The sequence below is a fragment of the Triticum aestivum genome, chromosome 1A, assembly GCF_018294505.1.
Source record: "Triticum aestivum cultivar Chinese Spring chromosome 1A, IWGSC CS RefSeq v2.1, whole genome shotgun sequence".
In the NCBI taxonomy this organism is placed as follows: domain Eukaryota; kingdom Viridiplantae; phylum Streptophyta; class Magnoliopsida; order Poales; family Poaceae; genus Triticum; species Triticum aestivum.
The window spans coordinates 188,783,535-188,855,623 of record NC_057794.1 but is presented as its reverse complement, the minus strand read 5'-3'; the positions used below and the strand labels follow the sequence as shown (position 1 = coordinate 188,855,623).

Below are 72,089 nucleotides of genomic sequence, written 5' to 3'. Positions count from 1 at the left end.
TAAAAGAACGTACACAAAAATTTTATAACAACACCAACCGAATAGATCGTATTGCAGCATCACCTAAAAAACATGCATACAAACGATGGAAGTTCTAGCACAAAAGGTGTAGAAGTCCAACTTGTAAGACAGGTAGTAGAATCATTGGAAAAATACACACTATCAAATTTGGTATTCAGATTTAATCACTTGGGTGACTACACGCACACGTACAGCGACGTGCTAAACAAACTGTTTTAACCACTTTCCGTGACAGCATTTGGAACCGTCGCCAAGTGTATGCGTCCGATAGGGTGTCCTTCCCACACAACCCAGAAATCATCGGGGATAGGCCCTCCTGGGACCCAGGCTGGGGCCGTGTGTGATTGGTTGAGGCATCGAAACCCAATCATTTCCGTAGGTATGCACATCCCACATGGTGAATCCGAGAAAATCATTTCCATAGGTATGTACATCCCACACGGTGAATCCCGGAAAATCATTTCCATAGATATGTACATCCCACATAGTTAATCCCAGAAAATCATTTCCGTAGGTATGTACATCCCACACAGTGAATCCTAGAAAAACATTTCCGTAGGTATGTATATCAAACACAGGTCTTTGTGTGAAAACGTTTATGCAAGGTGGCCTAACGCAAATAGTTCGCTGCCAGAAGTCGTGTGTGATTGTTAGTTGATCGAACATGCCTACTTTCTAGAAACCATGCGGGTTGTTTGAGTTCATCGCCCACGGTGTTATCTAAGTAACCGTTTGCAATAGAAAACCCCAATGAGCAGGGTAATTAGCCTATTATTGATAATCCATGTACTAACGAAACTGATATTTCTTATAAAACATGCCAGGTATTTCATATCCGTATAAAAGCAACCAGGATTTCATAATCAAATTACATCAGATAGCTTCGGCACTCAGTTACCCCATTACACAACAACACCAAGTTTCACATGCAGCATCAAAAACCTTTCGAAAGTAGCATCGTACACGGTAAATAGACAGATGAATCTCATCTAGGAAACTGCTGAAGCGGAAGGCAAATATTGAGCCTTCAGTGATGTTGAATGTCCTTGCAACTTTAGGCCAGTGGCTATGGATAATTCCCCGCCCAACCTTCGTCCTCTTCAACAAGACTTCAATATTGTACTGTGGGTGTTGAATGAATATCTTCCTCGCCTCTTGACCATGCAGGTGGTTTGAGAGGTAATCATTGGTGAACTGCTTTGAAAAGTACTGAAAACAAAGCTATGGATAAATCATTGTTGTAAATTTTGAAATGGCGCAAGGGGTAAAAACAAGGTAAAAGAGTTGGTACCATCCTATAGTTGACCGATTTCTTCTTCATTGTGCAAACAAAGATCTTGCTATTATTCATCGCAAGTTTCTTCATCCTAGCAATCTTTCTGAGTTTCTTGACTTGACTGATATTCATGGACATCTCATTTCCCCATATGCAAAATGGGTCGGACAGTGGGTCTAAGCCTCTGACAGCAGGACCTACATGTGCAAGACCAAATTGTAAGAAACCTAAATATTAGAATGATTCCTGCAACTACACAATAATGTGCTATTAGCCAAAGTACCCTGCTTGAACAAACCTCGATGGTAAATCGCAGCATCTCCCATTGTTTCCCTGCAACACACATAAGGAAGATCTTGATCAGGTTAACTGAGAGTTGCCATACTACTAGTAGAATATGTATTGAGTACAGCCAAATTCGATTGGTGTCACATGCATAATAATACAAAATTGTGCCCACAACAAATGAAAATCAAATTGCAGAACTGAACCAAATAGTTAAATGGACAGCAGACCAAATGAACCAAATTAGTTAACTGAGCACGACATTGCAGAACAGAAACATGTACTAGAAGATAATACAGTTAACAAAACAAAGAATGCTTGAGAACAGTACTACAAAATGTAGCAATTGTTGGACCAAAGTGTTAACTGGACATTACATTTCAGATGACCAAACTGTTAACTGAACATTAGATTGCATATTAACATTACAAAGGACAAATCACTAGAAGGCACTGGCAGTGGCCTCGAGAAAACATCACGAACTGTATTTTAAAGTAGACAACCGCGTGGCGGTGTCGATAGTGGCCTCGAAGGCGAGGTGCTCCTCCAAGATCTGGCGGTCGACACGCATGGCAGCCATAGCAACCTTGTTCGCGCGTGCAGCCGCATGCTACTGAGCTCCATGTTATACTACGTGCAAAATGGCTGTGGGCGGCGCTTAATTGGAGGAGGAGGGCGGTGATTTTGGTGGAAGGAGTCGCTCCGTTGGTCGGGGCATGTGGGACGGGAAAGGAGGAGGATGGTGTGGGTGGGGTGTGGATTACCTGACCATCGACGAGGCCGCGCAGCAAGAAGAAGGGTCGGCAGTGAGGAGGCCGTGCAGCAAGAAGAAGGGTCGCCGGTGAGGAGGCGGTGTTGCAAGAAGAAGAGTAGCCGGTGAGGAGGCGGCGCTGCAAGAAGAAGGGTCACCGGCGAGGAGGCTGAGCTGCCAGTAAGCAGCAGTGAAGGTTTCAACTTGGAAAGCAAGGAGGAACAATGGAAATGTGGCTTTTGGTAGGTGGGAGGGGGCAGGGAGATAAATATTTCCGCAGTGGCAAAAAAATTCACTCGGTGCCGCGAGAAACTAGCGCGCAAGTGTGGTTCAAGCGGGGGCGGTGGACTGTAGACGACGAAGCTTCCTTCATAAGCCAGACAAGACGGTGCACCAAGATATTTTATATCGCATCCCACATGATTCTTTTTAGTAAACTGTTTGTGGTATACCTGATTTTTTTCATTATGTTTTGAAAGACAAAATGGTGTTACAGAGGGGAAAGATGGTGTTTGAATTGCTAGAACATTTACGTATAGTGAACATGCAACTAGTACATGAGTGTCGTGTTTAAATTTGGAATTATTACGGGTTCGTTTGGCATTTTTATGCATTAATTGAGTTTCTGGTCATTTAATGTGCATAATTCAAATTTGAACTACAAGCACATGCTCCAATGCACCAAAGTTTGTTGAAAAATCAGATGTGTGTCTTTGGGCAAATTTATAGGTCCCATGCAAGAAATGAGAATGAAATTCAAACATCTGGGCGTCGTGGCTCAGCCGAAATAATTGAGAAACTTGGTTTTTTAATTCCTGTAAATCCAAAATACGGCTGAAAATCATGAAACTTGGCATGGTGTCATGACATAGCACCAACATGTTTGAGTAATTTTTTAGCCGAATTGGGACAAGCTTTGGTGTAGGCTTCTTGCAAGCCGGAGCTTCCCTCAAGAAGGCTCTTGGTTCCGAGAGGGAATGTGTCACCTCCATGTGTGAAACGACATACATACACTGCCTTCACCCGCCTTAATTTTTTACACTGGCAGATTAGACCAAATAGAAGTATCGTGCTAAATTTTGGAATTATTCCGGGTTCGTTTGGCCTTTTTTATACATTAATTGAGTTTCTGGGCATTTAATGTGAATAATTCAAATTTGAACTACAAGCACATGCTCCAGTGCACCAAAGTTGGTTGAGAAATCACATGTGTGTCTTTGGGTGAATTTATAGGTCCATGCAAGAAATGGGAATGAAATTCAAATATCTGGGCATCGTGGCTCGGCCGGAAAGATTGAGAAACTTGGTTTTTTAATTCCTGTAAATCCAAAACATGCCTGAAAATCATGAAACTTGGCATGGTGTCATGACATGGCAACAACATGTTGCGGTAAATTTTTTGGCCGAATTGGGACAAGCTTTGGTGTAAGCTTCTTGCAAACCGGAGCTTCCCTCAAAAGGCTCGTGGTCCCGAGAGGGAACGTGTCACCTCCGTGTGCGAAACGAATACATATACTGCCTTCTCCCGCCTTAATTTTTTTTACACAGGCATATTAGACCAAATAGAAGTATCGTGCTAAATTTAGGAATTATTCCAGATTCGTTTGGCATTTTTATGCATTAATTGAGTTTCTGGGCTTTTAATGTGCATAATTCAAATTTGAACTACAAGCACATGCTCAAGTGCACCAAAGTTGTTTGAAAAATCACATGTGTGTCCTTGGGTGAATTTATAGGTCCCATGCAAGAGATGGGAATGAAATTCAAACATCTGGGCGTCATGGCTCAGCTGGAAAGATTAAGAAACTTGGTTTTTTAATTCCTGTAAATCCAAAGCACGCCTGAAAATCATGAAACTTGCCATGGTGTCATGACATGGCACCAACATGCTGCGTAATTTTTTTTTGGCCGAATTGGGACAAGCTTTGGTGTAAGCTTCTTGCAAACAGGAGCTTCCGTCAAGAAGGCTCGTGGTTCCAAGAGGGAACGTGCCACCTCCGTGTGAGAAACGACATACGTACACTGCCTTCTACCGCCTTAATTTTTTTACGCAGGCAGATTAGACCAGATAGAAGTATCGTGCTAAATTTTGGAATTATTCTGGGTTCGTTTGGCCTTTTTTATACATTAATTGAGTTTCTGCGCGTTTAATGTGCATAATTTAAATTTCAACTACAAACACAGGCTCCGGTGCACCAAAGTTGATTGAAAAACTACATGTGTGTCCTTGGGTGAATTTCTAGGTCCTGTGCAAGAGATGGGAAAGAAATTCAAACATCTGAGCGTCGTGGCTCGGCCAGAAAGATTAAGAAACTTGGTTTTTTAATTCCTGTAAATCCAAAACACGCCTGAAAATCATGAAACTTGGCATGGTGTCATAACATGGCACCAACATATTGCGGTAATTTTTTTGGCCGAATTGGGACAAGCTTTGGTGTAAGTTTCTTGCAAACCGGAGCTTCCGTCAAGAAGGCTCGTGGTTCCGAGAGGGAACATGCCACGTCCGTGTGTGAAACGACATACGTACACTGCCTTCTCCCGCCTTAATTTTTTACACAGGCAGGTTAGACCAAATAGAAGTATCGTGCTAAATTTTGGAATTATTCCGGGTTCGTTTGGCCTTTTTATACATTAATTGAGTTTCTGCGCATAATTCAAATTTGAACTACAAGCACAGGCTCCAGTGCACCAAAATTGTTTGAAAACCCACATGTGTGTCCTTGGATGAATTTCTAGGTCCTATGCAAGAGATGGGAATGAAATTCAAACATCTGGACGTCATGGCTCAACCGAAAAGATTGAGAAACTTGGTTTTTTAATTCCTGTAAAGCCAAAACACGCCTGAAAATCATGAAACTTGGCATGGTGTCATGACATGGCACCAACATGTTGTGGTAATATTTATGTCCGATTTACCAAGGCGCACACATTAACAATCAACAAAGTCATTTTGGAACAAGTGTTGTCACGTTACAAATCAGAAACACAAGTATTATTAAAAATGTGGGCGTTCTACTTACCAATTACGTGCCGCCACATGTCCCTTTTTTTATTGGCTAGGAGGTGCCGTACGGGGTAGCTATTTGAGTACGGGAGGCGTGCAATCAGACCCCTGCGCGTGCTCATCGGCAGAAGAGCCCTTTGACCGCTACCCGCCGCGCACCTCCCTCCCAACGTCCCCATTAATGGCGCCCAAGCACCTGTTCTATGGCGTGGCTATATGTCTCACTGGACTGAGATTTAAGAGGGAAAAATGAAAATCTGAAAAGAAAGTTTTGCACGGATCTTGATGTAAGATCCGAAGGACCTATATAGCATCGACTGTGACTTATAGCAAGCATGATGAATATAAGGACGATGACAGTGGATAATAATTGTCTTACATATTTAGGAACATAATTAAAATAATCCACTGCGGCAACGCCCGAAATACACAAGGGTAAAAGAAGAAGGAAGACAACGATCTGGCTCACTGATCTCTACTTTGTTGATGCATTGCTGTAGGCCACGGGAACTAGTCTCCGCGGCGAGCGGTGACGAGCTCTTTCTTGTCCTCAAGATGCTGCTTGACAGCATCCATGGATTCCTCCACCAGCCTTCTGCGCTCGATGCGCAGCATGGCATTCTCATCCATAAGTTTGTCGATGATGACGCCGGTCCTCTTCAACAAGGCAGTGGTCTGCTCCTGCTGCTCCGCACTTCAGACGGTCTTCACCCTCAGCAGGTCGCGCTCGGCCCGGAGCTTCGCATTGCTCCCATTTAGTTGCCAGATGACGTCGGTAGACTGTTCAAATGAGGCTCTCAGGTCATCCTGCAACCTTGCCCACCTAGAGATCTGAGCCATCTGCCTAAGGACAAGGGCACGCATGCGCCTATAAGAGTCCTTGCCTGCCCGTGAGACATTTTCCCAGGCCGCCGCCATGCGCGAGGACATCTCTGCTGCATTCGCGGCGTGGTGTGACATCTCTTCTGCTTCCGTGGCGCGGCCGGAACAGTCTGCTGCATCGACGGCGCGGTGGGACCTCCGTGTTGCTTCGGCAGCACGGCGGGACCTCTTTGGTGCTACAGCTATGCGGCGGGACATGTTGGCTGCTTCCGCGGCGAGGCGGGACATCTCTCGTGCTTCCGCTTCCAGGGTCGCCTCTCCCTGGTGGCAATCTCTTGACCTAGAACTCACGCTGGCCATGGCAGATGCAAGGGAACGATGATGAATGACTTGTTTGTTTTTGTGCATGAGGAGTTGAGGAGGAATGTGTAGTCAACTTGGAGTAGTAGTATTTATAACCGAGTAGTAATATGCTCCTAAGTGGGAAACCGTTTAGGTTTTGATCGGTGTGAATAGGTTTGCAATTTGGAATGTGACGGGACGCATGCTCAAAATTTATTGACGGTTATAAGTGCAGCACTATTCCCGGAAGGCATAACGTGGGCACGTATGCCTTCTCGGTCGCGTATGTGGCGTTTGCATCATAGGGTGCACCGCAATAGGCAATGTCAGCACACGTCTTGTTCCAACAACCGTGCACGCTCGTTATTACCATCGCGCACACTTCTTTTAATTAGAATGTGTGTGCTCATCTAGCGCACACACGTTGATCTATCTAACTGTTTCAGTTGTGGCTAATCGCAAACAGTTCATCCATGTGAAGTGTGTGCCATCAATCACAGACACTTTGATCCGGCTGACCCGTTTCTGTTCTGTTGCCTAATTGCAAACAGTTAATCCTTCTGAAGCGTATGCCCTCAATCACACACACCTTGATCTGGCTGACTGTTTCTTTTGTGTTGCCTAATCACAAACAGTTCACCCGAGTGAACCGTATGCTCTATATCGCACACGCCTTCATCAGGCTGCCCGTTTCTTTTGTTCTGCCTCATCGCAAACAGTCCATTGGATTGAACTGTATGCCCTGGATCGCACACGCAACTTAAATCTGAACCGTGTTTGATGGCTCCGCCATCGCAAACGTTTTGCACCTTTTTTGGCAGTTCTTTTACACCATCGTTCGCGATTATTGCATCGCACATAGTTTTGTCGAAGGGTATATGATCGTAGTGTCGCGTTAGCAGCATCCTGCAGTAGTGACCTTATCGGTCCGTGACCTCGAACGATGTCCTACTCCGCCCTAACATCAAAATGATAAAGCCACCAAGCTATCTCATCGAAGTACTAAACCAACACGGGCGAAAACGAGATCCAATCACCCGATTTCAGGATGTATGCATCTGCCCAAACAAATTAACACCGTATGAAGGATCCAATCTCACTACTGCAAGAAAATCCGCCCTCTATCTTCACAGTAAAACAAGAAATCCATAGAAGCCGCGGAAACCACTCTCGCGGACGAAGAACACAAAACCCGAAATCAAATCCGTTGAAATTAACGACAAATTGTCCACGAAACTCCTGCCTACACCAAATTCCCATCATGTTAGAGGTTCGAGAACATATAGTGCATGCATTAAACTTGTAAACAAAAGCAAGTTCATCCGCCCCGAGAGCGAATCCGCCAAAATGCAAAATTCCGAATCAGAATGAGCATTTAGATGCAAGTATGGGTATTTGGATTACACTCACATCCCAAACAACACGACCGACCGGAATAATTCGCGGGAGAAGCCACGGTCGCAAAGATAGCACAAAGGTCGGGTTCGTATAGATGGAAGTTCAGGCGCATAACTCAGGTAGTTCAGGTTGTGATCAAAATATTATTTCGTTCCTGTGATCAGAATAGTGTTTATATATATAGGGAAGAGTTATTCTGTTACTGGTAACAGAATAAGTATTCTGTTACTCCCATCCCTATATACAGCGCCCTCCATCAGAAACAAAAAAACCATCCCGAACCGGTACGTGCCCGTCCTACCCAAGGAGAAAAAGAAAAGCTCTTATCTACTCCCCACCCCACAGCCTCCTGATTCACCTCCACCTTCCACTGCCGGGCGTCGTCCCCTGCAACTCCGGCGGCCTCCTTCCCTCACACAGGTCGGCTCCCTCCCTAGCTCCGGACGCCTCCCTCCCCACCGCCGGCCTCCTCCCCAGCGCGCTGCCGGCCGGCCTCCCTCCCAGCGTGCCGCCAGCTGGCCTCCTCCAACGCGCCTCCAGCCGGTCTCGCCTCAAGCGCGCTGCCGTCTGATGTCCTCCCCAAGCGCACCACCCGCCGGCCTTCTCCCCAAGCGCGTCGTCTCTTGGCCCTCCCCCCAGCGCATCGCTGCCCCCCCTAACCCTGTGCGCCACTGCCGGCCCCCTCTAACCCTGTGCGCCACTGCCGGCCCACTCTCCCAGCGTGCCATCGCCCCTCCCCTTCCTCAGCGCGCCACCGAGCGCCCCATCTACCACCAATACCGCTGCCGCCTGTCCCCACTTCATCGTCGCTGCACAACATCGTGGTGGACGCGCAGCACCGCCTTCAAGATTGTAACGCCCCGTATGTAACTTGCCATATTTGTATTCCAACCCTTGCCATTTTCGGCACTAAGTTATGATATTCCTCGTGGTTGGGTTTTGTCTTCGTTTTGCATTTTGTCCATGTCATGCATCTCATATCATGTCATCATGTGCATCGCATTTGCATACATGTTCGTCTCATGCACCCGAGCATTTTCCCCTTTGTCCCTTTTGCATTCCGGCACTCCTACATCCTCCGGCGTCCCCTTTTGCCTCTTTTCGTGTGCGGGTGTTAAACGTTCTCGGATTGGACCGAGACTTGCCAAGCGGCCTTGGTACACCACCGGTAGACCGCCTGTCAAGTTTCGTGCATTTTGGACTTCATTTGATACTCCAACGGTTAACCAAGGAACCGTAAAGGCCTCGTGTGTGTTGCAGCCCAACGCCCCTCCAAAGTGGCCCAAAACCCAGCTAAAATCCCTCCATCCTCTCGGTCATTTGATCATGATCGCGTGGCCGAAAACCGCACTCCATTTGGAGTCTCCTAGCTCCTTCTATGTATAAATAGGCCTCCCCCTCCGAAATTTCGGGCGAAACCCTAGATCACATCGCCCCCAACACCACCGGACACGTCCGCCATCACCGGACACCCCCGCTGCCGTCCGCATCTAATCAAGCAGCGACACGTGTCCCGCGCCGCCTCCCTCCGCCGCAGCCCGCGGAGCCCGGAGCAGGCTCGCGCGAGCCCGCGGGATCCGCCGCCGTCGACTGCCTTCGCCGCCCCCGCGCGCCACCCGCGTCGCCTCCCACGCCGCCTCCGCCGAGCTCTGCCCGCCAGTCGTCGCCTCTGCGCCAGCCGCCGCAGATCCTCGCCGGTCGACGACCAGCTCCGGCCGCCGCACCTTCTTCCTTCGGTGGAAGCCCTGACGAACCTCGGTTCGCGCGTCGGTCGCCTCCACCGCGCCACCGCCCGCAGATCCTCGCCGGTCGACGACCAACTCCGGTCACCTCCTTTGGCTCCGGCGAGACCCCAGCCAACCTCGGGAAGCGTGTCCCCAGATCCAGATCCAAAATTCTAGGGTTGACCCCGTTTTCTTCCCAAGTCCCTAACATTTTCTGGCATGTTCATCGCATCATATCTTTGCATCCGTAGCTCTGTTTTGCGCGTGTGGTGTATTAAATTGTTCGTCTGGATGTCCTCTTCATTTCATTCAATTGCACCATGCTTGTTTGAGTCAATCTTGATGCCTAAAATGATGTTGCAAGAGTGCTATGTAATGTTAGTTTCTGTTTCTTATCAGATTATGGACATTTGTCAGTTTTGCCATGATTATTGTGTGCCTCCTATGAAATTGAGCCCTACATGTGTTTTGGGCTATGCCATGCCATCTTTACAGGGGTGTATGCCATGTATTTTTGTGATCAATGTGGTGACTAACACAAGCATGCAAAGTAGCTCTCGTGATGTTGCTGATTTCAGGGACTTAGAATTCTTCTAAGTCATTTCCCTCATGTTATTTTTATGCCATGTATTCTTGTTGGTACAGAGTGATCCATGCCTCTTTTGAGCATGTTCAGTAAGGCTGATTTTGAGATATTGTTATGTTCTATCCATCCATGTCTTTGTTTGCAATTATGGAGTTCCCTAGCATGACTCAATCTTGCTCTACTTTTGCTATAAAATGTTCCTGGCAGATTGTTTACATGTTATTCAATTTTGCCGAGGTTGTTGTAGTTGATCCTTGCATGCTATGAGTTTGTTATTGTCATGGTTAGCTACTTGATCATGTCTTCTTGCTTGTTGTATGCTTAGTTTGTCATTCAATGCCTTGTGGTGAGTGCTTCGAGCTCGCAAACATGCCTACGTAACAATGTTTTTTGCCATGTCCAGTTTTCTGCCAAGTCTGAATCTGTTAACGAAACTTGCTATGTTTACATGGGTGACATCATATTTTCTGATTCTTTTTGGCTTATGGTCAGTAAGGGACTTTTGTTATATGTTTTGAGTAGTTTCATGCCATGCCTTGCTTTGCCATGATATGTTCCTGTAGCATGTTGTTATCTTGCTCTAAACATTGCTACCTGATGTTAAATCCTGACATGTTATTTTCACCAAGTCTGTGAACCTGATATGTTTTGGACTTTTGCCATGCTTGTTTGAGCCTGCTATTTTGTGAATTAGTCGTAGCTCAGTGTTCATCTTTTGTCAAGCATCTTGAGTGGATCACTGTCATGTGCTTTGTTGTTATGTTAGAGTGCAGTACCTTAGTTTCTTGTTGCATCTTAGATGGCATCGTGTTGTTAATCGCAGGATAGTGCCATTATTGTTTTGATTGCCATTTGCAAACCGTGCATCCGATTCCGGTGATCTTTATATCGATTTCGACCAAAATCAACTCATCTTTCCAGCGGCACTCTTGGTTTACCAAGTTGAGGCCTGGTTCAAACCTTTCCTTCTGGAGCACGCATATGCATTGCATACCACATCCCGCATATCATGCCATGTTTTGCATCATGTTGCTTGCGCATTGCACCGTGGTTGATCGTGGTTCCCTTTGCTTGTGTTCTTGCTTTGGGTAGAGCCGAGAGACGAGTACGTGATCGAGGAACCCGTTGAGTACGCTTACGAGGATCAAGCTTACGTCAACTTGGAGAACTTTGCAGGCAAGATGACCATACCCTCGAAATCACTTCTATCTTTGCTTGCTAGTTGCTTGCTCTATTGATATGCCTATGCCGCGATACCTACCACATGTTGTATCATGCCTCCCATATTGCCATATCAAACCTCTAACCCACCTTGTCCTAGCAAACTGTTGTTTGGCTATGTTACCGCTTTGCTCAGCCCCTCTTATAGCGTTGCTAGTTGCAGGTGAAGATTGGCGTTTGTTCCTTGTTGGATCATGTTTATTGTTTGGATATCATTATTATATCTTGTTTACTTCAATGCATCTATATACTTGGTAAAGGGTGGAAGGCTCGGCCTAATGCCTGGTGTTTTGTTCCACTCTTGCCACCCTAGTTTCTGTCATACCAGTGTTATGTTCCTTGATTTTGCATTCCTTACGCGGTTGGGTTATAATGGGAACCCCTTGACAGTTCGCCTTGAATAAAACTCATCCAACAAGGCCCAACCTTGGTTTTACCATTTGCCACCTAGCCTTTTTCCCTTGCGTTATGTGGACTCAAGGGTCATCTTTATTTTAAACCCCCGGGCCAGTGCTCCTCTGAGTGTTGGTCCAACTTGTCAGCCGTCGGTGGCCACCAGGGGCAACTCTGGGCTGGCCTACTAGAAGTTTGGACAATCCGGTGTGCCCTGAGAACGAGATATGTGCAGCTCCTATCGGGATTTGTCGGCACATTCGGGTGGCTTTGCTGGTCTTGTTTTACCATTGTCGAGATGTCTTGTAACCGAGATTCCGAGTCTGATCGGGCCGTCTTGGGAGAAGGAATATCCTTCATTGACCGTGAGAGCTTGTGATGGGCTAAGTTGGAACACCCCTGCAGGGTTTTGAACTTTCGAAAGCCGTGCCCGCGGTTATGGGCAGATGGGAATTTGTTAATGTCCGGTTGTAGAGAACTTGAAACTTAACTTAATTAAAATGGATCAACCGCGTGTGTAGCCGTGATGGTCTCTTTTCGGCGGAGTCCAGGAAGAGAACACGGTCTCGTGTTATGCTTGAACGTAAGTAGTTATAGGATCACTTCTTGATCATAGTTTCTCGAACGTGCTTTGCCTTCTCTTCTCGCTCTCATTTGCATAAGTTAGCCACAATATATGCTAGTGCTTGCTGCAGCTCCACCTCATACCTTTTACCTACCCATAAGCTTAAATAGTCTTGATCGCGAGGGTGTGAGATTGCTGAGTCCCCGTGACTCACAGATTACTTCAAAAACCAGATGCAGGTGTTGATGATACCATTCCAGGCGATGCTACTGAACTCAAGTGGGAGTTCGATGAGGACTCAGGACGTTACTACGTTTCCTTTCCAGATGATTAGTAGTGGAGCCCAGTTGGGGCGATCGGGGATGTTATGCATTTGGGGTTGTCTTTATTTTGGTTCCGTAGCCGGACCTTGATTGTATCTGGATGATGTAATGCTATATTTATGTATTGTGTGAAGTGACGATTGTAAGCCAACTCTGTACCTTTTTCTTATTCAGTATATGGGATGTGTAAAGATTACCCCTCTTGCGACATGCCTACAATGCGGTTATGCCTCCAAGTCGTGCTCCGACACGTGGGAGATATAGCCGCATCGTGGGTGTTATAGAGATGCTCCACCAGGTTCTCCGGTGCTAACTCAAACTGCCGTGCATCGTCCTTCGAACAGCCAGGCCTCCCGTCCCCGAGCTGGCAGTCCCCTATCCTCCGGTAGGCCTTCGTCTCCGGCCGTCAGCATGGCACACAGGGCGTTCACCACTGGCACCACAGGCCGTTCACCGTCAACACTCGTGGCCGTTCAACGACTCTCCTTTTCCACATACGTTTTCTGGATTTATTGAAACATGCAGAGGTAAGCAACGTCACAAGTTCAAAGAACATTGAGATTAACATACACTGCTCTGCTAATCCCTACACTGGTTACTTAGTACTAGTTGGGCTAATAAAGATGAGGCTACTGGTGGCAAATGTTTAGTCAATTGGAAACAAGTTTGCTTGCCCAAGAAGCTTGGAGGGCTTGGTATCCCCTGTCTAACCCAAAAAGTGAGGCATTGAGATGTAGATGGCTTTGGCTATCATGGATGGAACCTAGTCGACCATGGCACGGCTTGCCTTTACCAATCAACACCTTAGTTAGATCCCTCTTTGAGGCGTCGGTGCAGATTAACATTGGAAACGGCTCCAACACAAAATTCTTGACCGACCCTTGGCATCAAAGAGAGAGATTTTCCAGGAGGTTCCCGGATCTTTACAACCAATGCACGATCAAAGCAATATCCGTTAGGTGTGCTCTTGCTGATGGAAAGTGGAAGAGGCACTTCAAGGGAAACTTAACTCAAGAGGCCATCGCGCAATTCATGAACCTTTGGAATGAGTTGCAGCCGATCCAACTCACTCAGGCTCAAGATGATTCACTAACTTGGAGATGGACAAACGATGGTCAGTTTTCCTCCAGCTCGGCGTACACTGCCACTCTTACTGCCAACATTAGGCCACCTTACGCGAAGCTGGCCTGGAGCTCGGATGCCCCTCCCAAATGTCAGTTCTTCGTCTGGCTGGCTGCTCAAGATCGATGTCTAACGGCGGATAACCTTGCTAAGCGAGGGTGGCCCCATAATCCGCTGTGTCTGCTATGTCTACAAGAGCCTGAAACTGTTGCCCACCTGCTTACTTCTTGCTCTTTTGCGAAGGAAGTTTGGCACCTGACACTCTGCAAGCTGAACATGACCCCGGCTATGGCGGCAGTACATGACGATTCCCTAGTTAGCTGGTGGCAGCGAACAAATGGTTCCATGGGAAAGGAAAGAGCGAAATCTTGGAGATCAATTTTGGCCCTGGTTTGGTGGAACTTCTGGAAAGAAAGAAATGATAGAACATTCAGAAATATTTCTTGTCACCCCACACAACTGTTTCTGAAGATTCAGGTCGAAGCAAAGGACTGGGTTGACGCTGGGCGTGAGCGTGCAATGGCTCTTGTAGAGCGCCCCCTAGAACCAGACTGATGTACTTCTGATGTATCTCTAACCCCAATCCTCCTTCTCTAATCTTGTGTTTGTAACTATTTTTTTCTTCTATACACAATGAAAAGCAGTGGCCCTGCCTTTTCGTCAAAAAAAAACTTAGTACTAGTTCCAATCATGGCCTGTACAAAAAAGAAAACATACACTAGGTGTCACAGTTCACTACGGATTTTATCATCAGTTCATGAATAATCACAGAAAAAAGATCAATGTGTGTTACTACCATGGGAGGCTCCCCTGCTGGATGCCGGCGCGGAAGGGGCATCCCCGCGGCCATAGACTTCTCTTCTCTCCTGCAATTCAAGGTTGATTTTCCGCGTCAGACCATGTTATACTAATTAGTAAGTTGAGGAACTATGTTCTAAACTGAAGCTCAGACAAGGAGACGGGGATATATAGACAGAGTGATGTGCTGTTAGTTCAGAATAGTTCACGGGAAAAAGCAGATACTCGTCATGGGTTGTGAAGTACACAAAGTACATAATCTGCCTACCATGGTCTATGAAGTACATGCAAAAAGGCGTTGCTCGCTGTCGGTGCTCGCTTGTTGTGATGAACAGGCCGAGCAACATGACTACACGAGAAGGGTCAGAATTAGCAAGAGCGGGGTATGGATGAGGAAGGAGCAGCAGTATCTTGACTGTTGTTGCTGCTGTTCCGTTTCCATCCCTCTCTCATGTGTGAACATGAGCTTCAGAATAGAGTAGCTAGACCTATCTGCCTTCCTTTACTGAATTTTGCTGGGAGCTAGTAGTACCTAAAAAGATGAAGCTGGCATCTCCATTTACCTAAACATGTATAGCACATGTGATGCTACGGAATTTTGTTGGGGCTGGATGAGACTTTTGCCGTACCCCTTGTATTTTTTTGTTGTAGTCATTCCACGTTTTTAAATCCTTTTTTTTTGCGGGATACGTTTTTAAATCCTGTAAGGTTAGATATATCACCTAAAATAAGTTAAAAGTAAAAAAATGTGTAAGTTTAGTGCGTGTGCGGCTACAATTTTGAGCTTCTTGTCCAGTCATACTAGTACTTCAGTGTTGATTCCATGTTTTTTTGTAGTTAGTATTAAAGTGTCTACGATTCAATTTTGCAGGAATGAGTGAGTGCCTTCATCCAAGACACGAGCGACGATTCGGCCTTGGCATCACAAACTGGTTCGGTTCGATCTCGCATGAGTGGGAAGGTCCTCGATGGCGTGTCCGTCAGTTCCACCCTATGGTCGAAGGTGAGCGTACTCCTGGCCGCCTTCTCACCGACGGGCACGTTCCTCCAATTGGTTGTCTTGCTTCCTCCTACTTCTCTGCCAGCTAACATCAGCTTAATTCTTATACTAGAAAAAAGGTGTGTGAATACAAGTGGATTGCAGTGATAAATTTGGGCTGGGATTTCTCTCTTTAATAGATCTTCTCTGACATGCGGCTGTTGCAGCCACACAAGCATCGGCACCCTTGATGGTGTACGGTTGCTGAATCCCTGTGTGTCGCCCCAACTAATGCTGCTTTCTGGCATTTAGACGTGGTGCTACTGCTGCTGATGCGCGCGTTGGCTCTTGCCACCAGTACTGCTGCTGCTGATGTGTGTCGCTATTGGTCCGCTGCTGCTGATGTGCGATCGCACACTCAGTTTAGTTCCATATTTTACTTTTCAGTTCGATAAATTATAAGAAGTAAAATAACTACTTGACTGTCCAGATTTGCAGCAGTGTAGTTTGCTCTGGTTGACCTTATGCTTGCAGCTGAGTGTACTTATTCTGATGCTCTGGTTGACCTTATGCTTGCAGCTGAGTTGGACTTCCTCCTATTCAAATGCTTGCAACTTTCAATTATGTTTTGTTCAAAAGCTACTTGATGTAAAGTAGTATATGTGCTAGCATATCAGTATAGCTTCCAAATAAAATGTGGTTCAAGTTCTCAAATTGTTTAGAAGAAGATAGGACAGGAAATCTTGAATGGAAAGCTCATATGAGTGTGAATGGTTTGAGTAAATTGGTAACTGGTAGAGATTATTCATGTTGATTACTTTTGAAAAGAATGATAGTCCACTAGAGAATTTGTTGAAGATTAGATAGGAGTGAAAAAACAAAAGGTTTAGAAAGTGATGCTAAAACTGAGACGTCAAATTTAACATTCTCTTATTTCTGTTCTATAAATTACTTTCTTTTAGTTTTGGTGTTTGAATTTGTGGATATATGAGCAGGCCCCAATATTTATTTCTTCAATTCTCTTCTGCCGTCAGGTCGCAGCCTCTTCCTTCTGCAGGTTACCGCCTCCTGCTTCTGCAGGCCGTGCCCCATCCCCCATTCCCGGACAGGCCGTTCACCGCTGCACCACAGTCCGTTCATTGCCGACAGCCGAGGCCGTTCAACGACGCAACGACGAGGTCTGGCCTTCCCCCTTCCTCTTTACATGTAGCATATTCTACAAAATATGAGACGCTCTCAACTGAATAAAGAGTGTGTCATGCAAGTTCAGGTATTACTGTTGCAGGAGTTCAAAAATCTCAACAAACCAAGCTCAAACCAAATTTCAGGAATTGTTTCCTTCGTAAATTAGTTTCCTTTTGGTTAATTTGTTGTTCTGGACAGTATAGATGTACATTCTTGTGTAGTACATGTGTGTATTGTATATATTCGTTTCAAGTTAAAAAAATTTAATAAAAAAGTTCATAAAAGAACCCAGAACATCCGGTAATTCTGGAATTTGAGAGTTTGGGAAAAAATGATCCAAAATGAACATGGAGAGGGTTTTTATTTCAGAGAAGTTGCAGAACAAAAAGGAAAGAAAAAACATGTTCTCTATTATTGTTATTTTGGTGCCCTCATGGTGTTTACTGAAATGCCTACAACAACTTAACGTGTTTTCTTTTCATGTTTCTCTTTTGTTAAAATGAAGCTAAGGTGTTGTTCTACTCTATTATGTACATCCGGGCATGATGCACAGAATAAAATATTATGAGATCCTTGGTTTACTTATAGGTAGGTCATCAGTTCAAACCTAACACAGGAACTCCTTGCTTGGCATTCGAGCTCTTGTTTTTGCAAGACTAGTACTGGTAAATGTTATTTCACTGTGTATTCTTTCCTCAGTCCATAGATGTTGTTACCTCTATTTTCTATCTGAAGTTCAGTTCTAGTGCGGTGATAGTAAATGTTGAATGTTCAATTTATTATGTTGAATAATATACCGCTGAACACCCTAGAAAGTTTTTGCTTGAGTGCTATTCAAAGTCAGTTATGTTTTCCTTTCATGCTGCACATGTAAACTGAATCGGTTGAAAGGAGAATTTAGTATGTTTTGGAGAGCATAATTTCCCAAGTGGCAAATTTGATCTGCACCCGTAAGTACATGATTAAAATTTTAGGATATGTGTGGTCCCAGTAAGTACACCGAGTACTAATTAGCAAGTTTGATTGCTTCCGAAAACTCAAAATGCCAGAATGTACTGATGCATTCCAAAACTGTGTTGTGTTTTCAGGAAAAAAATTGTTGGGTTTTTGGTGGCCAAGTATTATTGATATGGAGATGAATAACTATGCAGATGCGCTCCTGCTGTTTTTCTGGAAAAACAAGATGCCTTTGCATACTTCAAAGTTGATGCTTGCTCCCACCAGTCAGTTGCGCAAGTTCAGTGGGTGTCGTCGAGCATGTTCAGAAGTATGCCCTTTGTGCAAAAGTGTGATTTTTTGTCAGTATTTTGTATACTTCATTTGGCAGAGGTTTCATGTGATCTTGTGGAGCTTTATAGATTTACTGTCATTACACTTTTAAGGCCCTATAGTTCATCATATCATACATGTGTGGCCGTTCAGTATGTATTACAGGATCAGTTCTTAGAAAAGAAGAACACATACATAGTTTAGCCAAAAACAATGATCAGTTCGATAGTGCTCTCTCCTGCCTATTTTGGTTCATGTCCACAAATGGACAAAGAATTGTATGGAAAAAGTTCTATTATTATTGGCATATAAGTACAAAAACACGAGGTCCTACATTGGCTTTGGAAAAATGCTAAAAAAATACAGATATTCAAAAAGGTAAAAGTTCAAGTGGTAAAATAAGAGAAGTCCACAACATCATCGCAAAACAAAGTTGAGTTCAAAAAAAGAAAATAAACACACAACATTTTCTTTTTGTAAAAAATATCGTTTAGTTCAGCGATATAAACCATGCAAGTTTGGGGACGCCGATAACGTAAACCGTTGAGAAGTTACGAGGAAAACCATACCGGAAAAACATATGAAGTCTAGTCTATGAGAACACGTTCAATACAAACCCATACGAACATCCGTTCAATTTTTTTCTAAACCATTCAAAATTATTCTATGAAAAATACTGAGTACAAACACACACATAAATCAGTACGAGTACTCTGTTTTTCAGACGGGAAACAACATGATCCATCTTGCCGTATTCAAAATTACTCCTAAACGGTTGTGAATTTGAGAAAATGTTCAACGTGACTAAGTTTGCATTTTCGATAGCTTTCCAACGGTATATTATTTGCCCCATTTCGACAAACTTTGAAAAAATCGTGTTTGAAATCAAATTTGACCGTATTTGAATTCGAGTTTAAACCGTAAGGAATTAGAAAAACATTCTACATGAAAAAGTTGCGCATTTTCCATCGCTTTCCAACGCCGTATAATTTGTGTCAATCCGACAAACCGTTTGCAAAAACAAGCGAAAATACGTTTCGCCTAGAATTTCACCATTTTTCAAATTACTTTTAAATCACATATAATTTTAAAAAACATTAGATATATGGAAGAAGCGGATTTTCACCAGCTTTCCAACGCCATCCCATTTGTTTGAAAATTATGTCCAAAATACGATTCACGTTTTCGGTTTTTGAAAAAATGAATTTTTCAAAACTGCTCTTAAACCATAATTTTTTTTGCAAAAATAATTTATATGATTATAATGTAGATGTCAAAAGTTTTCCAACAACATATTACACGCCCCGTTCGACAAAAAAATTGCAAAAAAAGTTGAACTAAAGAAGACGATTGTCAACGGAAAATGAAAGCATCAGTTCAACCACTCGAATTCATGAGTTTAACCACTCGAATTCATCAGTTCATATAATATTCATCAGTTCAACCACTCGAATATTTTGTCACGCGAAACAGAATAGCCCAAATAGGACTCCTCTTCTGTACTCCTGGGAGTATGTACTCCCACCCTCAATACATCTCATATACACATTAATTATACCTCTTTATTGTTCTCAATATACTTCATTTAATATTCTAAGATACCCCAATACGAATTTTGCTGAAAAAATATCATCTGTGACGTATTTTTTGTAATATACCTTTTTCACGTACAAACACATCAGTATATATCATCTGTGACTCACATGAATTTCTTCATAAAACTCATTTTGGGGTATCTAATAATTACTAGTGAAATATTTTAAAAATAATAAAGAGGTATAAAAGATTTATCTATGTGGTATATGAGGAACGGGAGTACGTACTCCCAGGAATACACAACCATTTTCCTATATATATATATATATATATATAGAGAGAGAGAGAGAGATTCTCTATCAAAATGTACCCGAGTCAGAACTATCAGAACCGTAGCTGCGTGCCTCAAGATTAGAACCTTTTGCTTCCGCGGATTTTTTTCTCTCTCCTTTGCTGTATTATTTCACGCATTACTACTAACACACACCTGACACAGTTTGTGTAAGGTTCTGGTCATACTGTATACCTGGCCAAACGGGCTGGCACGGCCCGGCACGCGGCAATCGTGCATGGCACGGCACGGCCCGTCACGGCACGATTATTAGCCGGGCCGTGCCGTGCCGGCCCATGGGCGGGAGCTTGCATCCCAGGCACGGCACGCAGCCTATCTGGGCTGGCACGCGGCACGCCCAGGGACACCGGCCCGTTATCGCACGATGGGCCGCCTGGCGCATATTTACCTCGGCTGGGGCGTTTTTTCCCTCTGTACAACAATTTTTTTTCCAAAAATTGTAGAAAAATGCAAAAAAAATGTAGAGTATTATCTGGGATAAATCTAGAGTTTTATTAGCGCTTGCCTCATTAAAATCTTCCGTCCCAAAAAAGTAAAAGAGTACAAGCTATGCTCTAGAAATACTAAAAGATTAAAAGAAATAGAAAGAAATATATTAGAGCATTACAAATGTACGCATGCACTACAAAATTATTGAACATATTAGAGTACTAGGTATTTATATAGGACATATTTATTTATATATTTCAAAAAAAGTTAAACGGGTCGTGCCATGCCGGCCCACGTGCCCAGCCTCTAGGCCCAGGCACGGCCCATGGCGTGCCGTGTGCCATGCCTGGCCCGTTTAGCCCAGGCCGTTCCTGCGTGCTACCGGGCCGGCCCAGTTAGCACGGCCCGTTTGGCCAGCTATATCATACTGGGCCTAACACTGCCATCTGACATTGGCTGTGTCACGGGAGCCCCTCGTATTGTTCCTGCTTGTTTGGTTTTATCCACGATTCGGTACCAAGTGTCGCTGACACCCCGTTACAAACTCCATTTGTTGAAACAAAAAATCGTATAACTCCGTCTATTGATGATCGCTCCGTTTTTCGCTCATTTAAATTGCACGCTGACGGTTCTCCCCCAAATGCAGGACGGTTCCTTCAAACGTGGCCATAAACTGCCAGAATGTGTTCGGTTTATACAGACAAGTTAATTCAACCAGGACGGGACCAAATTGATGAGAGAGAGATCAGGGAAGACGGCAACGAGGACTTCATCGATTCCATCCTCAAAGACTGGCGCTGGGGTCAGTGGCGGAGCCACAGGATGGACAGGATGGGCTGCGGCCCACCTTGGGATTTTGCGTCGGCCTGTGTATAGGATAGGATTGTTAATACACGGGCCAGGGGGAAAGAAGCCCAGCAAGGCAGAAAGAGCAGCCAAGGAGAAAGAAGGCCGAACGCACAGCACACGCAGCGCACCTACAGCGCACAACCCTTGTCTCTCTAGATTCCGATTCGCCCGCTGCTTCCTGCTTTCCCGTTGCGGCATCGCCTCGCTGGCCACCAGGAGGAACCGCCCTCACACACGTGGGCATTGGCCCTGCCTGCTCCGCGCGTCACCCGGCCGCCCTGACCTTGCTAGTGCTTGCCGGAGCCGGCGAGTCGCCCACGGGCCACGGCGCTCAGTCCACTCAGGCGCACAGAGAGGGAGAGAGAGGTACTGACCTCAAATCCCCCTTTTCTCGCAAAAAACATCCCCTTTGACCGATTTCAGTAAAGTTCTTGGTTATTCTGACTCTGAGAGGGAATGGAAAGAGAGATGCAATGTTTATATATTACATGGATGAATTCTGTACTTTAGATGTAGATGAATATGATTAGATGCAGCACATAAATAGGTGAACTAAAGAAATCATAACCATGTTATTGCAGAATTATTAAATGAAGAGGACCGGAAACATCTCTTCTGTTTTTGAGAGACATGCTAGGAAGATAGCTAGTACTCCCTCCGTTCCGAATTACTTGTCGCAGGTATGGATATATCTAGATGTATTTTAGTTCTAGATACATCTATTTCTGCGACGAGTAATTTGGAACGGAGGAAGTATGAGGGAGTCGAGTGTGCAGAGGACTGCAGATGTGGCCGAAGAGCAAACTGAAGAATTTTGGGGTGGCCCACCCTGTTATCAAATGCTAGCTCCGCCACTGGCTGGGGTGAGGGGCGGGAGGTGGATCTACCACTGTAAGGCGGTGGAAATCCATTGGTGACCAAGGGCAGATCATCTTCTTGCGGGTGACGACGACGAGGCACTCGGTCGGCATGGTGGGGCTCGTGGCAGGCCAGCTCGACTCCGCGAGGTAGCAGCTTCGGGCTCTGGCGACGGCGTGAGCTTCAGGAGTTCGTAGTGAGGGAGGGGGTGACCTCTAGAAGATCGGGCAGGGGAGCTTGAGGAGGAGGACCTCGTGGTGAGGGATGGAGTGACTGGATAGGGTGGGGAGAGGGGGCGGAGATTGGAGATGAGGAGAGCTCCTGGTGGGGCCGGGACGGTTCTTAGGCGATAAAGTGAAAAAGGAGAGAGAGACGCACGATGAGGCGGAGAGAAGGAAAAGGGATGAGATGGAGGAGAGACAAAGGAAAGGAAGTGTTTGTACTTTTCTAGTCTGCTGAGAATCTCTCTCTGTCATCGTCTCCACGTGACTGCACTTGCCAAGAACCACATCTCGGAAACTCTTTGATTTTTGCTTGGCTTTCGACTCAGTCAAGTGGGGATACATTCTTGAGCTGCTCCAACGGTTGGGCTTCCCTCCAAAATTTCGAGCTTGGATTGCTGCGCTTCTATCCTCTTCTTCATCTCGGATAATGCTAAACGGGCTACCCGGCCCTCCTGTCAAGCATGGCCGTGGATTCAGGCAGGGGGACCCCATCTCTCCACTCCTCTTTGTCCTGGCAATTGACCCCTTGCATAAGATCCTAGACTTAGCGACGCGAAAAGGGCTCCTTCATAAGATCCGTGGTCGGGGTGCCATGGTGCGCACCTCCCTCTATGCGGATGATGCGGCGGTCTTTGTGGCCCCCATCAAGCGGGACATCGACAATCTTGCCTCTATTTTGAGAGGCTTTGGGGACATCACAGGCCTTTGTTCCAACTTCCAAAAAAGCTCGGTTGTGCCTATTCGCTGCAACCACCTTGACCTTGAGCAAATTCTTCAGAGCATGCCGGTAGCACGTGCCTTTTTTCCGGTCAAATACCTAGGACTACCACTCTCCATTTGGCAACTGAAGAAGGTGGATTTTCAATACCTTGAGGACAAAGCGGCCGGCAAATTGGTCACTTGGGAGGGCCAAAACATCACTACCATCGGTCATACGACACTTGTTAGGTCGGTCATTACCTCCCAAGCAGTATTCTCCATCACGCCCCTCATCGTGCCTCAGAGCTCTCTCCATAGCCTTAACAAAATTGAGAGAGCTTTCCTTTGGTCCGGCTCGGACAATGTAACGCCCTCGATGCGACTATATCTCCCACGTGTCGAAGCACGACTTAGAGGCATAACCGCATTGAAAGCAATGTCGCAAGTGAGATAATCTTCACAACAACCCATGTAAATAAATAAAGGGGAAAGGTACATAGTTGGCTTACACTCGCCATGTCACACAAATACATAAATAACATTACATTCATCCAAGTACACTCAAGGTCCGACTACGGAACCAAAATGAAGATAAACCCCAAATGCAACATAGTCCCCGATCGCCCCAACTGGGCACCACTACTGATCATCTGGGAAAGACACGTAGTAACGACGAGAGTCTTTATCGAACTCCCACTTGAGCTCGGTCATATCATCTGGAACGGTAGCATCGGTCCCTGCATCTGGTTTGGAAGTAATCTGTGAGCCACGGGGACTCAGCAATCCCGCACCCTCATGATCAAGACTATTTAAGCTTATAGGTAAGGTAAAGGTATGATGTGGAGCTATAGCAAGCGACTAGCATATATGGTGGCTAACATACGCAAATGAGAGCGAGAAGGGAAGGCAAAGCACGATCGAACAACTATGATCAAGAAGTGATCCTAGAACAACCTACGCCAAGCATTACTCGAACACTGTGTTCACTTCCCGGACTCCGCCGAGAAGAGACCATCACGGTTACACACGCGGTTGGTGCATTTTAATTAAGTTAAGTTTCAGGTTATCTACAACCGGACATTAACAAATTCCCATTTGCCCATAACCGCGGGCACGGCTTTCGAAAGTTCAAATCCCTGCAGGGGAGTCCCAACTTAGCCCATCACAAGCTCTCACAGTCAACGAAGGATATTCCTTCTCCCAAGACATTCCGATCAGACTCGGCATCCCGGTTACAAGACATCCTCGACAATGGTAAAACAAGTCCGGCAACACCGCCCGAATGTGCCGACAAATCCCGATAGGAGCTGCACATATCTCGTTCTCAAGGCACACTCAAATTGTCCAAACTTCCGGTAGGCCAGCCCACAGTTGCCCCTGGTGGCCACCGGCGGCTGACAAGGTGGACCAACACTCAGAGGAGCACTGGCCCGGGGGGGTTTAAATAAAGATGACCCTTGGGCTCCGGAAACCCAAGGGAAAAAGAGGTTAGGTGGCAAATGGTAAAACCAAGGTTGGGCATTGCTAAAGGAGTTTTATTCAAGGCAAACTGTCAAGGGGTTCCCATTATAACCCAACCGTGTAAGGAACGCAAAATCCGGGAACATAACACCGATATGACGGAAACTAGGGCGGCAAGAGTGGAACAAAACACCAGGTATAAGGCCGAGCCTTCCACCCTTTACCAAGTATATAGGTGCATTAAGATAAACAAGATAATATGGTGATATCCCAACAATAAACAAGTTCCAACAAGGAACGATCTCCAATCCTCACCTGCAACTAGCAACGCTATAAGAGGGCTGAGCAAAGCGGTAACATAGCCAAACAACGGTTTGCTAGGACAAGGTAGATTAGGGGTTTGACATGGCAATTTTGGGAGGCGTGATAAGCAAGTGGTAGGTATCGTAGCATAGGCATAGCAAAAGAGCGAGCATCTAGCAAGCAAAGATAGAAGTGATTTGGAGGGTATGGTCATCTTGCTTGCAAAGTTCTCAGAGTTGCCTTGACCCTCGTAAGCGTACTCAACGGACTCCTCGTTCACGTATTCGTCTCCCAGCTCTACCCAAGCAAGAACAACAAGCACAAGGAACACAATCAACCACGTGCAATGCTCAAACAACATGATGCAAACATAGTATGATATGCGGGATGCAGTATGTGATGCATATGCATGATTTGGAAAGGAAAGATTGAACCTGGCCTCAACTTGGAAATCCAAGAGTGCCACTGGAAAGGTGAGGCGATTTCGGTTGAAATCGATATAAAGATCATCGGAATCGGATGCACGGTTTGGAAATGACAAGCAAAACAAATATGGCACCGGTCTGCAATAAACAGCAAGTAGCCATCTAAATGCATCAAGATAAATATGCTACAACACTCAAACATGGCAAACAAATACATGGCAGGGATCCACTCATGATGCTTGACAAAAGATGAACACTGAGCTACGGCTAATTCACTCATTAACAGGTTCAAACAAGCATGGCAAAAAAGCAAAAAATTACTGGTTTCAGACTTGGTGAAATAACAAATCAGGAATTTATCACCAGGAAGCAATCTTTAGAGCATGATAACTATATGCTACAGGAGCATATCATGACAAAGCAAGGCATGGCATGAAGCTACTCAAAGCATATAACAAAAGTCCCTTAGTGACCTTGAGTCAAAAGGGATCAGAAAATACAATTGCAAGCATGTGAACATAGCAAAAATATAAACAGATTCAGACTTAGTGAAAAACTGGAGCATGCAAAACAGATTAACAAGTAGACATGTTTACGAGCTCGATGCACTCACTACGAGAAATTGCATGACAAACTAAGCATGCACTCATCAAGAAGACATGAAATAGAAGCTAGACATGGCAGGAACAACAACATAGCATGCACGGATCAATAGCAACACCCTCAGCAAAATCGATAAACATGTTAACAATCTGCTAGGAAAATTTTATAGCAAAAGTAGAGTTTGATTGACTCAAGGTAGGATGCTCCATAATTGCAAACAAAGACATGGATAGAAAGAGCACCACAATATTAACAAAACATCCTTACTGATCATCCTCAAAAGAGGCACGGATCACTAGGAAACAACATGAACATATGGCATAAAAATTACAGTAGGACAATGACTTAGTGAAATTTTAAGTCCCTGAAATCAACATCATTGAGTAAGCTACTTTGCATGCTGGTGCTAGTCACCACGAAGATCACAAAAATACATGGCATACACCCCTGTAAAGATGGCATGACATTTAACAAAACACATGTAGAGCTCAGGATCATAGCATGCACACATTAATCATGGCAAAAATGACAAAAGACCATTTGCTGAAACAGATCTGAAATATTCCTCACATAGCCCTCTTCCAACAGCATTTCGGGCATCAAGATGAGATCAAATGAAAATTTGCAAAGAGATAAAATGATGTACTCGTCGAGACAAACATTTTGATATGCTACACGCACGAATCGGAGTTACGGATGCAAAGTTATGGCATGTCAAAGTATGCATAAAATTTAGGGTTAGGGACGAAAAAGTCAACCCCGAGATGCTCAGATCTGGATCTGGCGTGGATTACGAGGTTCGCTGCCGTTCAACTGTTCGCCGGAGTTAATGTAGCTTGCCGGAGCGGGACTTGTCGGTCTTGGGGAGAGCTCGCTGGAGGGAGTCGAGGGCTCACCGGAGGACGGCGTGGGCGGTGGCGCGGTGACCGGCCTCGGGCGCAAGGGGCGCGGGCGCCGAGGTTGCCAGCGGCGAGGCACGTCGGCGACGGCCGACGAGGTCGATGGCAGCGCCGGGCGCCGGAGGGTTGGAAGAAGGCGGCGCGGGCGCGCGGGGTCTCGGCCCGGGAGGCGACGCGCGAGGGTCCTCCCTGAGCCTCGCGGGCTGGCGGCGGAGGAGGGCCGGCGTGGGACGGGTGGCGGCCCCCGGTTGGCTGCGGGTGGCGGCGGCGGTTTCGTCCGGCCGGACCGGACGTGTCCGGCGCGGCGAGAGGGAGAGGAGCAAGGTTTAGGGTAGGGAAGACCCGAAAATTTCGGGGGAGACATAGTTTTATAGGTAGGAGTTAGGAAGCTCCAAATGAGGTGCGATTTGCGGCCACGCGATTGTGATCGAACGCTCTAGATGATAGAGAGGGTTTAGGTGGGTTTTGGGTCAGTTTGGAGGGGTGTTGGGCTGCAACACACATGAAGCCTTTTCGGTCCCTCGGTTAACCGTTGGAGTATCAAACGAAGTCCAAATGGCACGAAACTTGACATGCGGTCTACCGGTAGTAAACCAAGGCCGCTTGGCAAGTATCGGTCCAATCCAAAAACGTTTAACGCCCACACATGAAAAGAGGTAGAAAGGGACACCGGAGGACATAGGAGCGCCGGAATGCAAACGGACAACAGGGAAAATGCTCGGATGCATGAGACGAACACGTATGCAAATGCAATGCACATGATGACATGATATGAGACGCATGACAAAGACAAAACACTCGGAGACAAAAACCCGACAACGATGAAATAAAATAACTTAGTGCCGGAAACGACAAGAGTTGGAATACAAATAAAGTAAATTACATCCGGGGTGTTACAGACAAGACAATGGGAGCCAAATGTAAGGTCAACTGGAAGGTGGTTTGTAGACCAAAAGAATATGGTGGCCTCGGGGTGCTCGACACCGACAAGTTTGCACGTGCTTTGCGGCTCCGATGGCTATGGTATGAATGGACTGAGCCCCGCAGATTATGGGTTGGCCTTGGAAACCCGTGCACGGAGGAGGACCTCGAGTTTTCCTATGCCTCTACGACTATCACTGTAGGGGATGGCGCCAAAACACCTTTTTGGGGCTCCCCGTGGCTTCTTGGTCGCAAACCCAAGGATATCGCGTCACTCTTGTTTGCGGCCTCGAGAAGAAAGAATTGGAAGGTCCGTGAGGCCCTCGCGGGGAATGCTTGGATCTTCAAGATCAATCATGACACGGACACGGTTGTCTCCATCGCCCACATTAGGGAGTTCTTCACTCTTTGGATGCTCATTAATGACGTCCACCTTCATGAGCAAACTGAAGACGTCATCGTTTGGAAGCATGCGAATGATTGGACCTACACGGCGGCCACTGCATACAAGGCTCAATTCCTAGGCATGACTCTCTCCCCCTTGGATCGCATGGTTTGGAAGGCATGGGCACCTCCAAAGGTTAAGTTTTTTTGCTTGGTTGGCGTTGCAAGATAGAATTTGAACCGCCGATCGCTTGGAACGTCGAGGTTGGCCAAATTGTGGCCTTTGCAAGCTTTGCAATAGGGAGCAAGAATCGGGAGCCCACCTTTTCTTCAAGTGCCTCTACACGATTCGACTATGGAAGTCTCTTATTGAGAAGTTAGGTCTTGCGCACATGGATACATCCGAGTGGCTCATGGACGACTCCGTCTACCAGTGGTGGGACAAGAGAACCGACAACCGCAACCCTAACCGGCAAGCGATGGCCTCCCTCACCATGCTCGTCTCGTGGACCATTTGGAATGAAAGAAATGCTCGGGTGTTCCGCCACAAAAGTGCACCACCGACCATCCTTCTCACTGCCATCGTCGATGAGGCCAAGCTTTGGATGGCCGCGGGCGCAAAGAAATTAGGGAATATTTTTCTGGGCGAGTAATTGTCATGCCGAAAGTGTGGGTGTGTTGTAATTCTCAAAACTCTATTCTCTCCTTATTTAATAGATGAGACAAATCTTATGCCTCCCTTTCGAAAAAAAAAATCCTTCACCCACGAACCACCCATCCCCATCCTCTGTGCAGCGTACTCACACGTCTAGGTGTAGCCTTTTTCCATGAGGTCGTACTGTTGCGATTAGTGACTTGTTTTTCTTGTCTCAAAAAAAAGTAACTTGTTTCTCAAAAACATTGCACTACGGTACCCCTTAACTTTAGAACTCGTGGCATGTAAAGTTTGACACGGTCCTTCCAAACATATGTACCCGATTTTTAATTTTTGAGAATTCTAGATACCTTTTGTTCAAAAAAAATTCAAAATTCGCTCACACTTTAATTTTTTAAGAGCAACTCCAATGGGGTGGTCCATTTTATCCAACTGCGTCCGTTTGGATAAAAACATTTCTCAAAAGAAAAAATAGGTCTCACTTTCATCTACCAAAAAAAGTTTCTCAATTTCATCTTCCAAAAAAATTAAAAAGTTTTTTGCCACGGCGGCGGTTTAGAACGTAGGCATGACGGTTCTTAAGACAATTGTGTGCATTAGACGTCGAAGATTGGGGTCATATTTTAGGAGGGTTTGGTATTTTCACTTTAGCTAACCATGGTCAATGGTCAGTGTTAAGAGTGGTGAGTCAGGATCTAAACACTGGTAATCCAATTATTCGTACAAAAGAATATTCATTTTGGAGCTTATTACATCAAAAATTTCTAGTTGTAAAAAACACTTATTATATAAGTAAAAAACGACTCTCTCCACAGTTTAGAATAGTTGTTTCAAAAGTAGAGTATAGTGGGTTAAATCCACGGAAATTGACAATGGCTCCTAGGTGCATATGCATCCACTGTCTAAATACACATTTTGAAAAGTTAAAAAATTCCGAACAAAAATTCCTTGTGTATACTCGGATATTTTATGTGCGTGCACAAAGTTTTTGGTGAAAAACGAGGTTTTTTATGGCTTGTGTAAAAAAGACATTTTCTGATGCTTCATTACAACTATTCATTTTGCATTTCTTTATCTTTTTTATACAAGCCACAAAAAACATCGTTTTTCACCGAAACTTTGTGCATGCACATAGAATGTCCGGATATATCTGTGGGATTTTTGTTCCGAATTTCCAACTTTTCAAAATGTGTATTTAGACAATGGGTGCATATGCACCTAGGAGTGAGAACACCGCGTCCGTTAAATCCAGCCTTATTGTTATCTCAACTAAGATCTGACTCCGGCAAAAAAAAAACCTGAGATCTCACTAGTTGAGTTGCATGTGTGTTCAACGTAACTAGCTACGCCTACACTTTTATACTCATACTAAGCATCATACAGGTATAGGTAGCGTTCGATGGATGTTCATAACATTCCAGTTTGGTAGTAGCCCAGCCAAAGAATAATAAATTATGTATGTCCGTGTGCCGTTCAAAATAAGGCCAGCAGCAACATGTTTGTGTTCGCGTGCTCTCCGAGCCTGAAACACTGGTCAGCTATGCTTTTTTTTCGATTCAAGGGTACCCCGAGCCAGCCGAATGGTGTTCATCAGTGCTCGTGGATTCTTACAAAAGAGGAAAATGCAGTCTCAGCCTCTCTGACCGAGCGTTGCGCAGTGTGGCGTTCTCCCCCCCCTCGTCGTCCGGTAGCAGGACCAGGGAATCATAGTTGCATTAAAAAATTCTGAACCCAGGCCCTGGCCATGGCACACAGTTAAATTTCTGAAACCAAGACTGAAACTATTAGCTGAAAATGTCGTTGATGAAATTTAATACCAATGGTTTGTGAAGTAGGAGTATCAGATAAGTTTTTATTCAGAGAACATATATGGGTACAACTAAATGCTTGTGCGTTGATTCAGATAACAATTTCTTCAATGTTTCACTTAAGTGCTTTAACATTGTCTTGTGTAGAAAAAAGTGAATCAGCCAAGAACCAAAAATGAGCTCAATAAAAATGACACAGTTGGGAAGCCCCACGCTCCCCTCGGCCCCGTCCTTGGGCGCGGCCGCCTCGCCGGCGCCCCGTCCGCCACTGGCCGCCCCGTTGCCTCCCCCTCCATTCAGGCCGGTCCGCCTCGCTCCTGGGGCCCCGTGGTTCTTCTCCGAGGAGCAGCGACTGCGTCTGCGGTCTTCTGCGCTGGTTTCGGCTCCGGATCTGAGCCAGCCCCCCCGGCCTACGTCTGCTGCCTCCGCGTCGGATCCGGCCGCTGCGGCCATGCCTACGTCTCCCTTCGCTTCGCGGCTGTCGCGTCTGCCCGGGGATCCGGGCGAACTGGTGCCGGATTCGCTGCCCCCCCTCCCGGGCCTTGATGGCGCTCTGGCCCCCTCGGCCTGCATTCAAGGCGCCGAGCGCAATCAAGGCGAGGTGTCCTCGCGTCCATCGGCAGCTATGGCGACCGGCGCCTTCAATGCGGCCTCTCGCCTCCGCTCAGCCATTATCATCCCGCCCGGCTCTGACCAAGCCGTCTTCGTGCCTCCAGGCTGTCCACGCACGCCGGACGATGTCCCATCCTCGCCTCGGGAGGAGGCCGGATGGACTGCTGCGCGCCGCCCGCGCCGCCCTCGACGGGACGCGCCTTCAAGCCGGCCTGCTGCATCCCCTGCCCATCCCGCGGCTCTCCACCTCGAGGCGCAGCGTCGGGCGAGCCAGCTCCACTTCAAAAGGCGCACGGAGGGCCTCTGCTCTCGTTGCCTTGCTCCGCAGCACCACCGCTCCGTCGCTTGCAGAGATCCAATCCGCTGCCTGTCCTGCAAGCTCTCCGGTCATACCGAGCGCAAGTGCCCGCTGCGCTCCAAGCCAAGGCCTCCCCCACCCAGGCTCCCCCCTTCCACGGCTGCTCGCCCTCGTTCATCGCCAACTTCGCCGGGCGCGAGTTCCTAGGCCGCCATCGTTGCCGCTCCTCCCGCGTCGGCCCTTCCTCCACCACGCCAGCCCGCGATGGCCCGCGCCTCTGCTGGTATTGGGGCGCCGGACGCTCGCCCGGAGGAGGACTCCTGCATCATCCCGTCCTCCTTCGACATGGACCGTGACATGCTCGACTGGGAGCAGACTGCCGCCATCGCCTGGTCAGTCAACTCGCCACGGCGCCTTGAGGCGCTTGACGTCGACCGAGCCATCCGGAAGCAGTTCCGTTTGAGCCACGCGGATGTGGCCGTCACTCCGTACCACCTCGTTGAGTTCCTCGTCAAGTTCAATCACAAGGCGCACTGTGACGAGGCCCTCGCTGCGGGGCGGGTGCGCGCCGGCGGTGGCATCGTCCACATCCGCCCCTGGCGGCCGCTGGAGCGGGCGCTTGGCGCGGCTCTCAACTACAAAGTGCGCCTCTGCCTGGAGAACGTGCTGGACTACGCCTGGACCCCGTTCGTTGCCGAACGCATCATCGGCCGGCGTTGCTCCCTCGACCGTCTTGAAGACCACTCCGCGCTCAGGACAAACTCAGAGACGCTCGACCTCTGGGCGTGGACGGCGGACCCAAACCTGATCCCGAAGATCATTTGGCTCACCTTCACCACGAGGCCGTCCGTCGGTCTGTAGGTGTTCGCCAACGAAGCCAGGTCGTCCGGTTGCAAGAGAGGCGCCACCTTCCGCGTGCTGGTCCATCTGGATGCGGTGGAAGACCATGCAAACGCCCCGCTGGACTGCTACATCACCGACAGCCGCGCCGCCCCGTTCAGCCCGCCTTGGTTGGACCTGGTGTGGAACCGAGGTTCTGTCGACGGCGTTCCCCCTCCGCTCGGGGCGATGCTGACCACGCCTGCTCCCATCATCCCCTCACGGGCCGCCACGCCTCGCCGCCGTGGCCAGGGGACCGACGACCACCCACGCCAGCTGCACCGGCGCCGCGACGACGGCGACGACTTCGACGATGACTGCCATGGGGGCGGCGGAAGAGATGGGCGCGGGCGCGATGGCCATGCTAGGGAGGCCCGCATGGAGGTGCACAGAGAGCGCACCCGTTCCCCACGTCGTCGGGACGGGGCGGACGGACGACACGGACGACGCCGGGCGGGGTCTACTGCCGTTGCGGCACCGGTCTCTTTGGCGCCGGGGTTGGGCTCGGGTGCCTTCTGTCAGCTTCGCCCGGCGGCCTCCGACGGCGGGCTGCAGTTTGGAGGACAAGCTCGGGCGCTCCGGGACGAGATGGCTTTGGCGCTCGAGGCGGCACTCGCTCCGCTGCGTTCTGAATTCTCTGCCATGCGTCGTACGCTTGTCGGGCTCGTCGACAAGGCGGAGGTGCTCTTCTCCAAGTTGTGCTCGTCGGCACCCGCCGTCAGCCCACCCCCGCAGGCGGTGCATGGAGGCGTTCAGGCAGACAGGGATGGCGTTCAGGCAGACAGGGATGCGGTTCTCCCCCTCGTTGTCGGCCTGGCGGGGCTGGCGCTCGACTCGGCTCGGCTCGGCTCGGGCGAGGCCACGAATGAAGCATGGTCCGTCCCGGCCACGGACATGCCTCAGCATGCCCATCCCATCACCGGGCTGGTTCCCACGACTGCCGCACTTCCTACTGCTTTTGTTGCGCCGCTGCCGTCCCCTACGGTGGACTCCCTGAGCTCGACCGCCTCGCCTCTGCCCGTGCCTGTTGCTGGCCTGGAGGTGCATGGACCTGTTCTGCTACCTGATGCTGGCCTGGAGCCCGCGGCTGCTGTCGTGCTACCTGAAGATGGCCTGGAGCCCGTGCATGGAGTTGGCCTAGGGCCCGTGCATGTAAACGTGTTTGTTGATGGCCTGGAGCCCGTGCATGGAGGTGGCCTAGGGCCCGTGCATGTAAGTGTGTTGCCATGTGCTGACTTGGCGCATGAAAACGTGCTGCCACCTGATGACTTGGCGGTTGGGTTGCTCCCTGTTGGGCCTGTGGTGGCTCGCCCGGTTACCTTCAATGGGTCGTCTGCTGCTATTGTTCTGCTGCCCGGCGACGCGCACGCTGAGTTGCTCGCCGATGATCCCGCTGCGCTGGCCGTCGTGGCAGCGCCTGAAGACGGACCGCTTCCTCCAGCTACTCTGGACACGTTCCTCGACTCCATCGCCAACTGCGCCGACGCTTCGCTGCTGCCCACTCCAGCTCCACGCAAGGCCAAGGCTGCTGTAGCGGTTACTCGTTGCAGCGCCCGCCTTGACAAGAAGAAGGCTCTGCTCCCGCCGGGCGCCGGCTCGGACGCGGTCCAAGAGATCATTGCTAGGGTCTGCGGTGTCCTTGATCCATCCGTCGGCTATGACGACAAGGCCAAGCAAGCGTACCTAGACATGTTCGCCACTCCGCTAGCCGCTCCCGTGGTCCAGGCGATTGCGGGGCTTGTTTCACATGCCAAGAACCTCACACAAAAGAAGCTGAAGAAGGGCAAGAAAGCAACCGTGGAGACTCAAGTTGCTGATGTGTAGGTGTCCTAGTAGTTCTAGTGGCCCTTGCGTCCGACGCTCGGACTGGGAGGTCTTCCGTCCCAAGATGTACCGCCTTCTGCTTACTGCTTTCCGTTTTAGTCTCCAGATGCTGCGCATCACCGCGGCTCGAGGTCGCCTATCGTCTCACCCTTGGGGTGCTTCATGTTCGTCTGCTATCTTCTACAACATGTGTGTTTGCGTCAACCGTCCATCTACCGACTACTCGGCTTTGAGAAGCTGCTCCTGCCGTGATCACTCAAAGTTTCCTTAATGGCACAACCTAATGTCAACATCATCTGTTGGAACGTTCGAGGCCTGAACTCGCGTGCCCGCCGGGATGCCGTTCGGGACATAGTCCGAGACTCCCATGCATCCATTGTCTGCCTCCAAGAGACAAAACTCCAGGCCGTTGATGACGCCACCATCTGCGAGATGCTTGGCCCGTGTTTCGTCGCAAACTGTTATATCCTCCCGGCCGACGACACCCGCGGGGGCTTGATTCTGGCCGCGTCGGATCGCTTCTTCACCCTATCCGACTTCCATGCAACTCCGGGCTCCATCTCCGCCACCGTCACCATGCTTAACGAGCGCGCTTCGTGGACAATCACGGGCATCTATGGCCCGCAGGGCGAGCAAGACAAGTTGGCCTTCATTGAGGAGCTGAGGACTCTCAAGACCATGGCCAGAAGCGAGTGGCTCCTTCTGGGGGATTTCAACCTCATCACTAAAGCGGTGGATAAGAGCAACACCAACATCAACCGCCGCCTGGTGGGCAAGTTCCGTGGGGCTCTTGATTTCTTGCAGCTAAAGGAGCTTCACCTAGGCGGGCGCCGTTTCACCTGGTCAAATGCGTAGGCCAACCCGGTCCTTACCAAGATTGACCACGTGTTCCACTCTGACGATTTGGACATGCTCTTTCCCAATGCGCACCTTCAGGCTATCACCACAGCTTGCTTGGATCATGCTCCATTATATCTTCAGGGGTGCGTCGACGACTTAAGAAAGCCTTCCTTTAAATTCGAGGAATTCTGGCTTCGTCTCCCGGGCTTCAAGGACACCGTTGCCTTGGCATGGAGCAAACCTGTTCAGGCCCGGGATGCCATCCGCAAGATTCATATCAAGCTCTGTCGGACCGTGAAGGCCCTGCGCAAGTGGCAAAAGGAAAAGGTCGGGATGCTTGGCTCCCAGATCGCAGTTGCCAAGGAGATCATCTGGCGCCTGGATGTTGCTGAGGAGGGAAGACCGCTCTCGGACTTGGAGAGGGAATTGCGTAAACAACTTAATGCCTCATACCTGGGGCTCCTCGCCATTCAGAAAATCAAGCTGAGACAACGTTCTTGGCTCAACTGGATCCGATCGGGGGATGCCACCACAAAGCTTTTCCATGCTCGAGCGAACGGACGAAGGCGTAAGAACTTCATCCAGACAATCACCACCACCTCGGGGCTGGCAATTACTAGACAGGACAAGGAACGGGCCCTTCTGGACCACTTCCAGGCTAACATCAGCACGCCTGCCCTGCGCACCAAGTCCATTGTCTGGGAGAACATCGGGATGCAGCGCCACGACCTATCGGCTCTGGACGCTCCATTCGACGAGGCGGAGATTAAGGAGGTGGTATTCTCCTTACCTTCGGTCAAGGCCCCGGGCCCTGATGGTTTCATCGGCGCCTTCTTCAAATCATGCTGGGAGATCATCAAAGTGGATGTCGTGGCTGTGGTGATGCAGCTCGCGAACCTAAGAGGCGACTGCGCTGGCCTGATCAATTCTGCCAACATTATTCTGCTCCCGAAAAAAGCCGGCGCATCCTCGATTGGCGACTACCGCCCAATCAGTTTAATACACAGCATCTCCAAGATCTTCTCCAAGCTGTTGGCTAACCGACTAGCCCCTCTTCTTCCGTCGTTGGTTTCCAAGTGCTAGAGTGCCTTTGTGCAGAAACGGTGCATCCACGATAATTTCCTACACGTGCAAAACTTGATCAAAGAATTGCACCGCTCTTCAACGCCAGGCCTTTTCCTCAAGCTCGACATCTCCAAGGCTTTCGACTCTGTGGGTTGGGCTTACCTCCTGGAGGTGCTGCAACAGTTGGGATTTGGGCAGCGCTGGCGGGAATGGATCTGCATGACCCTCGCTTCATCTTCCTCTAGGGTGCTGTTAAATGGGGAGCCGGGAACCCCATTCGTACATAGAAAAGGCCTTCGCCAGGGCGACCCGGTGTCACCTATGCTCTTCATTCTGGCCATCGATCCTCTGCAACTTATGTTTCGGGCGGCTTCCCAGGCCGGGATCCTCAAGCCCATCAGGGCGCGGACGGCCTCCTGCAGGGTTTCTCTCTATGCAGACGATGCGGGCATCTTTGCTAACCCGGTCAAAGAAGAGATCGACGCCATCGCTAGGATCCTTGCCTGTTTTGGGGATGCATCGGGCCTCGTCACAAACGTCAGCAAGACCGAGGTGTTCCCCATTCGCTGCCAGGACATCGATCTCCCGGCAATCCTCTCAGCCTTCCCGGCCAAGCTGGCCTCATTCCCCGACCGATACCTAGGTCTCCCACTACATACCAGGCGGCTCAGAAGGGTTGACCTCCAACCTCTTCTAGACAAGGCAATGGGCCGGTTGCCGGGCTGGAAGGGGAAGAACCTGGCGCGACCGGGCAGGGTCTCCCTTGCAAAGTCCGTATTGTGCGCCATCGCAAATCATCACCTCACTACGCTCTCGCTTCCCACTTGGGCAATCCAGAAGCTTAGTAAGATCACTCGTAACTTCATCTGGTGCGGGGAAGACTCGGAAAACGCGTCTGGCGGACATTCTCTGGTCAACTGGAAGACTGTCTGCCGGCCTAAGCCCATGGGGGGCCTGGGAATCACTGACCTCGAGAGATTTGGTCGGGCGCTCCGTCTGCGCTGGCCTTGGCTTATGTGGACTGATCCTGGCCGCCAATGGGTGGGCTCTGCGGTGCCCTGCGATGAGACGGATATGGCGCTCTTCAGGGCTTCTACCACCATCTCCTTGGGCAATGGGAGAAAATCATTATTCTGGCACGACGACTGGACAGGACGGGGCCCTCTGTCCCAGGCCTTCCCGGAGCTGTACAAAATTGCCACCAGGAAGAGGAGAACTGTGATGAAGGAGCTCCAGGAGGAGAACTGGATCAGATCGGTGGCCCGTCTTTCATCGCCTACCCATCTGCAGGAGTTCATTGCCCTCGCATCAGCTATCTCTCAGGTTGAGTTGAACCCGGACCAGGAGGACTCCATCACTTGGCGGTGGACCCCAAATGGCATATACTCTGCTGCTTCGGCCTACGCGGCCCAGTTCTCTGCATCCTATCCCAGGTTTTCCCCAGCCAAGATTTGGGAGGCACACGCTGAGCCAAAATGCAAGTTCTTCGCCTGGCTTGTGCTCCACAGAAAAATCCTCACAGCCGACATGCTAGCCGTTCGTGGTTGGCCGCACGACCCTCGCTGCCCCCTTTGCCTTGGGGCACCGGAGACGGCCACTCATCTCTGTAAGGACTGCCCGTTTGCCGCCGTAGTTTGGTCTCACGTCCAAGTGTGGACGGGAGAGGATTCTGGGGCCACGCCCACGTTGCCCCCTTCGATGGGGATTTCGGACTGGTGGGATTCGTTCACCACCAATTTGCCCAAGGACGACGGAAGAAGGCGGAGCGGCCGCTTCCTTTACACCATCTGGAACATCTGGAAGGAGCGAAACCGCCGCATCTTCAATGGAACTCGCCTCACGCACCTAGAGGTAGTAGCTATTGCCTTTGACGACATCAAGCAAAGGACTTTGGCCTTTGGCCGAGCACAGGTAGCAGCCGGTATCGGTTGATTAGTTTCTACGGGTTTTTGTCCGGTTTCTCTCGGAAAACCGGAACACTCTTGTACATAAACTTTATTCTCCTTCTTATATGAAAAGGCAGTGCTCCTGCCGGTTCCTCAAAAAAAAAATGAGCTCAATATGTCCATCGCATATTAATTAGTCAACTCCCAGTAGAGTAAAACTCAGTGCAAAGGCACAAGAATCACACCTGATGGGAGGGGAAACAACGGTTGTGGATTTGTTCACACCACACATGTTGACGCCTTGACGGCCTCCATGTAGCTAGATCTGATCTAGCGGGTTCGGCTCCTCTGCAGTTCTAGTGTTACTGCACATGTACTGTAGCAACAACATCAGCCGTCCCTGGCCAATCCAACGCCCATAAGAAACAGCTCGTTACCGTCAAGAAAAAAAGGAGAACGAACCAGCTCGCTGCTCGCCGCACACATACTGAACTCTTGGCCGGAGAGTGGAGAGATAGAGGTAGGGAGGAGCGAGCAGATGAACTCTCCGCCGCCAAGGATTAGTCTCTCCAGCCAAGCATGCTACCTCCCCGGTCGATGGTGCGGCGGCAGGACTTCCATGCGCCGCGGCAATGTCCTGGCCTAACTAGGATTCGTGGCAGGATGCCGTCTGTTGGCCTCACCTGCCTACGTCATCGACGAAACAGCTGAGCAGCCCTGCCGCACCCGCCTTCCCAGGCTGCTCCACCCGACGATGTTGACCTCGACGGACACCACCCGACGCCTTCGTCTTTCTCAGGCCAGGATGCCCGTTTCCTGCCTCGGCGGCCTCCCGCCGCATGACGGCCTCCCCAGGCTGCGCACCCGAACTGCCGTCGACCTTGCCGCGCCACCTGCTTCCTTCGCCCCGGCGACCTGGCCGCTCGCCGTCGGGGAGTTGCCGGCCCTGGCGCCGTCGTTGCCGCAGAAAGAATCTCCATTTAATAAAAACATAATTGAATCCGAAAAATGAGAGCCGTGAGATTGAAATGGACGGCGGATACCTGTTTCTACAGTACCCCTGCAGTTATAGCAGTACTGCAGAGGAGTCGAACCGATCTGAATCTGGTAGGAAAGGAAACAAATAAGGGGGGATTTTTTCAGCAAGCTGAACCCGAGTCTATCTGTGGGGAGAATTACTACATACCCGTCCACGCACAAGTATCATGCAGATAAAGGGAGGAGATCAGCTGGAGCGTGTAGCGGCCAGTGACGGAAAAGAATTCTATGAGACCAGGTCTCACGTGAGACCCATCCTAATGGATGACACGTGGCATTCACAAATTACAAAGTATCTACCCTACCCCTACTTGAAATCAGGGGGGAAGGAGAGATTAGATGCTTTGGGATTTGTGAATGCCACGTGTCATCCATCAAAGCGAGTCTCACCTGCTAACCGTGAGACCTGGTCTTATATAATTTTTTTCCGCCAGCGACCATGGACGAGGTGAGGAAAAGGAATGGGAGCAGTGGATTCCTCGCTCCAGCGCTTGCTCGATGGGCTCGTGAACCTCCTACAGCTCGCCGTCGGCCTTGGCTCGGGCGACCAGAGGACGGAAAGAGACGAGCAGGTCGACGACATGGTGCTCGTGGCACTGCTGCTGCTCCAGATCGGGGGAGTGGATGGGACATGAGGGGCAGAACAGTTGTGGACTGTGGTGGCAAGGAGGAGAAAGAAGGGGAGAAACGGGGTCCTTCTGGCTGGATTTGGCAATTGGGAAAGAAAGGGATCGAGTATGGAGCGGAGGAAAAAAGGGTCATCGTGGCTGATTTGCTAGAGTGAGAGAAGGATAGGACCAAGGAAAACAGTGGCAGGCCACAAACCCACACAAATTTCATGGGACGCCAAAAGTTCCACGAGCTAGATGCATGTACACATATTTGACATTTCCTCTCTCACATCACTAGATGCATGTACACAAACCGGCGAAGCAGACGACCAGTCGGCTACTGAGGCAAGTGGGCAGAGTGTGGCGCCCCCGATTTGACCGTACACTAATCATACACGCAAACGTGTACGATCAAGATCAGGGACTCACGGGAAGATATCACAACACAACTCTACAAATAAAATAAGTCATACAAGCATCATATTACAAGCCAGGGGCCTCGAGGGCTCGAATAAAAGAGCTCGATCATAGACGAGTCCATGGAAGCAAAAATATCTGAGTACAGACATAAGTTAAACAAGTTTGCCTTAAGAAGGCTAGCACAAACTGGGATACAGATCGAAAGAGGCACAGGCCTCCTGACTGGGATCCTCCTAAACTACTCCTGGTCGTCGTCAGCGGGCTGCACGTAGTAGTAGCCACCTCCCGAGTAGTAGTAGTCGTCATCAACGGTGGCGTCTGGCTCCTGGACTCCAACGCCTGGTCGCAGCAATCGGGTATAGGAAGGGGGAAAAGGGGAAGAAAAGCAACCGTGAGTACTCATCCAAAGTACTCGCAAGCAAGGAGCTACACTACATATGTATGCATTGGTATCAAATGGAAAAGGATTATCATATGTGGACTGAACTGCAGAATGCCGAAATAAGAGGGGGATAGCTAGTCCTGTCGAAGACTACGCTTCTGGCCACCTCCATCTTGCAGCATGTAGAAGAGAGTAGATGGTAAGTCCACCAAGTAGCATCGTGTAGCATAATACTAACCGATGATCCTCTCCTTGTCGCCCTGTGAGAGAGCGATCACCGGTTGTATCTGGCACTTGGAAGGGTGTGTTTTATTAAGTATCCAGTTCTAGTTGTCATAAGGTCAAGGTACAACTTCGGGTCATCCTTTTACCGAGGGACACGACTATTCGAATAGATCAACTTCCCTACAGGGGTGCACCACATAACCCAACACGCTCGATCCCATTTGGCCGGACACACTTTCCTGGGTCATGCCCGGCCTCGGAAGATCAACACGTCGCAGCCCTATCTAGGCACAACAGAGAGGTTAGCACGCCGGTCTAAATCCTATGGCGCAAGGGTCTGGGCCCATCGACCTTTGCACACCTGCACGTTGCGAACGCGGCCGGAGAGCAGACCTAGCAACCTCCATTACAAAGGAAGTTGCGTTACGCGGTCCAACCCGGTGCGCGCCGCTCAGTCGCTGACGTCACGAAGGCTTCGGCTGATACCACGACGTCGAGTGCCCATAATTGTCCCTGCGTAGATGGTTAGTGCGTATAGGCCAGTGGCCAGACTCAGATCAAATAATGAGATCTTGTTAAACGTGTTATCTTGAAATAACCGCGAACGACGACCAGGGCCATGCCCACCTCTCTCCTAGGTGGTCTCAACCTGCCCTGTTGCTCCGCCTCAAAGTAACAATCGGGGGCCGTCGGGAACTCAGGCCCACCACTACCTGGATGGAGCCACCTGCCCCTTCAGGCCCCATCTCCGAACAGTATCACCGGTAATGTAACAATGTAAAGTATATAGTATATGCCCGTGATCACCTCCCGAAGTGATCACGGCCCAGTAGTATAGCATGGCAGACGGACAAGAGTGTAGGGCCACTGATGATAAACTAGCATCCTATACTAAGCATTTAGGATTGCGGGTAAGGTATCAACAGTTGTAGCAACAATGACAGGCTATGCATCAGAATAGGATTAACGGAAAGCAGTAACATGCTACACTACTCTAATGCAAGCAGTATAGAGGAGAGTAGGCGATATCTGGTGATCAAGGGGGGGGCTTGCCTGGTTGCTCTGGCAAGAAAGGTCATCAACACCATAGTCGACAACAGGGGTACCGGCAGCGGTCTTAGGGTCTACCGGAAAGAAGTAGCGGAGGGGAACACAATAAATAATAGTGCAATCAAAGCATCACAAGGCATAACATGATAATACGCGGTGCTAGGGGTGCCCTAACGCGGTATGAGGTGGTACCGGCGAAGGGGGGAAACATCCGGAAAAATATCCCCGGGGTTTCGCGTTTTCGGACAGATGAGTTGGAGAGGGAAAGTTGCGTGTTCGCTATGCTAGGGATGCGTGGCGGACGAACGGGCTGCGTATCCGGATTCGTCTCGTCGTTCTGAGCAACTTTCATGTACAAAGTATTTTCATCCGAGCTACGGTTTATTTTCTATGATTTTTCGAAGTTTAAACAATATTATGGAATTATTAAATTTATATAATAAACAGTGAAATACTTTTGTCACCTAGTGATGTGCCAGCCACAGTCAATGACGTGTGGGGCCAGGTCAAAGTCAACAGCACAGTCAACTGTTGACTGGGTCAACCAGTGAATAGTGCATGGGTCCCGCGTGTCATAGACTTAGGCATTTTTATTTATCTTATTATTATAATTTACAACGGGGCCCACATGTCATAGGGTCTAGACTAACAAATTAATTAAACTTAATAATCTAAACAGGGGGGTTTGGGGCTAATAGGGGATTAACCTTAATTACACAGGGGGGCCGAGCCCCATTGGCAGGGAGCCAACCGGCTTTGGCCGGCCTCGCGCGCGCGGCCTCACAGAGGAGCACCGGCGGCCAAAGCTAGCAGCGGCTCCCCGGGACGGCTGCAGCGCTGGGCGTAGCGGAAGGCAGCGACGGCGCGAGGCTATGCGGGGGTGAGCAGGGCCGCACAGGGTGCGCCCCTGGGCGAGGCCGCAAGCAGCAGCAGTAAGAAGCGGCAGCAGAGAGCAGAGGAAACAGCAAAGCGCAGCAGCAGCGACCGGAAGGGCACGCGCGGGCACGAGCGGGGGTGCAGCGGCGGCACTAGCGGCGGGGGCGCGCAACAAGGAAATGGGAATAGCATAAGCAGGGGTGCGTGGGCACATACTGAACTGAGCTTACAGGAAGCATCAACCATGGTGGACGAGCACGCGACAACCCAATCGACGGCGGAATCGAACGGAAAAGCGGGGGGGGGGGACGAGGAGAGGCGCTCACAGCGGAGGTCGTAGGCGAGTTCGACGAGGCCGGGGTGGACCGGAGGTAACGGATCGACAGTAAGGTCGTGGTGGCCGAGCACGGAGAAGACGGCGATGGCGTCGGCAACCCAGTGCCTCGGCTTGAGGCGACGCCCGGGACCGATTAAGTCGAGCGCGGTGGAGCTCCTTAACACCCTCCCGCACGCCGGAGACGCCAGTGGTCGTGACAACGACGAGTCAGCGGTCACTGTGGGATCTCACAAGCTCGATTTGGCCCACAGAGGAAGGGGAACGATGGGGATCGAGGGGGAACGATCGAGACGGGGGCTAGGGTTCCGGAGGGGCGAGGGGAGACTTGTAGGTGCCGGGGAGGGGTGCGGGATGGCCGCCACCCCCCCCCCCCCCCCCCCCCCCCGTCTCCCGTCTCCTGTAACGAGAGGAAGAGGACAAGTGGGGGTGGGCTGGGCCTATTTTAGCTAAATGGGCCAGGGGTCCAGTAGCTTAGGTCCTTTTTTCTTTTACTACTTTTTCCATTTCCTTTTCTATTTAATTATTTAGCTAATGTTTTGTACTTTCTTTTGTATTAAAATACTTTTGTAAAATGTAAAACCTTGCCATATAATTACTATGCATTATTTTGCACTTCCACAAAAATTAAGTTGGGTTCAAAATATTTATTAAGTTTGAGTTTATATTTAAATGGGATAAAAAGGTGTTGTTGGTCGACTGTTTTAATATCCAGGGGAAATTTTATATTTTGAAAAGAATGTTAATTCTTTCATGAAAAATTGTTAGTGAATATTTGCAACCCACCGAACATTTTTGTTTTACCATTTGAAGAAATAATAATTTGTCTTTATTCTAAATTTGAATTTGAATCAGGTTTGAATCAACGCGAGATTAACGGCAGTAATCATAGTGACGTGACATCATTTGTAGAGGGTTACTGTAGCTTAATTATGCGGACGTCACACAGAGGACCACCCTCCAACATGCAGGTTTGTCCCTTCCTCTCCTCTCGGCACTAGGTGCATGCAGCCCATAATTAAGGAAACGGTGAGGCAGGCGACCATCAGGCTGCCGAGGTAAATGACCGGCTACCTATTTATTCTCCTATGCCATGACTCTGTGCCTTGGACGACCATCTGGCAGCTCTCATGACCGCTCGTGAGATTTGTTCAGCATGTATGTAGATCACCACCAACAGGATCATGTGGTTCACCATGCTCCGCAGTACCTCCATGTCATCTTTCTTGGAAGAAGTAATCAGCAGAATCACCATCTTCCTGGAAAATAGCATCCACCAGAGGACCATAACGGTGACGGGCGCGAGACGTAGGGTGAGTTCTATCACCATGCCGCCGGCGGCATCGACTAGCATCGGCTGGAACACTGGCTATACAATGCGACATTTGTGACCACTCGGGTGCCTACAACGGGATTTATCTTCCATCTCAGTCCTAAATGTTTTCGATCTTATTTGCATTCCAGGATTCACATTATTATTTTGGTCAATTTAAACATATATTTGGCATCTTACGCATCCTGTTTTTTTATCGTCTTTGATTTTGCATCAATAGTTCATTATGTGGCTGCAGTTTTTGGGCAAGAGATTCCAATCAGTAGGCATGAAGCTCAACGTTTGGGGGCAAGAGATTCCAATCGGTAGGCATAAAGCTCAATGTTTGGGGCATAATATTTGTAACCCTGTTGTATTTTTATCCTCTCCTATTTTATTCAACTACTTGCTTGCAAAGGTCGGGATATATTTTTGATCATCATTCTCATTCTCGAGCCTCTGCTTTCAGAGAGAACAAAGAACTCACCAGTTCAAAATCTGGACCCCTTGGTTATAACAAACACCAACTCCAGACATTACAAGAAACTGAAGAAATACATACCAGTGCCTGAAGCCGAACGATAAACAACGCTCCCTTGAGTTACATGTCAAACATGAGATATTGCGTGTATGTCAAGGAGTTGCGCCAGTACAAGATCATCCCGTGGAGTAGTTAGTTAGCTAGAATACTATGTAATCTTTATCTTTCTTATCTCTAGTATTCTTTCTCTCCAAGAGATGTATCCCAACAACCTGTACGCGTATTCGGGCTCGCAACCCAGCTATTTAACACGCAACACGTCTGGCCAGGAAAGCCAAGACGTTTACCGCATCGCACATGGTATACAGAGCCTCCTTCTTCCACCAGAAACCCTAGCTTATCCATCTCCATCAAGTGCGCGCAACCATGTCTTCCTCCTCCGCCTCCTTCCAGTCGGCCCTCGGCGGTGGAGCCCCGGAGAAGCTAACCCACAGCAACTATGTTTTGTGGTGGACTCAGATCATGCCACATCTATGGGGTGCCGGCCTCTTCCACTATGTTGATGGCACGGCAACGGAGCCGGCCAAAGTCCTCACCACCAAGGACGCCGCCGGCAAGGATACCACTGAGCCGAATCCCCTTCATCCGCTCTGGGTGAAGGAGGATCAGCAGGTCCTCGACTATCTTCTCCAACACCTCTCCAAGGAAGTGCTCATCACGGTGACCACGATCACCACGGCGCGCGCTCTTTGGGTGGCACTGGCGAACATGTTTTCGTCACAGTCATTCAGCCGCGTCAACAACATCCGGACAGTGCTGATCAATGCGCAGAAGGGCAATTAATCGGTGGCCACCTTCTTCGCCGCCATGAGGGGTCTCGCCGATGAACTCGCCGCGGCGGGAAAACCCATCCAGGACGACGAGTTGATCTCCTACATCATCCACAGGCTGGACCAAGACTATCAGCCCCTCGTCTCTGCACTAGATGCCCGTGTCACTCCGGTAACTCTCGATGAACTTTTTGCCATGCTCAGTAACTTTGATCAACGCATGGCACAATATCATGGTCCCGGTGGTGGCTTCAAATCATCGGCCAACTCTGCATCCAGAGGCCGCGGTGGTGGCTCTCGCTCGCGTTCATCTTCCCGTGGCAAGGGGAGGTTCGGCTCCAGCGGAAGTGGCTACTCCAACAACTACTCCAACAATTCACGCGGCGGCGGGCGCTCCGGTAACTCCAAAGGGCGCTGTGGTGGTGGCAGTGGTGGTTCCAACCGGTCCCGTCCGGACTTGCCTCGCTGCCAAATTTGCGGCAAGCCTGGCCATACGGCAAAGGACTGTTGGTACCGCTACGAAGAAGATGACGGCGACTCCTCACAAGATGAAGAGAAAGTTGTTGCGGCGGCCGATGGCTCCTATGGAATTGACACAAACTGGTATGTTGACAGTGGTGCCACCAACCACATCACCAATGAACTCGAGAAAGTCACCATGAAGGAGAAATATCGTGGCAAAGATCAAATTCATATGGCCAGTGGTGAAGGTATGGGTATAAGTCACATTGGCCACTCAATTTTTAATACCCCTAGTCGTAAAATTCATCTCAAAAGAATCCTGCATGTTCCTAGTGCTCATAAGAATCTTCTCTTCGTTCATAGAATTACTATTGATAATCATGTTTTTCTTGAATTTCATCCTTTCTTCTTTTTGATCAAGGATCAGGCCACGAGGAAAGTTCTCTATCGAGGTAGATGTGTTCGAGGGCTCTACCTGTTGATTCCGGAGTTTAGAAGATTCAATAAATAAGCTTGTGGTGCTATCAAGCTTTCGTCCACATGATGGCATGATCGTTTAGGACATGCCTCGTTTTCTTTGGTTGAAAAATTACTTAGGAAAAATAAGCTCTCGTTTGTTGGTGAGCGCAATGTTGAAACTATTTGTGATTCATGTCAGTGTGCTAAAAGTCATGAATTACCATATCCCATATCTACTAGTGTCTCCACTAAACCCTTGCAATTGATCTTTTCTGATGTGTGGGGACCGGCCCCCTCCTCTGTTGGTAGACACACGTACTATGTTAGTTTTATCGATGACTATAGCAAATTCTCATGGATCTATCTTCTCAAAAAAAGATCTGATGTGTTTCAAGTTTTTCACAACTTTCAAGCACTCGTTGAAAGAAAGTTTGACAGTAAGATCATTGTTGTCCAATCCGATTGGGGAGGGGAATACGAGAAACTCAATTCCTTCTTCCAAAATATAGGCATATCTCACCAAGTATCATGACCACACGCTCACCAACAAAACGGGTCAGCCGAATGCAAGCATAGGCACATTGTTGAGGTTGGCTTGGCCCTCCTCGCAGGAGCCTCCATGCCTCTCAAGTTTTGGGATGAGGCCTTTCTAACAGCTGTTCACATCATCAATATGCTTCTTAGTCGTGTCATAAATAATGAAACACCTATGGAACGTCTCCTCCACACGAAACCTGATTACACCTCTCTTCGTGTTTTTGGGTGTGCGTGTTGGCCAAATCTTCGGCCTTACAATCAACGCAAGCTCATGTTTTGCTCAAAATGGTGTGCTTTTCTTGGCTATAGCGCCCAACACAAAGGTGTCAAGTGTCTTGACATCTCCACTGGTAGGGTATATATCTCACGTGATGTTGTTTTTGATGAGACAAAATTTCCCTTTGCGGATCTTCATCCCAATGCCGGTGCCCTACTCCGCAAGGAAATCTTGCTTTTACCCTCTCATCTCTCCGGCTATGATCAACGGGGTATTACAAATTGTGATGATCATATGTTGACTAACCCTACTAATGGTCTCCATGAGCTTTGTGATGATGCAGAAGAAAACAATGCAAAAATCGTAGAAAATAATGAAGAAAATGGCGCCGCAGACCCTTATTTCATGTGTCCTGGCTCGGGGGACATATCCACCTCGGGATCAGCGCAGGTGCTGCAGCCAGGCAGCAGATCTTCCTCGGATCCCGCGCCTGGCAGTGATTCTGCCGCGCCAGACGAAACAGGAGCAGGCGGGCGCGCCGCCGAATTTGCACCAGCCACGCGCCAGAACCTGGCGGGCGGCAGCGCTCCCCCTCGTGTGCGCGACTCCGTGCCTGACGAGCGGCGGTCCGGTACTGGCTCGGGCCGCGTTCAGAGTCAGGCCCAACTGCGTGTGTACACACGTCGTGCCGCTACTCGTCAGGCGGACGCGGGGGCAGATTTGCTCAGCCCGGGGCCCAGGCAATCATTGGGCCATGATGACGCCTCCAGGCCCGGATCTTCTGCGGTGATATTGGCTTCCACACCACGACCCACGACCACAGAAGATCCCGCTTCGACATCGCCTGGTGACGCTGCTGTTTCTGGAGGCCCGCGCGGATCCTCCTCGGGATCAGGTGAGGATCAGTTCGATCCAGACCTGGGATCCTCTGCGCCGGATCTCTCTACAGAAGCACCAGCTCCTACTCCTCCACGTCGAACGCGACTACAACAAGGGGTAATTAAACCTGTTGATTATAAACACATTACAAAATATGGGCTGATATGTTCTACAGGTGAACCAGGAGAACCCAATACACTTGAGGAAGCTTTGGGTGAAGCAAATTGGAGAAAAGCAATGCATGATGAAATCATAGCACTTAAGAAAAATAGAACATGGCACTTGGTTCCTTCACAATGAGGTAAAAATCTTATTGACTGCAAGTGGGTTTTTAGGATTAAAAGGAAAGCTGATGGAACCATTGACCGTTACAAAGCTAGACTCGTTGCAAAGGGTTTTAAACAACGGTATGGTATTGACTATGAGGACACGTTTAGTCCAGTTGTAAAGGCTGCTACTATTCGTCTTGTTTTGTCCATTGCTGTGTCCAGGGGATGGAGTCTACGTCAGCTAGATGTTCAGAACGCGTTCCTCCATGGTGTTCTGGAAGAAGAGGTTTACATGAAACAACCACCTGGGTTTGTAAACACACATGCATCACTTCATGTGTGCAAACTTGACAAGGCATTGTATGGACTAAAGCAGGCACCAAGAGCATGGTATTCTCGTCTCAGTAAGAAGATGCAAGCACTTGGTTTTGTTCCCTCAAAGTCTGACACTTCATTGTTTATTTATAACAAATCAAGTATATCCATATTTGTTCTCATATACGTTGATGATATAATTGTGACAAGCTCATCTGATGAAGCTATAACTGCACTGTTGAAAGATTTGAGTACAGAATTTGCCCTCAAGGATCTAGGAGATCTGCATTATTTTCTTGGTATTGAGGTAAAGCAACACAAGGATGGTCTTCACCTCTCTCAAGAAAAATATGCAACAGACTTGGTAAAAAAGGCTGGTTTGCAAAGTTGTAAGCCTGCACCTACTCCTTTATCTAGCACAGAAAAATTATCTCTTGTTGAAGGAGAGCCCTTGAGTTCAGAAAATGGTACAAAGTACAGAAGTCTGGTAGGTGCACTTCAATACCTAACACTGACTAGACCAGACATTTCCTTTGTTGTTAACAAAGTGTGTCAGTTTCTTCATGCACCTACCACTGTTCATATGACTGCTGCAAAGCGTATAGTAAGATATGTGAAAAGTACGCTAAATGTTGGCCTAAATTTCAGCAAGTCATCTTCTACACTTATCAGTGCCTTCTCTGACTCTGATTGGGCTTGTTGTCTAGATGACAGACGTTCAACAGGTGGCTTTGCAGTTTTCTTTGGACCAAATCTGATATCTTGGAGTGCCAGGAAGCAAGCCACAGTTTCAAGATCTAGTACAGAGGCAGAATACAAAGCATTGGCAAATGCAACAGCAGAGATCATATGGGTGCAGTCAATTTTAAAGGAACTAGGTATGAAAAGCACTAGAGCTCCTTGTTTGTGGTGTGATAATTTAGGTGCTACCTATTTATCAGCAAATCCAGTTTTCATGATAGAACTAAACACATTGAGATAGATTTTCACTTTGTTCGAGAAAGAGTTGCAAATAAACTTTTGGATATTCGGTTTATTCACTCTCAAGACCAAGTTGCGGATGGTTTCACTAAAGCTCTACTCACAAGAAGCTTTGAAGACTTCAAGCATAATCTCAACTTGATGAAGTTGTGATTAAGGGAGGGTGTCAAACATGAGATATTGCGTGTATGTCAAGGAGTTGCGCCGGTACAAGATCATCCCGTGGAGTAGTTAGTTAGCTAGAATACTATGTAATCTTTATCTTTCTTATCTCTAGTATTCTTTCTCTCCAAGAGATGTATCCCAACAACCTGTACGCGTATCCGGGCTCGCAACCCAGCTATTTAACACGCAACACATCTGGCCAGGAAAGCCAAGACGTTTACCGCATCGCACATTACATACATCAGGTTGAGCGCCCGATGGACAAAATAGGCTTAGGTGAACAGCTGACACATCATGAGTTATAAAATAATTCAGGTGTCCCCAAATTCTTCCGCAAAACTCGACATTATTTCTACACTGTAAAACTATATCTACAACAACTACATGTGACAACATCTCGGGCTACAATACCTTGACAATTTAAATCCTCAATCGTTATCATGTTTGCCTGTGTAGTTGTTTTAATCCAAGGACTTCGATGAATGGGAAGCAGGCAACGGTTAAAAATAAATCCGGGTAATCTTTATGATCCACCATCTACTCAGTATGTCCCTTAATCTTTAATGCAGTCAATGATAACAAGTTTCTTTCATGTAGTAGTCTCATGTTTTGCAATTTCGGAACAAAAGGAAGTTCAATATAAGTTTTTCTTATGGATATCAGTTATCTACCTATCACCATATGAATAGTTACCGGTGTCTCTTCTTGATAGTATGATATATGCTATACTCATACTCTTCTTGGGAGGTAAGTACAGATCCAAAATTCATGGTTTCTATTAATTCCCAGTTTCTTGATCCATTTTATTTTTTGAGTCTGCAGGTCATTTTGATTATTGATGGAATTTTTACTTGATTTCGAAACAATATCCATCATAAGTTAGGATCAAACGATAAGTATCGAGAGAAGCTTTGATCTATGCTTCAATTATTACTACATGTGACATTTCCTCTCTACAGATTCTTTTGTAATGTCTAGCAATAAGTTGTTTGTTGAAAATCAAAATAGGTGAGCGCTTTTTGCTGAAGCAATATAAGTCTATATAATAAGTTGTCACCTGACATTATTATTTACCAGCGCTAAATCTATTGGCACGCTACCAAGTGTCTTATACCCAGTCTTATTCCCGTTAATCTATATGGTTATTCTTCTTACATTCATCTACCATGGTCATCTCTATTTTGTATACTAGATACCCTATATCTCCTAATTAAATAGTAGCATATACATGTGATGCTCAAACTGCCGGAACAAAGATTTAAGCGTGCATATAGAGTTGCCAACCATGCCATATTTTTTGCTACGTACAAGTTGTCTCAGGGAAGTATCTTTTTTTCATGGTTCCGGTCATCTGTTCTAGATATACCTATATGAGAAAATCTGGATACCCCTCTGTGCAACAAATTATGCATAGTAAATTGATTTGTAAATAAGGAATCTGGTTATCCATTCAGTTTACTTAAATTTCGCCATCCTGTTTTTTTGCACGTGTTTGTACTAGAATCAACTAAACATCACTACAAGAGAAGCTAATTTGCTTCTGGGTATGCATCTATCTTCGTACAATATGACAGGTTTACTTAAATTGATTCCATTATTTATATAAATGTATATTAAAGGTATGCCAAAATATCCTCATTATCTCAATGTTAATTATTGTCCATAACCATACATCTAATTATTGTTGGAATATTGTAATGAAGCTTTGTAGATTGAATATCTTACTATAGTTGTTTCACCGGTTTGTAATGCTTCCTGTAATTTCATTAAGTATGACAATAACTTCTTATATATTTTGTAACGGTGGTTTACGTGAGCTCAAAAATATCCCACCCAAGTGATCAAATTAATTTTCTTTCTTATCTCTTTATTTACCCTTTAGAATAGACATCATGAATTTTTAAAGTTTTACACAATAACATCCCGCAGCAACGCGCGAGGCATTTATCTAGTATAATAAAAACCTAATGCCAACTTGTAATTTTTTCATGTAATTCACTTTGAATTATCTTATATATATAGTATATAAACATATATAGAATAATAAAGTAGTATATATAGAGTAACACTATTCTAAGCGTGAACGTACAATAGTTTATTCTACAGCCCCAGTAACGCTATGTACAAAATTTAAACCTATAAGGATGCTAGCCGACCCTCCTCCACGGAGCTTCCCCGATTTTGTGTAGTTCTGGCCGTCCGATCTGGCCTTTGACTTGTTTGTGCCGTTGGATCTTCACCTTTAGTAAATTTTATTTTCACCACGCAGTGGTTTTCTCTGGCCTATGAATGGTGGGCTCGTCCGTCGTATGGATTGGCTGGGTGAGCTGCGCTCACATGCGAAAGAATTGCCCAACCTGCTCGCCCCACGCGCCGCGCACACACCACGCACTGCACGAACCCTAGCCTCCAATCCTCTGCCGGCACACCCCCACTCCTCCCTCGCTCCACTGCAGCCGCCGCACCTCTCTCTCCTCCGTTCGCTCTTCTCCCTCATTCACCACAGCCACAGCCCCAGGAGCTCCGTTGTCCCTGTCGAGGAGATCCATGGCCTCCCGACGTGCTCATCTGCTCAGGTCGCGAGGAAGCCGGGGGAGGAGGAGACCTCGTCGCGAGGGAGCTGCGGGAGGAGGAGCTCAACCCAAGAGGAGAGGATGCCAGCCAGGGAGTCGTCTTGGCTCGACGTGGTCCTTCGCGTCTTGAACCTAGCACCGTAGGCGGCTCGTTTAGTGGCGCAGCGGACGGCGGCCTCAGCGGGTGGGTGACGGTAGCCGCAGCTGGTGCATGACCTCGCATCCTGGGTGCGTGCTCGATTAGCTCGCGTCTTCATGGTCTTCAGGTGCGCAGGTGAGTCCCCAACCATCTCATTCATTTTTCCTTTGAGGATGCAAATGCGAGCACTAGCTGTTTGTAAAAATGCTCAAGGAGAACTGCTCAGAGGAGGGCAGTATGTGTGAAAGTTATTAGTTGATTCCTATCAAAGAAAAGTAAATATACTTTCAGTGTTTTTGTTGGTTTCATTTGCGTATAATTAGAGTAAACTGCACTGGATCCACATACTTTCTCCAGCTCCCTTGAAAACTAATGTATTTGGCCCCCCATTTTACTGTCAATTTGTAGTATGCTTTCTTATGCTTGAGTGGTCAACAGATTTTAGGTTTGAGCAGCTAATTGTCAAATTTAAAAGTATAATGGACAAGATAAATTGTGATCTTGCATTGTCTACTCTATTGATGTGGCTCTTGATTTCTGAAGCTCCCAGGATTTAATAAGCTGCCTTGGGCTTCATTGGACAAATGATCTACCTGGAGCAATGATACATGCAAGTATTTTATTTTAAACACTAGAAACATTAAGTTATCAGGTACTAAAACATCTGAACTATGTTAATTGTTTGTCCTTTGATGGCAGTGTAGATTGGCATTGAAGCCCGATGGCCTTTTTCTTGCACCAATTCTTCTCTCGTGTGTGCTCCAGTGTTGATAACCTTTTGGGACCATTTTTTTCTGTAATTGCTTATACAAATGTGTAATTAGTTGCACAGACATACATACATACATGATTCTGCGAGGAAATTACTTTCTTTGATCTGTTCTTTATAAATGTTTTTTCACTGGCTGTTTAATATAGATATTTCATTTCTTGCATAAGCATATATGATTCTGTGAGCAAATTATCTTCACTGTTCTGTTTTAGAGAGATGTTTGATTAGCTACACAACATACATAGTTCTGTTAGTAATTTGTTTTCCCTGGTTATCTTGATATTCAGTTCTGTTGGTAACCGTTTGCATGGTGGGTCATGTTAGCAATGGGTATAAGGGTATCCAGTGCCCAGCCTTTATATTTTTATCAGGTGTATTCACCACTATGCATGTGTATATGTTGTTGGCCTAACTGTATACATTTTGTTGGTGTGATGATTCATCCTCTAAAAATTTATATTGTATCCTCTTGTGCTAGATGTTTGAGGTTTGGCTTTAAAAATAAGCTATTTCTAACGGAAGGTCAATGGGAGAAAAAGGCAGTGTATACATTTTATTTGGTGCTTATCTGTGACCTTGCGCACTTATCTTTATATATGCTCTTCTTCATAGATATCTTCCTGTCGGTTCTCTTATGAAGATCTTTCCCTATATCTGATTTTATACCATATCAGGAACCATGGTGTCCCACTACACTTGATCCGTGAGCTGTATGAGACCTTGCGCAACTTCAAAATTCATGTTTCAGATTATGTGCACCGCAGAAAGATAACTTCCACCATGAATGGACGCTTTCCAGATGCTACAGCAGATGAGCTTAATGTGTGAGTTATTTAATTTCACTGGCACTGTTTCAGTTTATTCAACTATGGTTCTTGTTTATGATTTAGATATATTTATGGATTCAGGAGTGATGTTACATGTATTATCTGTCGTGAAGAGATGACAACAGCAAAGAAGCTGCTTTGTGGGCACTTGTTCCATGTGCATTGTCTGAGGTCATGGCGAGAGCGCCAACATACTTGCCCCACATGTAGATCTCCCATTGCCCCCCGGACAATGGACGTGATCCATCAGTGCGACAACATGAAGCTCAACTAGGAGTTAGCTTGGTGAGCTTCCTTTTGTTGTTCCGTTTTTTGTTTTGAATTTTTCTACTTAACCATTTCTATCAGTGAGTGCTACAATTGGCAAATAGTTTTTATGTGGTTCCTAATTTAGTGTGAGGAAAAACAGCTGCAGGCATTGGTGCTCCAGGTTCAGAAGGAGTAACAAGCAAGAACGTGAACAGGCGCCCCACAAAACTTGAGGCCTACTTGAACAGGCGCCCAACAAAACAGGCAATCTTCGTTGAATGTTGTAACATATTTACAACAAGTTCTCAGATTTGGGTGGAATGTGCATGCTTTACAGTTACTCCCTCCGTCCCAAAATAAGTGACTCAACTTTGTACTAGCTTCAGTACAAAATTGAGTCACTTATTTTGGGACGGAGGGAGTACCTTGCAAGTGTCGTGATGTTACATAGATATTTTTGTATCTATATGAATGTCAGACCCTGTGTGATTGATCTTATTTTATTCCTATGTGAGAACTAGCTCTCCTTTAGTAATTTAGTACTTTTATACTAAACTGAACTGGGAATAGTTTGATTGTGCTCTATAGGACAGTGTGATTTCTTCTCATAGAATGTTGTCATCTATATCTTGTTGAATGTACATAACTATATTTTGCATGATAATATGTTTTTGCTGTGCCAGTCATATAAGTTATTTATTTTCTACAGGTTGTTACATCTCCAAAGAGGATTCCAGCAGCAAAACTTCATGGTCAGCTTGAATGGAAGGTAGTCCAAGAGCTTTATGATGTTGATTTCTTTACAAACATTATGGGAAGTGGACTTCATTTTGATTGGCGACACATTCCTAATTTACTGCTCATTTCGTAGTTGTACAAAAAAAATGCCTGGGCGTGCAAGTTTTATGTGAAAATGATGCGCCGGCGGTTGGAAGAATGGAAAATCACTTGGCTGTCGGATTTCAAGCACATAGGGCATTGCTTATGTGGCGTACAGTTCATAAAAACTTCCTGAATTGAGTGTTTATTTTCAGTTCTATGCTTTGTTAGACTACTAGAGCTAGAGATGCTAAAATCCTAGATGATGCTAGATGGTGTAATGGCATTAGTGCTGAATTATATTACAAAATGTACAAATTGGATAAGTATAACAAATCTCAAATCTATTAGATTTGTATGTTTTTATTCATAATCATCAGTCTACAATCACCACTCTGCTCTGGCTTTCACTTTGCAGCCCTCGCTCAGGTCTTACTCTGCCTCGCCTAGCTGCCACTCTCTTCTAGAGTGATTGTGCCCCACCATGCGCAAGGTATTCACCAAGAACCAGAAGGTGCTCTTTGGACACCATGGGTATGGCTACATTCGTGGCTGGAGGAAATTTGCGGCCATTTCAATTCAGCCTTTTTTACACCTACCAGTGTATTCATAATAATTATGATATATGCATACCACATTATTAGTCTTCACCTTTTTTACATACTACTCCCATTTGAATACACTTTTAGAAAAAGTAAACATACCTATGGAAGACACATTCTTGCCTGTATACTTCTTTTTGAAGTATTTAAAAAGCTCAGTTTACAGAGTATGGGTTGGTTACTACATTGGAGTAATTATGGACATCTCAAATTTAGCGCCTAGGATTCCTATTTTGACTGATGTGAGTATCTCTTGGTCAGTCCTCAGATTACAAATTTGAAAATAACTCTCCTGAAAACGCTGGCAAAACTCACATGTGGTCTATAAAGAAATATTTGATGATCTTGCTTAATAACTTGCTAGCAAGCAGAAAATATATCATGTTAGTACCATTCATGTATCCGCTTTCACAGACCATCTGACATGACTTCTTATTAATTTTGACAGGATGCTAAGGGCTGCAAGAAATAAAATAGTATGTTGCATTTTGCCTACAGGTAAGGAAACTTGTACCTTATTTCTGCAAAGATGTGCTCTATTTTTTTTATTCCATGAGTATTTGCATTCCCTATAGAAGCTGACTGGTTAAGATAAAAGTTGAAGAATGCATACGATAGTCGATTGGAAACATATATCTAGTAGTTCATTTTTTCATGCGCACAATGGGATAAATTGATGTAACACAAGACTTTACAACTTAGTGCTGTTGTTATTAGAATCAGGAGACTTGCTTTGTTACCGTACTTAGAGTTGCCGATTGCTTACTATAGTAATAGCCAGGAAGGTTTGTAGTCAACTTATATGCAGTTGTAATTAGTCGACTTATGCTCCTTAAATTGTTGTTCTTTGGTGACCAGTGAATGGGCAATTGACTCTTGCGTATATGGCTGATCTAATTGTTGGGAAAATCTTCAGCACATTGTAATATGAAAGGTTTTACCCTGCAAAAAAAAGCATGAAAGATTTTGATTTTTTTCTTAGGACTTCTTCATACACTTTTTACTATTGTATTCACTATAGTTTTCCTGGATTGAACTGATTTTTCGCTTGCATTGTAGATATCAAGTCTTAGAGAAGGAAGTTTTGTATGGCAGTCGACTCGCTGCTTCTCCGATTCAGATTCACAGTTAAATATCCCATTCTTCTTTTTTCAGCCCTTGACATTTTCTCCTACTTGCTAATGCAGGATGGAACACTTCCTGTTACATGTAGTCTTCAGAACCTGTGCTGAAATGGCGCTTCTTTGTTTGGAAAGTGTCTGATTTTGCAAAACTTTTGGCTGTATCGAATAATTTTCAAGTTGCTTCAGTGACATCTGTTCCTGCTAAGACGTTTTAAATGTGAACCTAAATACTCCCTCCGTTCTAAAATAGATGACCCAACTTTATACTAAAGTTAGTATAAAGTTGGGTCATCTATTTTGGAACGGAGGGAGTACTTGTTACCATAAGTGACCAAACTTGTGGTGGTGTGCAATGTTCACCTAACTTAAAACAGCTTGCGCCCTGTCTTTCTTCCGCAACACAAAAGCTAGATTAATTTACCATCCATCCGTCAAGTGAGCTCAAGCATAAATTCTGAACATTCAGACAACCAACCAAGATGCAGGTGCATTAGAGCATGGAAAAGGCAAAGCTCCCAAAGAGTAATTGATATTTCCTCCACTGAAGATGACGAAAACAACTAAAAAAGGCTAGAAGTATCAACCTATACTCGCCTACATTTACCCAACTCTTCTCCACGTACAAAAATAAATATACCATGGTTTAAAAAATGAGCTTTCTACTATTGATATCGTAAAGGTCCTTGCAAAATGAAACTATTCATCGACAATATGGCTTTAGCGAGTCTCTGCGCTATTTGACGCAACAGGTCAACTAGTATAGTAAAACACTAAAATATAGTAATTCGGAAATATTTTTTTTACTATCCAAGTTTTTAATTTCCTACATTGTCAGAAAAATTACTATATTTGTATGTTGCGTTACCATGTTTTGTATAGAGCATTACTAGGGGTGTAAGCGTGAGTGTAGAATAACTTATTCTACACGCCAGTAACGGTACGTACAAAATATAGTAACGCGATATATAAAATATAGTAATTTTTCAAAAAATGTAGTAAATTACAAAGTTGGATAGTAATTTTTTTTTCCAGAATTACTACAATTTAAACATTGTTTTACTAAATTTTGTATATATCTTTACTAGGGCTGTAGAATAAGCTATTCTACACTCACTTTTATGATAATATTACTCTTTATATATAGAATGACACTATTCTGATTCTAGAATCAAAATAGTTATTTGGATCATGTTGCGCACTATATAGCGCCGATTAGATGTTCCCGAGTTCCTGAACTGCCCAGTCTCCCGCATCTTCTTCCTCTACCCCGATTTCCCCGCCGCCACAAGCTCACCGCGCGCCACCCTGCCCCCAGACCCAGCCGCCGCACTGCCCTCGTCCCCGGATCCGTCCACTGCGCCGCCCTCGGCCCCGGATCCATCCACGTCGCCGCCCTCGTACCCGAATCCGGCTGTCGGGCCGCCGCCGCCCCTGGTTTCTGCCATTGCGCCGCTCCACCCCAACCTTCCATTGCGCTGGTCCACCACCACCTCCCTCAAGCACCACCGGCTCCCGTCGCTGGATTGGTTTGCCGCCCGACACCCATGCCACTGCTGGCAACCTCGCCGCCCTGCGATCTAAGCACCACCGCCATAGACATTCGCCCGAGCCACAGCCACCCATCGACGGAGACCCCGCACTCCACTCCGGCATGATTCGCAGTCCGCCTCGCGTTCCCCACCGGCTCACCCTGCCGCCTGCCCCGTGCTTCCCACCGGCGCACACCTTCCCTGTCCCCCATGCCTACTTCGCCACCACCTGCAGCTAGAGGAGGCCTCGGCCTGCAGCTACAGGAGGCCTCGACCTGCAGCTCACCGGCGCACCCCGTCCCCGTCCACCATGCCTACCTCGCAACCACCTGCAGCTAGAGGATTCCTTGGCCTGCAGTAGAGGAGGCCTCGGCCTGGAGCTAGGTGGTACACCCGTCAGAGAGGAAGCAGCGGGAGGATAGAGGACCATAACTCACGGCCATCACCCGCCAGTCCTGAACTCCTGATGTCGTTCTTGAGGAGCAGTGTAGTGCTCGACAAATGGCTGTGAAGAGCTAAGTGTTGACTCTCTGCATATATCTATATGGGGCGCATATCCTGTGTTTGCTAAAATGCCACCACGAACAAGAATACTACTTCCGTCAGTTTCGACAAGTACGTGTGGTCCTCTGTTTTTTATTCTTCCGAGAAATTCTTGGAGTGTTTTATTTGCAACGTATTTCCTTGGTTCTCTACTTCTCCTTGTTTCTTTTAGTGGGGCGTCCATTTATGATGTTCCACGAAAAAAATTCTGAAGCTATATAATTGGTGCATCTCCTTCCTCCATGTTGTTGGCTGCTACTGCACACTGCAGTTGCTTGACGCCGCGGCTCCTTGCTAGCTGCTGTTGGTGTGTGTGGAACGTATAAAAATGTTTGGTGTTATGCTTTGTAGAAACCTTTCTAATCAGTGTATAGTTCAAGTTTAGCACAGATTTCAGGTCAAGGGAGAGTTTGTAAGACAGTATGAGCCATTTTCAGTTCAATGAGATGTTCAGCACCGCAGAATTTTTAGTTGAATGAGTTGTTGGATTCTGTCCTTTTGGGCTCTTCGCAATGCACTTGGATACTTAAAAATTCATATATATGTGGGCAAAGTTATATATTCCTATCATGTGTTCGTGGTGCAAACAGTAGTTAAACGAGGATATATCCTGCTGATGTACTTCATAGTTTGTGCCAGAAAAACTATAAATTTTATGTTTTCTGGTTGAAAAATGGGCGCTCTCTGTGTGCTTGTTGTACTGGTTGTGATAAGCCATTTTTCTGTTTTAGATGGTACTACATGCCAAATAAGGAGACAAAATATATAAAAGTTTCAAAAATCATATTTTTAATGTTCTTATTGCACAAAAAAGGAATTCAATAAAAAAATTATTGAAAAAAGTATATACATTTTGGCGAAAGACAAATCTGTACGAAGAAGTTCAAGAATTATTGCCCTGCCGGTTCATGTTTTATATACTTCGTAAAATGATGCACGCCTATTTTCTCTCTCTTAAAGAGTGTGTGTGCAAGGGTATTTTCAGCACGTGGGGATTGTTTATTCCTATGCGAAGTCCACAGAGGTTGGTGAAGGCATTTCTTTCCTGTATATTCCACGTTTTTAAAGAAATAAAGTTCAAAAATAAGAAAATGAGAAGTTCAGATATTTTTCCGGTTACTCTAATTATAAAACGAAGAAGTTCAAATTAAAATAAATAGAGCAGCTCAAAATTTATAGAGAAAATATATTTCCCTCGTTTCTACAAAAAGGCTAGAGGTTCAAATTTAAATAACGGAGAAGTTCAATGTTTTTTTACAATACCAACAAGGTCAAATTAAAAAACTGAGCAACTCAAAAAGTTTATAAAAACAGATTTTCCCTCTTTTCAAAAGAGACCCGGAAGTTCAAATTTAAGTAATTAAACGGTTTGATATTTATTACATAACTAGGACTGTTCATGCTACTAATGAATAAAACCAAGAATTCATAATAAGAAAAATGAAGTTGTTTGATGTTTATAAAAACTCAGATTTTCCCCAATAGTAAAGATTAAAATCAAGAAGTTCAATTAAAAAACGGAGTAGTTCAATGTATATAATAAACTCAGGTTTTCTCATCAATCGAGAATAACGCCCGGAAGTTCAATTTGAAAAAGCGGAGCAGTTTGATATCTATTTGAAAAATCATATTTTTCTAGTTACTAAAGAATAAAATCAATAAGTTCAATTTCAAATAATAAAGAAGTTCGATGTTTCTAAAAAACCCTCCTATTTTTCACATTTATAAAAATACACAATGAAGTTCAAATAAAAAAGGTAGAGCGGTTCAATGTATATAAATAAACTTAGATATTTTCACGTAACTGAGAAAAGTTCAGATTGATAACTCCCAAAAGTTTACGTACTACGCGGTGTGCATTTGTATGAAAAAAGAACGAAAAAGAAAAGGATATAAGTTTTGCTGCTAGAAGTTCAAGTGCTCTGTCCGTGGCTGTTCAAAAATTCTTGCGAGAGAGGTTCACCTTATATTTCCATGTTCAAAAACACAAAAAAAATTGTTTTTTGTGTTTTAAAATAATTCTCTCAATCCACAAAGAAGTTAAGTTATATTTGGGAGCAATTTGATTTCAAAAAGAAAATAAAAAATTCAAATTATAAAAACAAAAAAAGTTCATGTACTACATGATGTGTGTTTAATATGAGAAAAATGAATTAAAAGGCAAGGTCCAAATTTTATGTTGTTATAAGTTCAAGTCCTCGGTCCGTGAAAGTTTAAAAAATTATTGTGAGAGAGATTTGTACAAAAGGAATATTATTTGTGTAACACTGATGAATAGATGAGAAAATTACAAATGAAAATACGTCACAAAAGTTCAACGTGAAAACAGGAGGAAGTTCAAATACTACACTGAATAAATTTCAGATGAAAAACTTTTAAAACCGTCGCGAATATGAAAAATGATCAACACCGGAAAGTTGCGTGTTTACAACAGCTTTCCATCGGTATATCACTTGCTCAATTCTAGTGAGTGGATGGAAAGCCGCGAGCAAAAAAAAAAGCACGTGAAAAACAGAGTGAAGTTCAAGTACACACGCCGAGAAGTTCAAGTTCTTCACGCGATGCATTTTCGACGAATCTGTTATCTGTTTTGTGATAAAGGCAGAACGAATGATCTCGGCATTTTCGAAATTACTTGAAAACGTCTAGGAATTAGAGAAAATCGTCAACATGAAAAAGTTTTGCATTTTCCGTAGCTTTTCAACGGTATATTATTTGCCCCATTCCGATAAAGTTGTTAGAAATTACGAAGAAAATAATTTTTTCACCATTTTTGAAATTGATTTAAAACCGCAAAGAATTTGGAGAAACAATACATACCAAAAAGTTTTGCATTTGTTCAAGCTTTCTAACGCCATATCATTTGTTGCATTCGGACGCACGGTTAAAAAATGATCTCGAAAATACGAACTCGGTAGGACTTGTACCGTTCTCTAAATGACTCTTAAACCGTTCAAAATTAGAAAAAACTTTCAACATGAAAAAGTAGCGCATTTTCATAAGCTTTCCAATGCCATATCATTTGTCTCATTTGGATTAGCCGTTTAGAAATGACATAAAAAATATGAACTCGGTTGTTCGATTGGCGAAATTTTATGTTTTTTTAAATTACTCTTTAACCACAGGGAATTAGAGCAAACTTTCAACATGTGGAAGGATAGGTTTTGCAGCAGCTTTCCAACGCCATATTATTTGCCTCATTCCGATAAACGGTTTAGAAATGCGATCGAAAATACGATTCACGTTTTTTGTGTGAAGAAAAAACGGTTTTCAAAACTGCTCTTAAACCGCTTACATTTTGATAAAAATTGAAGTTGGGTCATGACACTGGTGTCAATAGATTTCCAACGGTATATCGCAAGACCCGTTTGGGCAATGTTGGCGGAAGTTCAACCTAGTTCAAAGGGAAGTTCAACATACTACTTGCGGGCAGGTCAGGTTGTGATTAGAATATTATTCTCATCCCGTGATCAGAATAGTGTTTATGTATATATATAGGGTGGGTTTATTCTAATGACACTCTTAAGAGTCTTATTCTGCTGACACTTCTCCCTTATTCTGCTAACACCTCTCCTTCGCTAAAAAAGCGCACCCACCAACCCGACCCGGGCAGCCCACTACGCCCGACCCCCACCTTCTCCTTCTCCCCACACCTGCCACCCCGGTGCCCCACCTCCACCCTACCCCCGGTGCCCCACCACCACCCACCCCCGGCGCCCCACAACCACCCTACCCTCGGTCGACTGGCCTCCTCTCTACCCCCAGCCAGAGCCCCATCCCACAACCATGCACTGAAGCCGCCACATGCCGGATCCAGAGGGATGCGTCGATCCCCGCCTTCAACGCCCACATCCAAGGCCGCCCAATGGCCGGATCCAGCGAGCCCCGCCTCCACCACCCCGGGCTAGATCCAGCAAAACGTTGCCGACCCAGGCTCATGCCGCCTCCCACCTCTCAATTCACCATCCTACGACCGGTGCGCCACGCCAACCCGGCACCGGCCGTGCTTGCGCCGCCTCCCACCTCCCACGGTACCTCCCTTCTGGCCGTCGACCGACCCGTCGCCAGCCTGGGCTCGCGCCGCCCCTGCCAGGCGTTGCCCATCCCCCACGCTCGGGTTCGCCCTCGTCCGCAATCTGGATCGAGCCGCCGTCGGGAAGTTCAGCGTCAGGGCGGAACGCAACGCGGTTTGGCGCCCTCCCTCATCGTCGGTCACGGCGCCGCAGCTGCCAGCCTCAAGCGTCCACTCCTCTCCCTCGATCTTTTGCTTGTCGGTGTCGTCCCGGCCGATCCAGGTAGTTGGGTGGGAGTTGGGGTGTCTCGGGCGTCCAGCCGTGGGTTCAAGGCCGGCCTGGGCCAGGGTAACAGGGGCGACGGCCTGTGGCCCAGCCAAACTATGGGCCCCGACCTTGGCCATATACACGTATGGAAGGCTTGGGTACAGCACAAAAGGCCTGAGAGGCCCATCCATGATATCTAGATTAGAAGCCGAAAGAACGCATACATAGCTGAATTCGTTCTAGTCTAAAAAAGTCATAAAAAAGTTGAATTCGTTCCAGAATACAGATCTGCTGTACGTGTGTGTACCTGTTTGTGTGGAGCCGTGGCTGTTGGTTTTTTTGTTTTTGTTTGAGGGAATGACCTTTCCATGGCAGTTACTTTGATTTCTTCTTCAATTCTCCAAACCCAATCTAGCAAATCTTTACTCTCTCGAGCTCGAGGCCCATGGCTTCGTTTTCCCGTCACACACGAAGGATGGAGCGGGTGAATGCCATGCAACTCTGCCGCATGCCGGAGCGTTGCAAAGGCTGCCGTCTGCGCTAGGGCCAGGAACAGCCTAACGACAGAGGTAAAAAAATTATGAATTCTTTTAGCCGACAATTTTAATCTGGTCGATGATAATTAAATTGTATTATTGTTTTTATAACACTTGCAGCCTTGGAGGAGATAGCTGGTTTTGGTCGCTTGGTCTCAATGTTTTCGACTTGGATAGCTTCAGAATACACAAACGTTGGAGCACACATTATTGCTGCTAATTTACTCCAAAGTTGATGAGTGCTCTTTTTTGTTTTCATAAACATGTTTCCTAAAAACATTTATCTAGTTCCGAGAAAACAAAAATGAGAAAATGAGCACATCAGTTAACTAAATTTTCGAAGGAGGTTATGAATAAATTTATTTTTTGGATTGACAATCTAAAGCAATTAGATGTCAATATTATTGAAGCACCACAACCTATTATTATCAGACAGAACCTCTGTTCCAAATTACTTGTTTTAGATTTGTCTGGATACATATGTACCTAGACATGTTGTGTAGATACAAATGTACTTAGTCAACATGTCTAGATACATCCATAATCCAAGACAAGTAATTTGGATAGAGTACTATTTACAAAGAAAAATATATCATAGTTTATGGATTTACAAGAATTTTGCATATCAAACTATAGAACTCCCTCAAAAAAAATATCAAACTATAAAATTTATTTTTTTCCTCCATCACAGCCCATGGGCCCACTCATGGCGTCCGCCCTGGGGCCCTCAAAACTCCAGGGCCGGCCCTGCGTGGGTTCCTGAAAGGATCGATAAAGTTGACTAGAGGGGGCGGGGGATATGCAACTAACAATTTTAAGCTTTTCTTTAACAATTTAGACTTTGCATCAAAGTAGGCTGTCTAGATATGCAACTAAGTGAGCAACCTATATGATGCAACAAAGATAAGTACACAAGAAAACAAGAGATATATCACAAATAAAGGAGTTTTGTTAATCATGTTATGCTCTATCCAGCCATCTCTTTGTTTGCAATTATGGAGCACCCTAGCTTGAGTCAATCGAGCTCTACTTTTGCTTCGTTGTGAATCTGGGCAGATCGTCAACTTGTTTGCGATTTTGCCGATGTTATTGTAGTTGATCCGTGCATGATATGCCATTGTTCTTGCCATGTCTAGCTTGTATTTTGTGCCTTTTTAATGGATGTATGCTTGCCTTGCCATGACTTGCACCGTAGTGAGTGCATCGAGCTTGTTTACATGCCTTCGTGAGTTATATTTCAGCATGTCTCAGTTTTCACTAAGTCTGAAAATTGATTGTGTTTTAGCTATGTTCGTGTGCCCGTTAGTATATTTTGTGAACCCTTTTGGCCCCAGGTCACTTTGGCTCTTTTGTTAAGCTTGTTGAGTAGCTCCATGCCATGTTCTTACTTGTCTTAATCAGGTCATGTATCATGTTGTTTTGTTGCTCCGAAGAGGGCTTCGTGATCTAAAATTTCAGACAAGTGTTAATTTCACTAAGTCTGGAATCTGTTTTGCATTTGCGTTTTTGCCATGCTTGTTTGAACCTCATATTGGATGTATTGGCCGTGGCTCAATGCTAGTCTTTTGTTAAGCATCTCGTGTGCATCCCTGCCATGTATTTTGTTGTCATGTTTGGTGGCTGTAGCATGTTCATTTCATTGCATTTAGATGCCTACTTGCTGTAAATTGCAGACCGGGGTCATTCTTAAATCGCTTGCCATTTCCAAACCGTAACTTCGATTCCAATGATCTTTATATCATTTTCAAGCGATTTCATCTCATCTTTCCAGTGGCACCCTTGGAATTCCAAGTTGAGGCCAGGTCATGCATTTCCTGTCATATCTTGCATTTTGCATCCCGCATCGCATCCCGCATAGCATATCATCATTTCATCATATTGCTTGGTCTTGCACGTGGTTGATTGTATCCTTGTTGCTTGTTTGTCTTGTTTGAGTAGAGCCGGGAGACAAGTTCGCTACCGAGGAGCCTGTTGAGCTTGCTTGTGAGGATCCAGTCAACTCTGACAACTGTGCAGGCAAGATGATCATACCCTCGAAATCACTACTATCTTTGCTATGCTAGTTTGCTCGCTCTTTTGCTATGCCAATGCTACGATGCCTACAATTTGCTTGTCAGCCTCCCAAATTGTCATGTCAAACCTCTAACCCACCATTGTCCTAGCAAACCGTTGATTGGCTATGTTACCGCTTTGCTCAGCCCCTCTTATAGCGTTGCTAGTTGCAGGTGAAGATCGGAGCCGTTCCTTGTTGGAACATCTTTTATTTACTTGTTGGGATATCATTATATTGCTATGTTATCTTAATGCATCTATATACTTGGTAAAGGGTGGAAGGCTCGGCCTCTCGCCTAGTGTTTTGTTCCACTCTTACCGCCCTAGTTTCCGCCATATTGGTGTTATGTTCCCGGATTTTGCGTTCCTTACACGGTTGGGTTATAATGGGAACCCCTTGATATTTCGCCTTGTTTAAAGCTTTTCCAGCAATGCCCAACATTGATTTTACCATTCGCCACCTAGCCCCTTTCCTTTCCCTTGGGTTCTGCAGACTCAAGGGTCATCTTATTTTAACCCCCCCGGGCCAGTGCTCCTTTGAGTGTTGGTCCCACTGAGCGATGTCCGAGGCTACCAGGGGCAACTCTGGGCTGGCTTACCCGACGTCTGGCTCATCTGAGTGTGCCCTGAGAAAGAGTATGTGCAGCTCCTATCGGGATTTGTCGGCACATTCGGGCGGTGTTGCTGGTCTTGTTTTAACCTGCCGAAGTGTCTTGAGTTACCAAGATACCGAGTCTGATCGGAACGTCTTGGGAGGAGGTCTATTCCTTCGTTGACCGTGAGAGCTTGTCATGGGCTAAGTTGGGACTCCCCTGCTGGGATTGAACTTTCGAAAGCCGTGCCCACGGTTATGGGCGGATGGGAATTTGTTAATGTCCGGTTGTAGATAACTAGAACCTTAATTAATTAAAATGAATCAACTGAGTGTGTTACCGTGATGGCCTCTTCTCGGCGGAGTCCGGGAAGTGGACACGGTGTTGGAGTAATGCTTGCGCAGGTTGTTCCTCTAGCTTTTCACGCTCGCGCTTTGCCTCCTCTTCTCGCTCTCTTTTGCGTATAAGCTAGCCACCATATATGCTAGTCGCTTGCTGCAGCTTCTCATATATTTGCCTTCCCCTTCCTATAAGCTTAAATAGTCTTGATCGCGAGGGTGCGAGATTGCTGAGTCCCTGTGACTCACAGATTACTATTACACCAGATGCAGGTCCATGTGATTCCGCTCCAGGTGACGATTACGAGCTCAAGTGGGAGCTCGACGAGGACTCTCAGCGTTATTATGTCTCCTTTCCCGATGATCAGTAGTGGTGCCCAGTTGGGGGTGATATGGACCGTGTCGCATGTTGGGTTCTCTTTTATTTTGGCGCCGTAGTCGGGCCATGAGTGTTTTTGGATGATGTAATGTTATTTATGTTCTTGATTGACGTGGAGAGTGTAAGCCAACTAAGTTCTCCCCTTTACTATTCAGATTATATGGGATGTTGTGAAGATTGCCTAACTTGCGACATATGCCTTCAATGCGATTATGTCTCTAAGTCGTGCCTCGACACGTGGGAGCTATAGTCGCATCGAGGGTGTTACAAGTTGGTAATCAGAGCCTTCCCCGACCTTAGGAGCCCCATTGCTTGATCGTTTTTAGCAGCCGAGTTGTGTCTAGAAAAATGTTTTGAGTCTTTAGGAATTATATATCGGAGAGCTTAGGAATTCTTTTACTTCCCAGTCTCCTCATCGCTCTGGTAAGGCATCCTGACGTAGAGTTTTGACTCTTCTCTTCTCAAATTTCAGTAAATTTTTTTAGGATCACGCGAGTATCTTGGAATCGTTCCGATGGCTTATGATGAGAATACTGTCTTGGTGCCTCCTGTCAGGGGTTTAGTGGAAGTGTCCCGGGGAGTTGAGCTCTGAGGTGTTGTCATCATAATTTTATCGTTGCAATTCTGGAATACTAGAGATATGTTCGCCGACATCGAAAATCTCTTTTATGCAGTTCGTTGGTGAGATAACCTCGACGCCACCTAGTACTTGGGTGGGAGTTCGGGAGTATCGCCATAACTTGTATAACGGATGCTTTTCGAAGGTTGAGGTAGATGGTTTCCGAAGTTTTCTTGGTTATGTGTTGAAGGATGGATACAGCTGGATGTAGGATTTGCTAGTTTGGGTGAGATATTATGCTTCCCCTGTATCCCCAACACCTGATTGCATAACCGGAAAGGCTCGGGAGTTTCATAGGTGGGAATTCAAGTAGCTCTAGTTTTTCTTCCACGGATATTGGTTTGAGATTGGGATTTCTTACCGATTATTCGTTCTTGATCCGTACCTTGTTGATTTATTTCTCTACCTTAATTCTACGTGGCTTCTCAATTTATGGATATGTGACCATTTGAAGAGGAATGCATTCATTCGTTTTGTTCGGATGTGGAGACTATATGTTGCAATTTTCATTCCGTTGGATTCAGCTTCAATATTATCTGTCAACGTGCTAATGGTGGTCAACCTCTTCAGGATGGCTCCTCCAACGCGCACGACTCCGAATCCTGATCCCCCACCACCTCCACCTCCTCCAGAGGCATGGCAAGCTGTGATGGCCGCAACCAATGCAAACACTCAGCTGATCATGCAAATTCTCCAAGAGCGCAATCAAGGCAGTCAAGGGAATCAAGGCAGCAATCAGAGTCACTTTGCTACACTCAACCAGTTCCTTGCTAACGGGCCAAAGACTTTCAGCAATTGTGTTGAGGCAACCGATGCTGACGATTGGCTTGTGGATCTGTGTAAGCATTTCGAGTGCAGTAACGTCAGGCCTGAGGACTTTGTCAAGTTCGCTTCCTTCCAACTCAAAGATCAAGCTGCAGAATGGTTCCAGCACTACAAGGACTCCAGAGGTGGACGTGTTATCACTTGGGATGATTTCCGTCGAGATTTCCGAGCTCATCATATTCCCCAGAGCGTGATTGAAAGCAAGCTTGAGGAACTCCGCAATCTGAAGCATGGCTCTTTGTCTGTCTATGACTACAACAAGTTGTTCCAGAAGCTTGCCCGCTTTGCCAAGCAGGACGTGCCTGATGAGAAGAGCATGATATATCAGTTCAGGGGTGGTCTCAGAGAAGAAATTCAGCTCGCTCTTGTCCTCTTTGAGCCCTTGAGATACGATGAGTTCTACAACATGGCACTGAAGCAAGAGGCTGCTCAGTTGAGGTGTGATGCTTCCAAGAAGTGAGTCAGAGATGTTACTCCTTCTTTCTCTACTCAAGTGGCCAAGCAGCAGAAGTTTTGGCTTCCTCCTCCTCCGTCCCATTAGCCGTATCAGCAGAAGAGTAAATGTGGCAGTGGTTCTTCCCACCCACCCAACCCTGGCTTTCAGAACAAGACTTCGTCTCAAGCTCCAAGATCGAGTGCTCCGTATCACCGTCCGCTTTCAGAGGTCACATGCAACAAGTGCTAATAGAAGGGCCACTATGCCAACAAGTGTCTCAACCAGAGGCGTCTTCCTCCTCCTCCTCCTGTCAGATCGGCAAGTACAGCTGTGGTCAAGCATAACCCCAAGTCCGCCAAGGTCAACTTGATGAATGCAGCTCAGGCAGAGGACTCGTCAGATGTGATCATGGGTAACCTTCCTGTTAATGATATTCCTGCTAAAGTTCTTTTTGACACGGGTGCATCACATTGTTTCATCTCGAGGCCATTTGTTTCTAAGCATGAGTTGCCTTTGCAAGATTTTCCTAGACAGTTATCTGTTGTTTCTCCGGGTAAATTTATGAATGCAAGCGCTATTGCCCCAGATGTTTCTATCACATTGGGCGATTACAAGTTTCTCTCTTCTCCGGTGGTTCTTGGTAACTCGGATATTGATCTTATTCTCGGAATGGATTGGCTTTCTAAGCACAAGGCTCAGCTTGATTGTGCAGCCAGGCAGATTCAATTGACTCATTCGTCTGAGGATGTAATTGTCTTTGCCGCTCGTGATGATACTATCCGTCTGTTTTCTCTCAATGAGAAGGGTGAATTGGATGCCATCTCTCAAATTCCAGTCGTTTGCGAATATCAAGACGTCTTTCCAGAAGAGCTCCCAGGAATGCCTCCGCACCGGCCAGTTGAATTCGTTATTGAACTTGAGCCTGGCACGGAACCTGTGTGGAAACGTCCTTACAAGCTCGGACCTGAAGAGTTGAAGGAGCTGAAGAAGCAACTCGATGAGCAAGAAAGAATGGGTCTCATCCGGCCTAGTTCTTCCCGTGGGGTTGTGGTGTTCTTTTTGTGAAGAAGAAGGATGGAACGGACCGACTTTGTGTTGATTACCGTCCAGTGAACAAGAAGACCATCAAGAACAAATACCCACTTCCCAACATCAATGAGCTGTTCGAACAACTCAAAGGTGCCCAAGTATTCTCCAAGCTTGATCTCCATATGGGTTATCACCAGATTCGCATTCGTGAAGAAGATATTCCTAAGACAGCATTCAGAACAAGCTTTGGTTCATATGAATACACCGTCATGTCTTTTGGCCTCGCCAACGCTCCTCCGACGTTCTCTCGCATGATGAACTTCATCTTCAACGCCTACACCAATGACTTTGTTTTGGTCTATCTCGACGACATTCTGGTTTTCTCCAAGAACAAGGAAGATCATGCCAAGCATTTGCGTTTGGTTCTTGATAAGCTCAGAGAACATCGGTTCTACGCCAAGTTCTCCAAGTGTGAATTTTGGCTCAATGAGGTTCTTTATCTTGGTCATATCATCTCTGCCAAGGGCATTGCCGTGGATCCTGAGAAGGTGTCTGCAATTGTGAATTGGGAACCTCCTTAGAACGTGAAACAACTACGTAGTTTTCTCGGTCTCGCAAGCTATTGCCGAAGATTCATTGAAAACTTTTCTAAGATCGCGAAGCCTCTCTCAAATCTTCTTCAGAAGCACGTCAAGTACGTTTGGTCTCCGGAGTGTGATATTGCTTTCAACACTTTGAAAGAGAAATTGATCACTGCTCCAGTTTTGACTCCGCCTGATGAATCCAAGCCGTACGAGGTCTTTTGTGATGCCTCTCTCCAAGGTCTTGGCGCAGTATTGATGCAAGAGAAGAAAGTTGTTGCTTATACATCTCACCAGTTGAAACCTAATGAGAAGAACTACCCCACTCATGATCTCGAGTTGGCGGCAGTTGTGCATGCTCTATTGACTTGGAGACATCTTCTATTGGGAAGAAAAGTGGACATTTTCACTGATCACAAGAGTCTCAAGTACATCTTCACTCAGCCTAATCTCAACCTCAGGCAAACTCGATGGGTTGAAATGATTCAAGAGTATAATCCGAGTATTGAGTACACTCCAGGCAAGGCCAATGTGATTGCTGACGCTTTGAGCAGAAAGACCTACTGCAACAGTCTGATTCTCAAGCCTTATCAACCCGAGCTTTGTGAAGCTTTCCGCAAACTTAATCTGCAAGTTGTTCCTCAAGGTTTCCTTGCCAACCTTCAAGTCTCTCCTACCTTAGAAGACCAGATTCGCCAAGCCCGGCTTCTTGATGCTATGGTGAAAAAAGTGAAGATTGGGATTGCCAAGAGTCAGTCCAAGTACAAGTGCTACCGCCTTGATGACAAGGACACTCTCTTCTTCGAGGATCGTATTGTTGTACCCAAAGGTGATCTCCGTAATGTGATCATGAACGAGGCTCACAATTCTCTCCTCTCCATCCACCCTGGGAGCACGAAGATGTATCAGGACCTCAAGCAAGCTTATTGGTGGACTCGAATGAAGCGCGAGATCGCTCAATTCGTGAATGAATGTGATGCCTGCAGAAGAGTGAAGGCAGAACACCAAAGGCCAGCTGGTCTCCTCCAACCTCTTGCTATTCCAGAATGGAAGTTTGACCACATTGAAACGGACTTCGTGACTGGGTTTCCAAAGTCCAAGCGTGGCAATGATGCTATATTTGTTGTCATCGACAAACTCACCAAAGTGGCTCACTTTCTGCCTATCAAAGAATCGATCACTACAGCTCAATTGGCGGAACTCTATACCTCTCGCATTGTCTCTCTGCATAGTATTCCTCAAGTGATCTCTTCAGACTGTGGCAGCATCTTTACCTCGAAGTTTTGTGATTCTTTCCAGAAGGCCATGGGCACGAACATCCGCTTCAGCACTGCTTTCCATCCTCAAACAAGCGGTCAAGTCGAGCGTGTCAACCAGATTCTTGAAGATATGCTCAGGGCTTGTGTGATCTCCTTCGGCATGAAGTGGGAGGATTGTCTTCCTTATGCTGAATTCTCCTACAATAACAATTTTCAAGCAAGTTCGGGCGAGGCCCCATTTGAAATTCTGTATGGCAGGAAGTGCCGT

General features: G+C 46.6%; 2 protein-coding genes and 1 long non-coding RNA gene across 3 annotated transcripts; all 3 read left to right on the top strand.

The window, feature by feature from the left end:
* The first annotated feature begins 31,644 nt into the window (after positions 1-31,644).
* LOC123042963 (uncharacterized) lies at positions 31,645-32,241 on the top strand. Its single transcript, XM_044465302.1, has one exon. The coding sequence runs from the start codon at positions 31,645-31,647 to the stop codon at positions 32,239-32,241; it is 597 nt and encodes a 198-aa protein (XP_044321237.1).
* An 11,428-nt stretch (positions 32,242-43,669) lies between these two features.
* On the top strand, positions 43,670-44,945 carry LOC123111613 (uncharacterized). Its single transcript, XR_006454605.1, has 3 exons — positions 43,670-44,123; positions 44,382-44,448; positions 44,592-44,945. It is a non-coding gene; the product is annotated as an uncharacterized lncRNA (long non-coding RNA).
* Positions 44,946-52,030: 7,085 nt separating this feature from the next.
* Positions 52,031-57,027, top strand: LOC123042952 (ERAD-associated E3 ubiquitin-protein ligase HRD1). The gene is made up of 7 exons (XM_044465295.1): positions 52,031-53,823; positions 53,876-54,025; positions 54,110-54,313; positions 54,438-54,541; positions 54,987-55,046; positions 55,515-55,630; positions 56,147-57,027. The coding sequence occupies exons 1-3, from the start codon at positions 53,519-53,521 to the stop codon at positions 54,300-54,302; spliced, it is 648 nt and encodes a 215-aa protein (XP_044321230.1). The 5' UTR covers positions 52,031-53,518; the 3' UTR covers positions 54,303-54,313; positions 54,438-54,541; positions 54,987-55,046; positions 55,515-55,630; positions 56,147-57,027.
* The last annotated feature ends 15,062 nt before the right edge of the window (positions 57,028-72,089 follow it).

Bases quoted from the DNA above. Each gene is read 5' to 3' on its own strand.
- LOC123042963 (XM_044465302.1), top strand. From the start codon at position 31,645: ATGGCCCGCGCCTCTGCTGGTATTGGGGCGCCGGACGCTCGCCCGGAG.
- LOC123042952 (XM_044465295.1), top strand. From the start codon at position 53,519: ATGTTAGCAATGGGTATAAGGGTATCCAGTGCCCAGCCTTTATATTTT. The intron at 53,824-53,875 runs GTCGGTTCTCTT...ATACCATATCAG, and splicing joins TTCTTCATAGATATCTTCCT to GAACCATGGTGTCCCACTAC. The intron at 54,026-54,109 runs GTGAGTTATTTA...TTATGGATTCAG, and splicing joins ACAGCAGATGAGCTTAATGT to GAGTGATGTTACATGTATTA.